The sequence below is a fragment of the Drosophila miranda genome, assembly GCF_003369915.1.
Source record: "Drosophila miranda strain MSH22 chromosome Y unlocalized genomic scaffold, D.miranda_PacBio2.1 Contig_Y2_pilon, whole genome shotgun sequence".
Taxonomy (NCBI): Eukaryota; Metazoa; Arthropoda; class Insecta; order Diptera; family Drosophilidae; genus Drosophila; species Drosophila miranda.
This window is the reverse complement of record NW_022881614.1, coordinates 35,307,199-35,376,342: the sequence shown is the minus strand read 5'-3', so window position 1 is coordinate 35,376,342 and position 69,144 is coordinate 35,307,199. Positions and strand designations below refer to the sequence as shown.

General features: G+C 44.0%; 3 protein-coding genes across 3 annotated transcripts; 1 reads left to right on the top strand and 2 right to left on the bottom strand.

Moving 5' to 3' along the window:
* The first annotated feature begins 9,369 nt into the window (after positions 1–9,369).
* LOC117193338 (SNF-related serine/threonine-protein kinase-like) lies at positions 9,370–39,730 on the top strand. The gene is made up of 9 exons (XM_033398065.1): positions 9,370–9,403; positions 32,259–32,349; positions 32,419–32,622; positions 34,397–34,634; positions 34,699–34,802; positions 36,393–36,545; positions 36,629–36,938; positions 37,001–37,178; positions 38,221–39,730. The coding sequence occupies exons 1-9, from the start codon at positions 9,370–9,372 to the stop codon at positions 39,507–39,509; spliced, it is 2,601 nt and encodes an 866-aa protein (XP_033253956.1). The 3' UTR covers positions 39,510–39,730.
* A 3,292-nt stretch (positions 39,731–43,022) lies between these two features.
* LOC117193315 (cyclin-dependent kinase inhibitor 1-like) lies at positions 43,023–47,775 on the bottom strand. The gene is made up of 4 exons (XM_033398048.1): positions 47,726–47,775; positions 46,743–47,580; positions 46,256–46,671; positions 43,023–44,036 (listed from the first exon to the last, which is right to left on the bottom strand). The coding sequence occupies exons 2-4, from the start codon at positions 46,904–46,906 to the stop codon at positions 43,882–43,884; spliced, it is 735 nt and encodes a 244-aa protein (XP_033253939.1). The 5' UTR covers positions 46,907–47,580; positions 47,726–47,775; the 3' UTR covers positions 43,023–43,881.
* Positions 47,776–51,413: 3,638 nt separating this feature from the next.
* LOC117193970 (dynein assembly factor with WDR repeat domains 1-like) lies at positions 51,414–52,322 on the bottom strand. Its single transcript, XM_033398619.1, has 3 exons — positions 52,218–52,322; positions 51,941–52,142; positions 51,414–51,880 (listed from the first exon to the last, which is right to left on the bottom strand). The coding sequence occupies exons 1-3, from the start codon at positions 52,320–52,322 to the stop codon at positions 51,414–51,416; spliced, it is 774 nt and encodes a 257-aa protein (XP_033254510.1).
* Positions 52,323–69,144: the final 16,822 nt, after the last annotated feature.

Sequence of the window (69,144 nt, the reverse complement as noted above, 5' to 3'; positions counted from 1 at the left end):
ATAATTTATACCGCCATTTGTCTACGCATTCTGCACATTTTCCATTAATGACCCAGAAAATAGAACTGCCTCAAGCTCAAGCAGCTGAAAAATGGAATGACTAAAAGCACAGAGATGAAAGGCAAGCTAATTGATTTGGAAGGATGGCTAAATGCTAGACTGCTCGATCGCAGCTAGCAATCCGCGATCGTTCTGTCTGTGTGTGGGTGGAATGTGCAGAGCAAGGTCGATGGCTACGAGAGAAAGCGGAATCCCAGTGGGAAATCGAATCATATAGACAATGTCTGCATATGTTTATTAAAGGATCGATGCGGTATCCTACTTTATCAGTTGTTACAAGATCAAGTACCTTGATCTACAAGATCCATCACCACTGTAAGGCCACCAACTACTGTGCCATTCCTCCTAATAGAAGCACGGCATTTGTTCAAACCTCTGTTTATAAATATTGACCAGCTTTCAGTGTTGAGCTCAACATTCTTCACGTAGTATTCACCCTTTCGGAACGGACACTTGTCGTCGCCTTTGGGCATGTTCGAGTCAAGCAGGGATGGCTCGAAATACGACGCAAAAGTGGTCTTCATAAAGTGGCAGGGCTTGTGGCGTAAACTGATATTATTTGGTGTTCAATTTCCGTTCTTAAATGTCCAGATATCTATCCATATTTCATAGTCCTCGTTGAGATCAACATGGTGGATTATCGTTCCATTTACCAACCGCTAGCGTCCCACCAGCTTTAGGTTATATTCAAATAATGTTTCTTCGACTCCATGAACGGTCTCCATCGATTCGAACCTCCCTTTGTAGGTGCTTTGTGCTGTAAAGTACTGGCAGGCAATAGGGCTTAGCTTCGTATTTATATGTTATAAATTATAAATATTGATCTACCAATGTGGGCAAAGAGCACAAGAGCCTTTAGCCAGAACAAGAACATCTCTTGATAGGTTTGAAAATAATGATCTACAACTTTCAATACTTCTTTCGGTGTCTCTTTTTATACAAATCTCCACGGGGAACTAAGGTAGCATGTTCTGCGCTCGTTAACATGGTTTTTGTGTATCACATCTGATAGATTCTAGATTAAAATTGATGGTATCGCAGTAATGGTGTGACTGTACGTACAACCTGACATTTGATTTAGAAAAAAGATTCGGATATAGTACTCCGAACCAAATTGTTGCGCATTATTTATTCCCTGTAGCTAAAGAGAACAGCAGGGGCAGGCAGATATTTTAAAAACGAATACTCTTGAGACTTAAGTCTTAGTTTGGATATATAAAAAGCACTGATGAACATTTACATGCTCTAGTAATTTTTTGTATCATTATTTATCATCATATTTAGATTACAATTTTAATTGCCATAAAAAGAGTAGTTTTTGATCATGCTATCAGATTTAGATTAAAATTATAATTGTGCTCTCCCTCTGGCCAGCAACAACCTGTGGCAATAACCCCGAGCTCTTTGCTCGCAGTGCCTGCCTGCCTGCCTCTCCTCACGTACGGCCAACGCCACTCCCATTAGCTCCCACATTCCCAGCAAATTGGGGCTAATGGACCAATGCTGTGTTGCAGTTGGAATGGAATGAGGCTGTATGCCGGTTCCTGGCTGCTAATGATGGCTTCTGGCCTCTGCCGGCCGGACAACATGGTTTATTATTAGCCCGCAAAGAAGTTTAGCGAGGTAAACACACAGACTTCATGTTGCGCCTGCAGCCGTGGAAAAACTCGGCGGAAAACGGGAAAAATTATTTCGAAAATTGTGCTCGGAGGCAACAAAACGTAACGAAAATAGCGCACAACGAGGCGTTGTCAGAGGCGGACAATGCCGACAGCCCAAAGTTTTCCCCGAAACTTGATTGAAACTGAAAAATATTTTTAAACGTGCCGAAACAGTTGCGCGTGCAGTGAGCGAGCGGAGAGACGGGTCGAGTCGGATCGGGCATCGTGCATCGTGCATCAGACATCGGAGTGCCACAATTTGTCAAAATATTCCCCGAAAAAACTGGGAATTCGCAGTGATGTGTAAACATTTATAAGGTGAAAAGCGTGCAAACAGAGCCAAAAATAAGAAAAAAGAATAGTTTCAAACAATACAAAATTCAGCAGCAGACGGGGAGGGCTAAACGATTCCGTGAACACTAAATAACAAACAGACTTTGCCTCCCACCAGAGACAGAGGATGATCTGGGGTACAGGCCATTCCTGAATGCAGCTGCCACTGGCGTGGCAAGGTGTGAAGGCGGAAGAGCAACAACAATAGCCCCAGCAACAGCAACATCCACAGCGACATCAATGACAACGACAACCAAAGCAACTGCAAATCAAACGAAACAAAGCAAAACATTTGTCTATAACAATTAACAGCTCTTTGGATGCTCTTTCCAAAACAGAGCATATAGGATTCTTTTGGGGACTCTGTAAACTAAAATAAGAATAATTCAGGATTAGTTCTTTGGGGTATTGCAACAATACTTACACTTGGTATTCCTTACAGAATACCATATGTGTATTTTCCTCAACTTCAGTCAACAGTTGATGCAGCACGAGTTAGGGTACAATCTAAAAACAAAACGTGCCTGCCGCCATTTTCCATTGGAGTGAATAACGCACGCGAAGAGACCGCCAGCAGCGTTAGGCGCATTTATAGGATTTGCATTATTCGAGGCAAAGCCGTGAGCGGAAGCGTTCAGCGGGCGCCGTGACATCAAAGCAGACAGCACTTGGGAGCCAGTCCAGTTCCAGGTGCAAGGAGAGGTCCAGCATAGCCATTCAGTCCCTGCCCAAAATCAAAACGCAGCTTAGTTCGGCAGCCAGTCTGCTTGCTTTGGACTCTGGCTGAAAACTTTAAAGCCAGCTTTGGTTCGGGAATGGACTTGCATGGGATGCGATGGTAAGGGAAGGTGGTTTACACCGAATCCGGCGCCAGACCACACCATTGTCGGGGCACGTGCGCATCAAGTGGCACCGCCCTGGGGGCCTGGCCTGGGAGGCGTTTTGTTTATTTGCTTTCGCTGCCTGCTGGCTTAACGTGCGGCAGCTGACCAGCGGAGGGGGAATTAAGTGGACCGAGGATAGTAGAATAGGTGGAGTGGCAAGTTGTATGGCAGCAGCTGCCAGCGGCGCGTATTAGTAATTTTATGGCCAAGGCTTCGGTTTGTACGTTTTCGGCATTTTTAAAGCCATTTAAGTTCTGCCCCCGCCACACTCCATCCACAGACCAATTAGACAGTCGGGCTGACTGCCCGACAGCCGAATCAGTGCACCCCTCTCCGAACCTTCTTCTTTTGCGGTTCTGCCCATGACGCATGGCCTTTTATAACGTCGTTGTCGTTGTCGTCGCGTCCGGCTGTTAGACTCTCTTCCGTTTGATAAGATACGGCTCAGCGAACACGGCCACGAGCGTGGAGCGGAGGAGGCGTGTCTGCTTATCGGACACGCTGTGCCGGTAACTCATATAAAAATAGAAGAGAGTAATTTAATAACCAGTGTTTGCCTAGCAAGTATTTATAGTTCACACATTCCCAGAATTTATACATTTTTTTCTGGAATGCTTTTGAGATTAGACAGAGATCAGGGAATATGAGAGCAAACAGATTTATTAGGTAAGATTTATAATGGTTCCGAGTATAATTATGAAGTTGAATGGAAGTGCTAGGATCTTGATGCTTTTCAATTGACTGAGAGAGAATCGAATGACTTCTTCTAAGAATTCAGTTGGAAATAAATTTAAACGGGAGCTTTCCCCTGTTTGGAACATATAATTCCAACTCGTTTGCCAGACTTGCACCCAGCGATAGGCTTTGTTTTTCTCTAATACGATTTACGAGTATTTCCCTTCATATCAGTCAGGTCCCAGTATCAGCGATGGTCGACTATGTGATTGTGTGATGCAACGAGCAGTTAATCGCCGCATGGCCCCGAGACTGGTCGAGAGAACAGACTGAGGTCCTAGCCAAAAACGTGACACAATCGGTGCGGCAACAAGTTGCGAAAAAGTGACAGACTGTGAATAGGAAGAGGCGACCATAATATGGCAGGGAATACGGCACCAATAGATCTGCATACATACGAGTACGTAGTGCATATATTGGTGCTGGCTGTTGCCAAAAGCGAGGCGGGATAGAAAACTACATTGAATGTTGTTAAAGTTATTTTATTTGTAAGACAGCAGAAGATTAGTATACAGAATTATATGTGCTTCCGAGTAACATACGCAAGAGACAGACGCCGAAAAAAGAATATCGATATGAGAACATCGATATGAGAACATCGATATGCAGCAGGGCACATGCGCAGTGTTGTTAGAGATCAATATCTAATTATCGTGGCGGTCACTTTGAACACTCATCCTCAACACAACGCATGTTTACAAACTTTAGATATACTTAACTAATATTCAATAACATGTCAAGCACTTATAAACGATCTTTTAAACCAAATGCGAATACAAATTTATGGTGCTTAACCTTGGCTAAGTTCTTTGTGAGGACATCTGCTATCATCTCATCGGTTGGCAGATACGCAATGTTGACTTCACCTCTCTTGAGAACCTCTCGAATATGATGTATCTTGACGTCGATGTGCTTTGTACGTGCATGAAACATGGGGTTTCTAGCAAGCTGCTGTGCTCCAATGTTGTCGCCGTACATCTGAATAGCTGACTCCTTGGACATCAGCTTCAAGTCAATCAGTAGGCTGCGAAGGTATATCGCCTCTTTTGCTGCAGATGATAAGGCTATGTACTCTGCCTCCGTGGAACTGAGGGCAACCGTCGATTGCTTTCTTGACTCCCAAGAAACCGCTCCTCCTGCCAACATGCATACATAGCCAGTGAATGACTTTCGGTTCGTCATATCACTTGCCCAATCTGCATCAACAAAACACTCAATTGCCTTTCCTTTCTTTGTGTAGCATATCTCCCAGTCGATAGTTTTTGCCAAATATCGAAGGATGTGCTTGGCTGCCGCTTCATGCTCGGAATGAGGATCCTTGTTACGTTGTGCTAATTTGTTCCCCGAATGCGCAATGTCCGGACGAGTCATAACAGCAAGATAAGATAACTCTCCAATTAGCTTTTGGAACGATGTGATGTCGACCCTGCGGCAGTCCTCTTTGTTGCATGCCACCTGGTAACCAGCTTCAAGAGGCGTGGACGTCTGTCGACAATCTTTCAAATTGTACTGTTCGAGCAACTCTCTAATATACTTCCGTTGGCTGATTGAAATCGCACCCGTACTGCCTTCACGTTTCACCTCAATACCTAAAAAGTATTGCATAGGCCCGATGTCAACCACATCAAATTCTGCTGCGATCTTTATCTTGATATCAGATATATCATCTAGGTCCTTACACGCCAAAATAATGTCATCTACGTAGACAGCTATTAGACACATATTTTTACCTGGCTTACAATACAGACAGGGTTCGTTGACAGTCGGTATAAAACCAATGCGTCTCAGCGTTGCATCCAACGTAGAGTTCCACACTCTTCCTGATTGTTTTAGGCCATATATACTTCGCTGATGAAGCCCTCAGGTTGTCTCATAAAAACCTCATCTTCCAATTCGCCGTTGAGATACGCCGTGACAACATCCATTTGATGTAGGTGGAGACCATGTTCGACTGCAAGTGCAATTATCAACCTGATAGTTGCGTGGCGTACAACTGGTGCAAATGTTTCCTTGTAGTCGATCCCGTAGCGTTGGCTACAACCTTTCGCCACCAGACGTGATTTGAGCCTGTTCACGCTTCCATCCGGATTGGACTTAACTGCATAAACCCATCTGCATAGACATAGGCAATTTAGTAAGCGACCACGTGCCGTTCTTCACGAGAGATTCGTACTCGTCCTTCATTGATGCTTTCCATATCTCGCCTTCAGTAGACCGTTCAGCTTGTGCGTAGTTTTGTGGAACTTGTACGTCTGCTGCCAGTATCGCATTGAGCATATGATACTGCTTCCTTGGTCGTCCTGGCTTGCCCGTCCGTACTATGGTTGGGCGTCCTGGTCCTCTTATTGGTTCTGGAATTACAAGAATGTCATTACTAGACCTAATCTCCTCCTGATTTTCTGGCTCATTTTCTGGATCTTTAAATTGCTCGCTATCCATTTCGGGTTCAGAATCCTGGTTTTGTTGAACCTCTATTGATGCCATGTCATTGGAACATGATGCATCTAGTTTGCCCCCTTCAGGTTCTACAAAAATGACATCCCTACTCTCTACGAGTTTCCTGGTTTCTTTACTGACCAAACGGTATGCTTTGGCCGTATCCGAGTAGCCCACCATTATATACTCTAAGCCTTTCTGTGCGAACTTTGATTTCTTTGTTTTATCTAGAGCTATCGCTACTGAGCCAAAAACTCTTAAATGCGATACCACTGGCTTTCTACCTGTCCATATTTCAAAAGGTGTCACCCCGCTCAAGCAGCTGCTTGGCACTCTATTTCGCAAATACGTGGCAGTTCGAATCGCTTCTGCCCAATAGCATTCACTTAACCCAGCATGCAGCATACTTCTTGCCATTTCTACCAATGTTCTGTTGGCCCTTTCTGCAACTCCGTTTTGTTGAGGTGTATATGGCACTGTTAAGTTTCGCTTTATTCCATTTTGGTTTAGGTAATTATCAAAAACGTTTGATATGTATTCTCGGCCATTGTCGCTTCGTAAAACCTTAACTTTTCTCCCAGTTTGGCACTCAACTTGACTTTTAAATTCTTTAAAAGCCTCGAAAACCTGATCTTTGGTTTTTAGGAAACTTACTGATACATATCTTGAACAATCATCAATAAATGTGGCGAAATATCGATTGCCTCCCATTGACTGCTTTTGCATTGGACCGCATACATCAGTATGTATTAAGTCTAGAACGCCCTTTGACCTGTTTGTGCTCGATTGAAATGGATGCACGCAAATTTTACTTTTTGCGCATGTTGCACACACTTGTTTTGGCTTGTATATGCCCTTGAGACCTATTACCATCTCCTTGTTAACCAATTTCTTTAATGCGTCAAAATGTACATGGCCGAACCTATTGTGCCGTTTGAATGCATATGCCTCAACATTTACAATGCTCATACACTTTTCCTGATTGTCCTGAACCATAAACAATCCATTTTCCAGATGTGCCTTTATAACTATTTTTCCGTTTTCAAAAATCATCGCTTGATTTTTCTCAAACACAACATCTGGTCCATGCATTTAACATCTGGTCATTTGGCTTAGCTAAACTTAGGATTGGTACATATTTTTCTGGTTCCACTTTGGCATATTCGGTTACGCAAAACATTGTACCCAATCTTTCCCCGCTTTTACTGTTTGCGCCCTTGTTGTTTGCTCCTTGCTTTTAGCACGGCATTCCGATTTAAAATGCCCTTCCTTTCCGCACTTAAAACACTTTTTGCCCTTCTTAAAGTTTTTCTTAAAACTGTTGTTGTCATAACTGACGTGTAGTTCCGCGCTACTTGTAATTTCCTTGCTAATGCTATCTTCCTGCCTATTCGCTTCTTCAGAAATTTTTATTTTTAGCATGCTCAAGCTCGGCAAATCATCTCGCGTCTCAATCGCAACAACAAAACTTTCATACGATTTAGGCAAACCATTTAGCAACACAACTGATAAGATCTTTTCATCAACCTTTATGTTGACCTCTGCTAAAGCCTCGTGTACCACCTGGAATTTCCAGTTTCTCAATATTGAAATTCATATTTCCACTCATTTTTTATACTTATTGTCCCACAGTGCAAAATTTGTAACTGTCGATCGTCTCATGCACAAAGCAACTACGACGACAATACTGTTGTCCGTGTCTTTCTTTTGTTTTTTCGTTTTCTTTTAAGTATCCCTTCGAGTTTCTATTTACACACACACACTCGCGATTTTCTATGCCTTGGTATACACACTTTTGGGTATACACACTCGCGGTTTTGTGCGGCTTGGCATACGCACTTTTTGGTATACACACTTGAGTCTCCGTTCGCTTTTGTGTTTCTTGATCCGCTGGGACTGCTTTATTTTGGACTTTAAACCACGGCAACGGTCCGATTCGCTGCAAAAATCTAATCAAAAGAACACAATGCGAATTTGTTCAACTTGTTCTTTTGCCTTTCTATGTACACACATACACTAATGAGTCTATGCCATTTTTTTAGCACTGCTTTTCACTAAGCACCAAACAATGTTTATTGTTTCTCACTGTTTCTGTTTTATACTGTTTCTGGGTGAATTGGTGTCTGGGCCCATAACCTGTTAAAGTTATTTTATTTGTAAGACAGCAGAAGATTAGTATACAGAATTATATGTGCTTCCGAGTAACATACGCAAGAGACAGACGCCGAAAAAAGAATATCGATATGAGAACATCGATATGCAGCAGGGCACATGCGCAGTGTTGTTAGAGATCAATATCTAATTATCGTGGCGGTCACTTTGAACAAATGTGCTAAAATGCGGCAGGGAAAATGATTTTCACTCGCTTGCAAACACATGCCGAAAGCTGAGCGGAAAACCAGAGAGAAAACGTATAGATGGGGGAGCAAACAAATTGCTTTGCCATTTATTTTTATACAAGCCAAAAGAGAACAGAAAAAACACAGATACTCGTGCAAGTGCATACAGCTTTTGGAAGCGGAATCGAGTGAAGTTTGGCTGTATCTGTGCGTTCTTATTTATAGATACATATTGAATGCTCGCGAGAGTCGATCGGCGACAAGTCGTGCCAACCTCAGCCCCGTGCCTCTGCCAGTTATCAGCCAAAAACCACATTTATAATGGAGCGCCAAGAGCGGCCACAAAGGAAACACACATATACGAGTATTGGCAAATGGCTGAAGAAGCAGCAGCCGCGGCGAAAATGGCTCAAATCAAATAATGTGCGGCCAGGCCAAAACAGTTTGAGGCAAGGCGCTCGCTCGCGATGACACAATAGCACGCTGAAGCGCAGGCGAACGAATTTAATATCAAGCATACGCAACGTGGTGCGCCACCGCTGCCGTCGGCTATAAATAAACAAAAGGCAAAAACCAAAAAGCAAAAGGCAAACAATTCTTTTGTGCCATTTTTTAAGTGCGCAGAAAATACAAGAATCAGCTAAAAGAAAGAAATATCCCAAATATATATTTTGATTTCCGTTCAAAAGTGAAGTGAAGTTGATTTGAAAAGCTGAAACGCAAAAAAGAAAAAGTTCTAAGTAAAATAAAATAATTACCATTAAATATTGTAGATAAAAGCAAACGCATAAACAAGCAAAACCCACAGACATTTACGCCCGGGGAATACTCACAAATATTTGTTCGTAGGCAACGGAAAAGTGCAACAGCTTCAGCACGGGTCAACGTCTGCGGGAAGCCAGCGCCAGGGGACGCAGAAGCATGATCTACATAGATGACTCAGAGCCGGAAGGCGGTAAGTCCCAATGACAGTCGACTAATTGGTGTGGTACGGCCACAAAAAGGCCACCTAACGGAGCACTCCGATATCAGGCCAACAAAAAACCAGTCGCTGTCAACGCTGCGTATACGTGTTGTGTATCACCGTTGATAAGGGTCGCCTCCTACGTCGCTCGATTGCCAGCTGCTATCTACATATATACTATATAAGAGTATATATTTCAGGGGCTTTATCTTAGTACACTCGTGTATATAGCCTCCGATAAATGCACCCAGAGATAGACTTTTGTAATTATTGTAAATTGTATTGTATTTTCAAGAGCTCAACTCTATGACTCTTTCATTCAGGCTTCGAACGGTTGTTCTTTTTCATTAGTTCCTTTTCTGCACTGCCTTGCCAAAAAGCAAACCAAAATACCTTTACAACCAAACTGCAAATAGACAAATCAAATCAATACAAGTCTATGGCTTAGCAGATGTCTCTGTTGTCTGTTCCCGCCCCAGCTATCAGTATCAGCGGATAACTACGCTTTAATAAAGGGCCAAAACAGTAAACATTTTCGGCCCATGATGCTGATACTGATGCAAGACATTAACTTTTATGCACAGATAAAAACCCAACCGAACCGTACTGAACCGAACGGATCTGTTAAAATCAAGCTGTGAATGGTGAAAACAAATGCTTAAACGATTTAGCACCGCATCCCAATGGGCAAGGAGGTTTTTAAAAATACATGAATTTCAATAAAATACGACAATGCCCGACACTGAATTCTGGGCCCCGAATTCTGGTTGGCGGTGGCATCCATCCGTTCCCCAAAAAGGGTGTCCAGATAAGGGGGGACTGTGATCAGGAAACATTTGCGCCGCCGCTTCCATTGTCAGAAAAAATAAATTTCACGCATAAAACAAAAGAGAGGCCAAATAATTTCTCTCTTATTTTTTCTTTTGCTTTCACTTTTTTCCATATTAAAGCTGAAATGAAAGCCAAGGGGATGTACGAAAAAAGAGGCGATGAAGGATAAATGTCACACCAGATGAATGTTAAGAGAGAGCCAGATCTCTGAGAGGGTGGCTTGTTAGTCAGTGGTAACAGTATCTGCCGTGGAGCCCAAGGACAAAAGCAAGCCCAAAATCCCAAACTCCTAAAAAACGGAAACGGAAGTGTCAAGTAGTTGGACGAAGCGGAAAATGGTTAAAAGGGAAACGGCCCAAAGAGTGGGGAAAAGCATGTAGCATGAAAAATGGCGAGCGGCGGGCAATTCCAGAAATGAAAGAACCCAAAAAAAAACGAGGGGGAACGTTGTGAGTTGCTGCGGAGACTGCAACTCTACAGTTATACCCGATACTTAGTCATATACCCGATACTTATGGCTCTCCTCCGGCAGACGCCGCGAATATTAAACGACACGACAAAGAGTGCGTGCGAGAGAGACAGAAAATCAGTCTGAGCGTGACGTCGGGCGCTGCGTAGCCAGTTAAACTTGATTTGTTCCTTTTGGCTATAAAAATGATCTGATCCAGATTCAGCAATCTGATACATATGGTCACTATCTATGATTCTGCGTTTTTAGTTTTCTCGAATCTGCAATATTGTGGATGCAACAGATTTTCGTCCTTTGTGGGGGCGGAAGGGGGTGGGCCGAAATTCTGAAATATACGTTTTATAGTGAGATCTAACAGAAGTGCGGATACCAAATTTGGTTACTCAAGCCTTAATAGTCTCTGAGATTTGTGGATGCCCCAGATTTTCGTCCTTTGCGGGGGCGGAAGGTGGTGTGGCGAAATTTGGACACGAAACGGTCAAGGTCCGATATCACAGGAGTGTGGATACCAAATTTGGTTGCTCTAGCTTTTATAGGTTCTGAGATCCTTGAACTCATATTTTGCAATTGGCAAAACCGACCATGAAACCTGTGTGTTAGAGAGAGACAGAGCGAGAAAGAATGAAATTGTTTTCTTGATTCTGGCTATAATAATTATACGATCTGGTTGAGATTTTACGATCTAGAACATATATTCATCCTCTACGATTCTGCGTTTTTGGTTTTCTCGTATCTTTAAAAATGTAGATGCCACAGATTTTCGTCCTTTGTGGGGGCGGAAGTGGGCGGGGCGAAGTTTTGAAATATTTTTGTAGCAGTGACATATCACAGAAGTCTGGATCCAAAACATCGTTGCTCTAGCTCTTTAGTCTTTGAGCACTAGGCGCTGAAGGGAATGGACGGACGGACGGACGGACGGACGGACAGACGGACAGACAGACAGGGCTTAATCGACTCCGGCTATTGATGCTGATCAAGAATATATATACTTTATGGGGTCGGAAACGATTCCTTCTGGACGTTACACACATCCACTTTTACCACAAATCTAATATACCCCAATACTCATTTTGAGTATCGGGTATAATTATCTGATCTGGTCCAGCTTCAGCAATCTGATAGATATGGTCGTTATCTATGATTCTGCGTTTTTAGTTTTCTCGAATGTGCAATATTGTGGATGCAACAGATTTTCATTCTTTGTGGGGGCGGAAGGGGGTGGGGCGAAATTCTGAGATATACGTTTTATAGTGAGATCTAACAGAAGTGCGGATACCAAATTTGGTTACTCTAGCCTTAATAGTCTCTGAGATTTGTGGATGCCCCAGATTTTCGTCCTTTGCGGGGGCGGAAGGGGGTGTGGCGAAATTTGGACACGAAACTGTCAAGGTCCGATATCACAGGAGTGTGGATACCAAATTTGGTTGCTCTAGCTTTTATAGGTTCTGAGATCCTTGAACTCATATTTTGCAATTGGCAAAACCGACCATGAAACCTGTGTGTTAGAGAGAGACAGAGCGAAAAAGAATGAAATTGTTTTCTTGATTCTGGCTATAATAATTATACGATCTGGTTGAGATCCTACATTCTAAAACATATAGTCGTCCTCTACGATTCTGCGTTTTTGGTTTTCTCGTATCTTTAAAAATGTGGATGCCACAGATTTTCGTCCTTTGTGGCGGCGGAAGTGGGCGGGGCAAAGTTTTGAAATATTTTTGTAGCAGTGACATATCACAGAAGTCTGGATACAAAACATCGTTGCTCTAGCTCTTATAGTCTTTGAGCACTAGGCGCTAAAGGGGACGGACAGACGGACAGACGGACGGACGGACAGACGGACAGACAGACATGGCTCAATCGACTCGGCTATTGATGCTGATCAAGAATATATATACTTTATGGGGTCGGAAACGATTCCTTCTGGACGTTACACACATCCACTTTTACCACAAATCTAATATACCCCAATACTCATTTTGAGTATCGGGTATAACGAGGTGGAACGTTGTGAGTTGCTGCGGACACCGCAACTCTACAGTTATACCCGATACTAAGTTAGTATGGCTCTCCTCCGGCAGACGCCACTAATCTTAAACGACACGACAAAGAGTGCGTGCGAGAGAGACAGAAAATCAGTCTGAGCGTGACGTCGGGCGCTGCGTAGCCACTGCAAATTGATTTCTTGCTTTTGGCTACAAAAATGATCCGATCTGATCCAGATTCAGCAATCTGATAGATATGGTCGTTATCTAAGATTCTGCGTTTTTAGTTTTCTCGAATCTGCAATATTGTGGTTGCAACAGATTTTCGTCCTTTGTGGGGGCGGAAGAGGGTGTGGCGAAATTCTGAGATATACGTTTTATAGTGAGATCTAACAGAAGTGCGGATACCAAATTAAGTTACTCTAGCCTTCATAGTCTCTGAGATTTGTGGATGCCCCAGATTTTCGTCCTTTGCGGGGGCGGAAGGGGGTGTGGCGAAATTTGGACACGAAACGGTCAAGGTCCGATATCACAGGAGTGTGGATACCAAATTTGGTTACTCTAGCTTTTATAGGTTCTGAGATCCTTGAACTCATATTTTGCAATTGGCAAAACCGACCATGAAACCTATGTGTTAGAGAGAGACAGAGCGAGAAAGAATGAAATTGTTTTCTTGATTCTGGCTATAATAATTATACGATCTGGTTGAGATTTTACACTCTAGAACATATAGTCATCCTCTACGATTCTGCTTTTTTGGTTTTATCGTATCTTTAAAAATGTGGATGCCACAGATGTTCGTTCTTTGTGGGGGCGGAAGTGGGCGGGGCAAAGTTTTGAAATATTTTTGTAGCAGTGACATATCACAGAATTCTGGATCCAAAACAACGTTGCTCTAGCTCTTATAGTCTTTGAGCACTAGGCGCTGATGGGGACGGACGGACGGACGGACGGACGGACGGACGGACAGACGGACGGACGGACAGACGGACAGACAGACAGGGCTCAATCGACTCGGCTATTGATGCTGATCCAGAATATATATACTTTATGGGGTCGGAAACGATTCCTTCTGGACGTTACACACATCCACTTTTACCACAAATCTAATATAGCCCAATACTCATTTTGAGTATCGGGTATAACGAGGTGGAACGTTGTGAGTTGCTGCGGACACCGCAACTCTACAGTTATACCCGATACTAAGTTAGTATGGCTGTCCTCCGGCAGACGCCACTAATCTTAAACGACACGACAAAGAGTGCGTGCGAGAGAGACAGAAAATCAGTCTGAGCGTGACGTCGGGCGCTGCGTAGCCACTGCAAATTGATTTCTTGCTTTTGGCTACAAAAATGATCCGATCTGATCCAGATTCAGCAATCTGATAGATATGGTCGTTATCTAAGATTCTGCGTTTTTAGTTTTCTCGAATCTGCAATATTGTGGATGCAACAGATTTTCGTCCTTTGTGGGGGCGGAAGAGGGTGGGCCGAAATTCTGAGATATACGTTTTATAGTGAGATCTAACAGAAGTGCGGATACCAAATTTGGTTACTCTAGCCTTAATAGTCTCTGAGATTTGGGGATGCTCCAGATTTTCGTCCTTTGCGGGGGCGGAAGGGGGTGTGGCGAAATTTGGACACAAAACGGTCAAGGTCCGATATCACAGGAGTGTGGATACCAAATTTGGTTGCTCTAGCCTTTATAGGTTCTGAGATCCTTGAACTCATATTTTGCAATTGGCAAAACCGACCATGAAACCTGTGTGTTAGAGAGAGACAGAGCGAGAAAGAATGAAATTGTTTTCTTGATTCTGGCTATAATAATTATACGATCTGGTTGAGATTTTACACTCTAGAACATATAGTCATCCTCTACGATTCTGCGTTTTTGGTTTTCTCGTATCTTTAAAAATGTAGATGCCACAGATTTTCGTCCTTTGTGGGGGCGGAAGTGGGCGGGGCGAAGTTTTGAAATAATTTTGTAGCAGTGACATATCACAGAATTCTGGATCCAAAACAACGTTGCTCTAGATCTTATAGTCTTTGAGCACTAGGCGCTGAAGGGGACGGACAGACGGACGGACGGACGGACGGACGGACGGACGGACAGACGGACAGACGGACAGACAGACAGGGCTCAATCGACTCGGCTATTGATGCTGATCCAGAATATATATACTTTATGGGGTCGGAAACGATTCCTTCTGGACGTTACACACATCCACTTTTACCACAAATCTAATATACCCCAATACTCATTTTGTATATCGGGTATAAAAAGCAAAGGGTTACGCGTCTCGTTTTCCCAGGCAGTTTTCCCCAAATTGGCAAATAACAAAAAACGGAAATACTTGTCTACCTGCGGCAAAGGTGGCAGCAGGTGCCAGAAGGCGGCGGCAGGTGGAAACCTGACCGATTGGCCAACCTTTTCTGGCAAATTATCACAGTTTCTTGTCACCCTTTGACATGCATACATACATACACATACTATAGTGAGTGTTTCTAGGGTTTTTCTCAGCTAAATTATGTGCTAATGACACATAAGCTTTCTCAATTTCCTTTCTCCAACCTATCTACGTAATTATGGGAAATCTTGTGTACTCGAATCTTCCCGGAGCTCCAGAAAAAAAGGAGCTTTAATCAGGCAGGAAATGAAAGCATTCGCGGCGGAAAATACCAAACCGCAGAGAAATTCAAATCGCTTGCACATATTTATAATGAAAATATATTGGATATTTTTCCTCATTCTGTTTTTACTCAGATACATCGCAAATCAAGCAAGAAAGACTTGAAACTATGCATTATTTTTCTTGTATACTATTTTAAAAAAATACATTCGATTATAATAACAAAATTTTCCATCGCCTGTTTGGGGGGAGGGCTAGGAATCGATACTGTATAAACATAACGAGGTGGAACGTTGTGAGTTGCTGCGGACACCGCAACTCTACAGTTATACCCGATACTAAGTTAGTATGGCTCTCCTCCGGCAGACGCCACTAATCTTAAACGACACGACAAAGAGTGCGTGCGAGAGAGACAGAAAATCAGTCTGAGCGTGACGTCGGGCGCTGCGTAGCCACTGCAAATTGATTTCTTGCTTTTGGCTACAAAAATGATCCGATCTGATCCAGATTCAGCAATCTGATAGATATGGTCGTTATCTAAGATTCTGCGTTTTTAGTTTTCTCGAATCTGCAATATTGTGGTTGCAACAGATTTTCGTCCTTTGTGGGGGCGGAAGAGGGTGTGGCGAAATTCTGAGATATACGTTTTATAGTGAGATCTAACAGGAGTGCGGATACTAAATTTGGTTACTTTAGCGTTAATAGTCTCTGAGATTTGTGGATGCCCCAGATTTTCGTCCTTTGCGGGGGCGGGAGGGGGTGTGGCGAAATTTGGACACGAAACGGTCAAGGTCCGATATCACAGGAGTGTGGATACCAAATTTGGTTGCTCTGGCTCTTATAGGTTCTGAGATCCTTGAACTCATATTTTGCAATTGGCAAAACCGACCATGAAACCTGTGTGTTAGAGAGAGACAGAGCGAGAAAGAATGAAATTGTTTTCTTGATTCTGGCTATAATAATTATACGATCTGCTTCAGATTTTGCACTCTAGAAGATATAGTCATCTTCTACGATTCTGAGTTTTAAGTTTTATACTATCTTTAAAAATGTAGATGCCACAGATTTTCGTCCTTTGTGGGGCGGAAGTGGGCGGGGCGAAGTTTTGAAATATTTTTGTAGCAGTGACATATCACAGAATTCTGGATCCAAAACATCGTTGCTCTAGCTCTTATAGTTTTAGAGCACTAGGCGCTGAAGGGGACGGACAGACGGACGGACGGACGGACGGACGGACGGACGGACGGACAGACAGACAGGGCTCAATCGACTCGGCTATTGATGCTGATCAAGAATATATATACTTTATGGGGTCGAAAACGATTCCTTTTGGACGTTACACACATCCACTTTTACCACAAATCTAATATACCCCAATACTCATTTTGAGTATCGGGTATAAAAACAAAATCTGCATAAAAATGCTGGCCAGCCACCGATGTTCTGGCGTCATTAAACGAACAGAATGTACATATTTCTACATAAAGAAACAGCAACAGGGTGCACCCGCTAACAGAGAAGAGTGGCACATGGGAATATAGTTAGAAATTCAGCGATCATTCACTGTTCGAATAGGGGAAACATTTCTCATTTCTTTTTTACGCCGCCACCGAAAACATTCAAAATTAAATTTATATTTTGCCTTTAATTTTTCGTACTGCGCTGCCAAGGTGAGTGTAAAACAAACAGTCGAAAACCGAAAGAATTTTCACATGCTGTCTTGAAGTTACTCACCCTCACGATGCACTCCGTGCTTGCGGGCAAAGGTATTTGGTTGGTGGTGACTGGAATGCCCGACACTGGCTGTGGGGAGACACTTACAATTCCCCTAGGGGGCGAGAGCTAGCGGAAGCCATCTCTGCTACTGGCGCTAAGATCCTTGCAACTGGATCACCAACAAGGTACCCATATGTACTCAATCACACGCCGTCCTGCATAGACTTCGCAGTACATCATGGTATTCCGGATTCTCGAGCAACAATAAGTCAGAGCTGGGATCTGGACTCCGACCATCTGGCCTTAGTCATCAGCATTAAAACAGATGGCATTATAGAAAATCCAAGCCCTCATCTAGTCACCAAGCACCCTGATCTGCTCGCATTTAGGAAACATTTGGAGAGGTCGATTCAACTGAACGTCACGCTAAACTCTGAGGAAGATATCGAGATGGCTGTAGATAACATCACAGAGAGTATCCACATGGCTGCTGCTGCCTCAACGCCCTCGCATCCTCCGACAAGCGCCGCCTATGGAATAGTTCTTACAAGAGAGGCCAGAGAGCTTTTGTCACAAAAAAGGAGACTTCGCAGACGCGCAATCCGATCTCAAGACCCATGGGACCGAATTCTATGGAACCGGGCTGCCAAGCAACTTCGAAACACCCTGAGAGAACTTCGAAGCAACTTCTTTGAACAAAAGCTTGCTTCCATGGATTACACCGTGGATGCTGGATATTCGCTTTGGAAGACCACTAAGTCTCTTAAGAGACAACCGTTCAGACAGATTCCCATCTGGTGTCCCAACGGTGAACTTGCTAGAAACGAAGAAGAGCAGGCCAATTCGTTTGCACATCATTTAGGGGACAGGTTCACCCATTACCAATTCGCCACGGAGGCGCAGTACAAAGAGACAAAAGATAGTCTGCAAACACCTCTACAAATGGCCTTACCCATTAAACCAGCCAGGGCTGAGGAGATTGTTGAAGTCATCAAGTCCCTACCGAGGAAGAAGGCTCCTGGCATTGACAGAGTGTGCAATTCCACACTGAAAGCATTGCCTACTCGGGCGATACTCTACATAGTGCTCATTTTTAACGCCATGTTAAGGATGCAGTTTTTCCCTAAGCAGTGGAAGATAGCAACAATCCTGATGATCCATAAGCCTGGAAAACCGGAGGACGACCCTGAGTCGTATCGGCCAATAAGTCTTTTGTCTTCCTTATCTAATGTATGGGAGAGGCTTCTTGCCAATCGTCTTGGTAGTATAATCAAGGAATGCCGTATCTTGCCGGATCACCAGTTTGGCTTTCGGGAGGGACACGGCACAGTGAAGCAAGTCCACAGATTGGCAGGACACATCCTACAGGCCTATGATGATCAAGAATACTGCAATGCAGTCTTCATTGATATGCAGCAAGCCTTCGATAGAGTTTGGCATATCGGCCTACTGAGCAAAATTAAAAAACTGTTCCCAGTACCATACTACGGTGTCCTACGATCATATTTGGAAGGACGTCAGTTTATGGTCAGGTTCAGGAACACACATTCAACACCTTGCCAAATGAGAGCTGGAGTTCCACAGGGCAGCGTCCTTGGCCCGCTGCTTTACTCTATCTATACTGCAGATCTACCCTCCCCAAGCGAGCAACATATGGAGGCCCCCCGTAAGGCTCTGCTTGCTACCTACGCGGACGATATAGCACTGCTCTACAGCTCCAAGTGCCGCCTTGAGGCAGCAGATGGTCTCCAAGAGTACCTCTACTCTTTGGCAGCTTGATGCAAAAGATGGAATTTAAAAGTCAACCCACTGAAGACCACCAATCCATGCTTCACCCTGAAATCGCTCATAGACCACACCCCACCCATAAAGTTTGAAGGCGTAACTTTGGACCAACCAGAGCAAGCAAAGTATCTCGGTATCACCCTTGATAAGCGTCTTACTTTTGGTCCACACTTGAAAGCTACGGCTCGTAAATGTGGGCAAAGAATGCAGCAATTGCGGTGGCTGATTAACAGAAGAAGCACCATGTCACTGAGAGCCAAAAGAGCAGTTTATGTACACTGTGTAGCCCCGATCTGGCTCTACGGTGTGCAGATTTGGGGTATAGCTGCCAAATCGAACTATAAACGGATACAGGTCTTGCAGAATCGCGCCATGAGGCAAATAACGAACTGCCCTTGGTACGTGCGCGGCTCCACCCTACATCGGGATTTGAATCTGCATACAGTAGAGGAGCAGATTGGAAGGCACACCAGCAGATACAGTGACAGGCTAATTAGACACCATAGTATGCTCGCCAGACGATTACTACCTGCCAGGCCTTTGAGGCGGTTGAAGAGATTGGGTTTTGCCAAAACTATTGGCCAACTCTAAGTTTCCCTCCCAATATTATAATATTATATTTTTTGTAAGTCCTCTCGCATTTAGCATTAGGTTTGGCTACCCCAATATTATTTACCAGTGATGTTAAGATACGTTATATGCAATGTACGGATTCAACGCTTAATAAAAAAAAAAAAAAAAAAAAAAACTCACCCTCACACCCCATGTCTCCCTCAGACCACAAACGCACATCGAGAGACTTTTATATATACCTATTTCGAGATACATATACATATATAATTGAGATACATTTATTTTACGTCGCATTTCATGTGGAAGGTCGTTCGTTGCTATTCACTTCAGTTGACGTTGCAATTTCCTCATCGTAGCCGGCGCGGCGGGGTCTCTGTACTCTACTTTGTACGTGCACATACTATATAGGGACTGAGTAACGGGATCTAGACCATCAGCAATAGCCCCGATTTGATAATTTATCTATTTGTCAAGTAATTATGTAAATATTCCGCGCTTCCTGCTTTTCTTCTTTACCATAATCCAAATAGTGTGATTTTTTTCTTCGAATTCCTGAGTTCCTCAGCAGCTATATCCCATAGATATATGTAGCTTTCTGTATATCGAGAGTGTCAGTGTGAGTCTAAGTGTGAGTGCAAGTATGCGTGTGTTGAGTACTGAATGAATGAGAATGAATGCGGTTATTTTTTTGTGATTTTGGCTTGTAACCAAAATTTCCGAATTTATGTTTGTCTCTCTCTCAGGCAGCGATAATTTATTGAATGTGCTGGGACTGGGACTGAGACTGGGACTGGGACCAGGCAAATTAAAAGACATTTTATATGCATATATCTGGGGATTATAACAATTTATAGAATTGAATACAATTCCAGCCGCAGGGCATGGCACAGCAATTCGCCATAAAAGGAGCTGGCCAGCCATTGAACATTTGTCGGTTTCTCTGGTTCTAACCATGTACCATACTACCAAGATCAGCTCGGAATCATTCCATTCTTTGTTCCCGGGACATGCCTGCAATTTCGTTTAAATTTTTAACGCAAAAGTATCTCTTGCTGTTGTTGCGGCCGCAGCTGCAGGTAGAACTGGGGCAGCATTACAAATGCACATACGAGCGTGAGAACGAGTACGAATGGGTATGATTATAACGCATACGCCATGTGGCGTAGGAATGCCAGACGCAGAGGCAGATGCAGATGGGGCGTGGACTGCCGTATGCTAAACAAATTAAAATTGCAATGTATTGGCAGGGCAGACAGGCAGATAGGAAGCCTTGTTAAGATTGCATTTGCCAAATGCAAAACCAAACGAGGGGGAACGTTGTGAGTTGCTGCGGACACCGCAACTCTACGGTTATACCCGATACTAAGTCAGTATGGCTCTCCTCCGGCAGACGCCGCTAATATTAAACGACACGACAAAGAGTGCGTGCGAGAGAGACAGAAAATCAGTCTGAGCGTGACGTCGGGCGCTGCGAAGCCACTGCAAATTGATTTGTTCCTATTGGCTATAAAAATGATCTGATCTGATCCAGATTCAGCAATCTGCTAGATATGGTCATTATCTATGATTCTGCGCTTTTAGTTTTCTCGAATGTGCAATATTGTGGATGCAACAGATTTTCGTCTTTTGTGTGGGCGGAAGGGGGTGGGGCGAAATTTTGAGATACACGTTTTATAGTAAGATCTAACAGGAGTGCGGATACCAAATTTGGTTACTCTAGCCTTAATAGTCTCTGAGATTTTTGAATATCCCCAGATTTTCGTCCTTTGCGGGGGCGGAAGGGGGTGTGGCGAAATTTTGAAACAAACTCGTCTCGGTCCGATATATTAGGAGTGCGGATACCAAATTTATTTACTCTAGCCTTAATAGTCTCTGAGATTTGTGGATGCCCCAGATTTTCGTCCTTTGCGGGGGAGGAAGGGGGTGTGGCGAAATTTTGAAACAAACTCGTCTCGGTCCGATATATTAGGAGTGTGGATACCAAATTTGGTTGCTCTAGCTTTTGTAGTCTCTGAGATCTAGGCGCTAATGTTTTACTCTAAGCAAAGCCGCCTTTGCTACGTGTGTGTTAGAGAGAGACAGGGCGAGAAAAAATGAAATTGTTTTCTTGATGCTGGCTATAATAATGATACGATCCAATTCAGATTCCGCAGTCTTAAAGATATGGTCATTCTCTACAATTCTGCGTTTTTGGTTTTCTCATATCTTTAAAATTGTGGATGCCACAGATTTTCGTCCTTTGTGGGGGCGGAAGTGGGCGGGGCGAAGTTTTGAAATATTTTTGTAGCAGTGACATATCACAGAATTCCGGATCCAAAACAACGTTGCTCTAGATCTTATAGTCTTTGAGCACTAGGCGCTGAAGGGGACGGACAGACGGACAGACGGACGGACGGACAGACAGACAGGGCTCAATCGACTCGGCTATTGGTGCTGATCAAGAATATATATACTTTATGGGGTCGGAAACGATTCCTTCTGGACGTTACACACATCCACTTTTACCACAAATCTAATATACCCCAATACTCATTTTGAGTATCGGGTATAACAAACACCCTTTCCACAGAGAGGCAGCTCAATTTGCATGTATGTATGTGTGTATTTATGTGTATATGTATGCATGTAGAGACTCTTACTTCGCGTCCGAAATGACAAACGGAAATTTCCATAATACAAAGCAGTTCCATCACTAACAGTTTCCTCCCAACCAAAATTCCACTGAAAATGTTGTGCATGCGGAGAGGACGCTGCTCTGCGAATATAGGAGTATCCCTCATCCACACAAAATATTCAAAATTATGTAAATGCTTTTGGTCGCATCGTATGCTTTTATTTACTAACAGCCTTACATTACGGCTCTGCACGCCGGGCAGGTCATTCCGCTTGCATTCCACGTCATCAGCCTCATCATCGGCTACTGTTATTCCCCATGGTGTTCTGTGTTCTGTAATTCCCATGTTGCCTGTTCGATGATTTATGGCCTCGCCGAAATGCCACAGTTGCATGGGGTTCGACCTTTTATTCTATCGATAGTCGGATTTTTGGGTCCAGTAACGCTAGATTATTGCGAGTTCTGTGCGATATTTAATTGAAGACCAGTAACTACATTTGAAATGCAATAACTTGCCGAGTGATAGCTCCCATTCCCCAATGGTATCTCTCCTGGTAATCGCCTTTACGCAACCAAACAGATCGTTATTCTCGAGCTTTGGCCCATTCCGGCTGAAATTAAATGAAACGCAATAAACTGTAACTGCGTTGGGGTCGGGCCAAGAGTAATGCGTCGGTTGGTGGCCAGCAAAGAGCTGCCCAATGCAGCGCAGAGGAGCATAGGAGTAGAGTGGAGCACTCGCAGAGAATTATGGCTTACCTCTGTGTGGGAATTTGAAATCATCTGATTAAGTTTCAATCAAAATGACCTACAGCACTTGCAATTATGTGTATGTTCCACTGCATCTGTTGAAATGTCTTTATCAAATGTTTTTGTATAAAAATATTTGCTGTAGATTGATTCATTACTAAAAATATTAATTTTCAAGTCAGTTGCAATGTTTCTGTTTTAAAATCACAGATTCTAATTTATTAATTCCTAAAAATATAAACTTTCAATCAAATACTGCAACCGCAAGTATTGTTATATGTTATATGTTATATGTTCACCACATGTATATATTTCAAAGGAGTGTTGGACTTATTCCTTAATTGAAGCTCTGAATGGCCCCTTCTCGTCCTTGCCCTGGGGGGTTGTGTAAGAACCTATGGCTGGACATGTCATTGGCTTCAATCCACTGAATATTTGAGCACCGGCAGCGTATTGTATAAATAACCTCAACACCATTAAATTGTCAAACGTGCTGAGCTCTCTCTGTGGGTGGGTGGCTGCCTATCTAGATGTCTCTTTCCCTACTTGGCTGGCTCGCGTTTCCCTCTCTTTTGATGTGTTTCCGTATGTGTGCGGGCGTCTCTCAGTATCTCTCTGCATGTGGCAGATCCGCCCACGTAGCTGGCAAGTGCAAACTTTATTTAGAGATGTCAAACTGTCGCTCAACATGGACACGATACATTGTGCAGGAGCAGGTCCGTTGTTGCCTTTGCAGTTTTACAATACGTGTCGAGGCCACTAGACTACTGCGGAGCGGGACCCACATGCCGACAGTCCAGCTCCAGGAGCAGGAAATAAATCGTTAAATTTTAACAAATTGTTGTCCGAAGCGCGTTCTAGCTCCCCCGAAAACAAATATGTGTTCTCACTGTCATGGCACTGAATATTCGCTGGTGCTTCTGCCGGCATTGTTGTAGCTGTTGTCTATTGTTGTTTAAAGCATCCACATACAACAATTCGCCGCACTCGTGGCTCTGTCCTCCGCCCACCAAAAATGAGTGTCTGGCCTCGCCTTTGATTCATGCGACCATTGGCCTACACACACACACTCTCTCGATAATACCTCGCAACAGAAGTGAGCACTATGAGAGCTATATAATTTTGTTATAGACAAAATAGAGCAATAAGGAAACAATCTGGGAAACACCTTTCGCATGAACACTGTTGTGATGCCTTTCCGATCGAGAACATTAAGATTCTTTCTTCTGATTAAAGGGTGTCGAATAGTCCGGAATACGCCTCAATAGTGCTCTTCTTTGTGTTCCCCTATGAAATTTGTTTTCACAGCTGTTTCGAATTCAACTGTTTGTGCTCTTCGCTTCAAAGTGCTTTCTGTTTTTGGGTCAACTTAAAGAAGTACTTAGCGTAGTGTCAGAAAATGTGTTTGACAGATTTTATAGGCACATTTTTAAGTAAAATTAGTTACAACTAAGTTAACCAAATAGACCTTCCAAAAGAGTCACAATTCAGGCTTAATTTGATGCATCCCTTATGCTATTGGGGCCAAAACCCATCGAAAAACCGCATCAAAATAGCCGCAACGATGCATGTGACAGCATGGCGTGGCCCTTGTGGCGTTTGAGCACAACACTGCGTACACGCTATAAATTAATAGACTTTGCAGGAGCTGCCAGCGCGAGCCAATAATTAACTAAGAGCCATCTCTAGCCCCATCACCATGGGACGCCTCGTTCATTCACAAAATGTTTGGGATTCTATGCTAACGAGTCGCTCTTAGATTACACGTATGAGTCATTAAGAGCAGGGAACTGGGAAATGGAACACATACATACATACCGGGGTATATACAGTATATCTAGCAGATGTATCTGGCAGGAGAGGGACAGGAAACAGGTTGGCGTTGCTCATTAAATTAATTAAATGCTGATAAAAATGCCCCGAGTGGTCCTGAGCCTGAGACATTCGCACAATTTTGAATTTTCATCGCTGGCTGCGGTAAATGGTTGCACTTTTAATATCATTTTGTTGCAGAGCCGGGTAGAAAGTTTTAATGAGTTCATTGCGGTGTGCATCGTTAGTCTGGCTTAAAATTGTTTTGCATTTTGTAGCGGCCTGTGCTATGGCTGTGGCTGCTATGAATGCTGTTGCTGCTGCTGCTACGTCACCTCTTCCTTTCATTCCCAGACAAAACAGAACAACTAGGAAAAAATCCTTGGAAGAAGCTGGGATTTTGCAGCAGAACGAGCTTTTCTTTGGCCCAACTCTGCCCTCTATTTATCTTGTCGTCTGTCTGCAGTCTACATCTGCATTGGTCTCAGCCTACCCAGGCATTGTCGTCTGGCCCATTGTTGAACTTTGGAATTGGCTTAAAATTTCTGTGCTCACATCGATCAATTAGCATAGTTTCTGCTGATGTCTGCCCCTGCATGCTGTGCTGCCTGTCATGCAGCTCGAAATACGTTTAAATTTAGCACTTAAAGCGTTGCTCCTGCTGTTTCCGTTTCGGTGATTAAAACTGAGAGCATGCTGTGCTGCCTGTCATGCAGCTCGAAATACGTTTAAATTTAGCACTTAAAGTGTTGCTCCTGCTGCTCAACTTTCGGTGATTAAAACTGAGAGCAGAACGGAAAAATTCCCACACACATCACGAATAGCGGCGAAAGGAGCTCACCCACACAGTGGGAGGAGGCGGAGATTATGTGTGTGCCCACAAAAGCCAGCGTAATGAATGTGTAAAGGGATAACCAGAGAACGAACGGCAAGCAAAGAGAGCGCATGAATGGGCGAGGACAACCACAAAGCGTTGGTAAGAAACAATTTAAGAAATGCGAGAGAGGCACACATTGTGCAAAAGCAGCGAAAATTAAATGAAATAAAATAAAATTGCCACTTCCAAGGAAAATGACATTCAAGCTATAAAAAAATTCTTCAAAATGAGAGAGGAAAAGAGGGTCGACATCAGTCTCTCGTATAAATTTTGAATGGCAATTGCCCAATTAAAGAGTGTGCCACAAAAGTGCGCTGCATAAACTGGAAATTGGCTGCGAGTAGGACTCTCACTGAGCTGCTAGTAGTGTCGTGGTGGCAGCACTTGTCACTGCATTAGAGGAGACCTTAACGTAAGAGGAGGGGGTGAGCCAACCACCCACCACCCAGCCTGCCACTGAGACAGTGCTTCCCCTCTCTCCCCGTGCTCCTCTTGATAGCTTGTACGGGTAGGTGGTGTTCTCAGAATTTCCTCCCTACTGATTATTACTTTTCAGTTTCCATAACGATTTTCCCTCCATCCGCGCCACGAGTTGTCGCAGCGGATTTACGCATGGAATGCGAACCACAGGCACGCAAAAAAAAATGTAAATGATGAAGATGAATTGCCTCGTTGTCGAAATGGAGCCCGAACAGGGGATACAGAAACGTATTAATACGAATACGAGTATATGTGACAGGACAGGGATATATTTTCGATATTGATTTGGGTCCCCCTTTCTGTTCGCTGTTGGTATTTTTTGTATTTAAATAAAAAATTCAGCATTTAATTTGGCAACTTTTTCTTGTAATTTATCATTTATTGGGTTTGTTTTATCTGCAAACATTTCACGCATCTAACGTATCCATTCGATTGTGAGAAATAAATTGTCTGTTGCCTTCGCTTTTCACTAATCGAAGGCGGTTCCAGAGGAGGAGAAGAGATAGCACAGATAGCAGCGTATCGTACTTCTATACTTATGTACATATATATTTACCTGTGTGACAAAATCACAGAACTATAATATGAATACGGCCACGCAGCGCCCGACGTCACGCTCAGACTGATTTTCTGTCTCTCTCGCACGCACTCTTTGTCGTGTGGTTCAATATTAGCGGCGTCTGCCGCAGGAGAGCCATACTGACTTAGTATCGGGTAAAACTGTAGAGTTGCGGTGTACGCAGCAACTCACAACGTTCCCCCTCGTTTGAATTGAATTTGCAACGAGTTGCACTTCCGAAAGCCACCCAAACATTGATGCATGTAGGGAAAAAAAAATACAGAGCGAGAGAAAAAGAGAGTGCCTTGTAGACAGAAACGCTTAACAGTAATAAGCTGGTTAAGAGTTAAGTGTTGTCTGCCACACAGTTCAAGCTTCAGATAAAAGCCAGTGCACAGCCAACATGTGCGAATTCCCATTGGGGAACTCCCCAGAAGTACACATGTATACGCACAAAATATAATACACTGAGATCTCTCTCTCTCTCTCTCTCTCTCTCTCTCTCTCTCTCTCTCTAATGGAGATAAGTATACCATAAGCCACCCATTTGAATAGTTCCGAAGTTCTCGATTTCATACCTTTTTTCCCAGTATATCGCTCAGATTCGTCCTGCTCGCGCAATATGATATGCAGATCGAGAACATTTCGCAGCTTAATGGATGGCTGTGGCGATGCTTTGGCAACTGAAATTGATTTATGAAAAAACACTTCAAACGGCTCGGCTCCAATTTCGATTGCATTCGGGCTTGAGCGCTGGCTAGACGGGCCACTGCACTGCCGCCCCGTTCGCCTCCTTGCCCTGCGTTTTTAGTTTTCTCGAATGTGCAATATTGTGGATGCAACAGATTTTCGTCCTTTGTGTGGGCGGAAGGGGGTGGGGCGAAATTTTGAGATACACGTTTTATAGTAAGATCTAACAGAAGTGCGGATACCAAATTTGGTTACTCTAGCCTTAATAGTCTCTGAGATTTGTGGATGCCCCAGATTTTTGTTCTTTGCGGGGGCGGAAGGGGGTGTGGCGAAATTTGGACAAGAAACGGTCAAGGTCAGATATCACAGGAGTGTGGATACCAAATTTGGTTGCTCTGGCTCTTATAGGTTCTGAGATCCTTGAACTCATATTTTGCAATTGGCAAAGCCGACCATGAAACCTGTGTGTTAGAGAGAGACAGAGCGAGAAAGAATGAAATTGTTTTCTTGATTCTGGCTATAATAATTATACGATCTGGTTGAGATTTTACACTCTAGAACATATAGTCATCCTCTACGATTCTGCATTTTTGGTTTTATCGTATCTTTAAAAATGTGGATGCCACAGATTTTCGTCCTTTGTGGGGGCGGAAGTGGGCGGGGCGAAGTTTTGAAATATTTTTGTAGCAGTGACATATCACAGATGTCTGGATCCAAAACATCGTTGCTCTAGCTCTTATAGTCTTTGAGCACTAGGCGCTGAAGGGGACGGACGGACGGACGGACGGACGGACGGACGGACGGACGGACGGACGGACAGACGGACAGACAGACAGGGCTCAATCGACTCGGCTATTGATGCTGATCAAGAATATATATACTTTATGGGGTCGGAAACGATTCCTTCTGGACGTTACACACATCCACTTTTACCACAAATCTAATAAATAAACCCAATACTCATTTTGAGTATCGGGTATAAAAAGGCTTATAGAGTCGTATATATTTAATTAATTTGCAGATGATTTTTCCACACTATTATTCAAAAGGATGCTACTTGCATTTCACATTCAATTACAAATAAAAAGTTTTTATTACGATATAAAAAACTTGCAATTCCGTGGAGAGTGCGATGAGAACTAATTTTAATTTAACTTTAACAAATTCGTGCCTGTAAAAAAAATCAAACAAAAGCTGCCCGAACAAAGCAGCCTTGCAGTACTTCAAAGACCTTTCCAGAGAGTGCAGCCTTTAGCTAAAAGCATCTCTCAAGTTGATTTTGCATATTTCTTATATTGGGAAACACTCGTAGGCAACACACCTCTGCGGGGCGATCTTTGGCCTCCATTTACGGGTACATGGTCATGGGTGCGGTGCGGTGATTCGCAAATGCCTGGCCATTAAATGCGTGGCATGCCTCAGCAGATTGCTTTGGGTCTGGTGGTCTTTCCGAATACGAATGAATTGCCAGACGAGCAGGACGCTTAAGTTGTTCGCATAAAAAGTTTTATTAAAAGCAAATGGAAACAATGAAGAAATGCCATCCTCAAACTTGGCTCGTTCTCGTGCGACGGCCGGCACTCATATTAAAATGCCAAGGCGTCTGGCTCGTGGTTTGGTGGCATGCGCGCACGCGGCGTATGCGTAGTGTGTGGCACATTGACATCAAACGTTTGAGGTGCAACAGTTTGTCATTGTTCGACATGTTTTTTCATTGCTATACTCAAGAATAGCGCCTTTAAAATGTGTTATTAAAAAATTTTCATTACGCGCATTACACAAAATAATGTCGGCAACAAATTGCAGCCACAAATCGATGACGCAGAAGGAGGAGCACCAAAGGGAAGACATTTTTTGTTTGGTTCCATTCTTTTTTCCATTTTAATCTCAAAGTCAAGGCAACAGTTGCCAAAGTGAGAAGAGCGAAAATAGATGGGGGATATCGTGGGTGGACTCGTGGGACATGACAACCGGAGCGAAGGCAAATCAAAGAAAAATTTGCTGATTTTCATATCAGAAAAAATTGCCATCGTTGGCACAAAAAATCGTTTGCCATTTGCATTCGCAGAAGCTGTGGCAGTGGCAGTGGCAGTAGTAGGAGCAGTGCCAGTGGAAGTGGTACTCTATTGAATGAGAAGTGCACATATACCATCTCATTCCCTCCCCTCTCCCTCTCTATCTGGCATTTTTATTGATATTATGCATAAATTAGATTTATAAAGTTTTTTGAATTGAAATTGCAACGAGTTGCACTTCCGAAAGCCACCCAAACATTGATGCATGTAGGGAAAAAAAAATACAGAGCGAGAGAAAAAGAGAGTGCCTTGTAGACAGAAACGCTTAACAGTAATAAGCTGGTTAAGAGTTAAGTGTTGTCTGCCACACAGTTCAAGCTTCAGATAAAAGCCAGTGCACAGCCAACATGTGCGAATTCCCATTGGGGAACTCCCCAGAAGTACACATGTATACGCACAAAATATAATACACTGAGATCTCTCTCTCTCTCTCTCTCTCTCTCTCTCTCTCTCTCTCTCTCTCTCTCTCTCTCTCTCTCTCTCTAATGGAGATAAGTATACCATAAGCCACCCATTTGAATAGTTCCGAAGTTCTCGATTTCATACCTTTTTTCCCAGTATATCGCTCAGATTCGTCCTGCTCGCGCAATATTATATGCAGATCGAGAACATTTCGCAGCTTAATGGATGGCTGTGGCGATGCTTTGGCAACTGAAATTGATTTACGAAAAAACACTTCAAACGGCTCGGCTCCAATTTCGATTGCATTCGGGCTTGAGCGCTGGCTAGACGGGCCACTGCACTGCCGCCACTCGGCCACTCGTTCGCCTCCTTGCCCATTTCGGCGTGTCGCATATGGGTTGCCCCATGTTCTGCCCCGCCTTGATGATAAGCGGTGGCAAGTACAGTGCAGTGCAGTGCCATTGCCAGACGGGAGTCGATATAAATTCATTTATTCATGAGCTCGAACCAGGAAATGAATGTGAGCCACCTGTCCCTGGTGCGCTACCGTATTTCCCCTCTCCACCGAATGTGAGTTTCTGAATGTGAACGTATGAGTCAGTGTTTGTGCATAATATATGAGTGCTTGTCTACGGCTACGGTAAAATTTTATGAGGGTCGCGGAGCGATTTATGAAATACGCATTTCGTATTTCATTATGAGTCCAAAGAGTTCTCAACTTTCCTCAAAACTTTCGTTCAATGGGAGCTGCTGATTGTGGGAGGGGGGGGGGGGGGGGGTGTGAGTGAGGAGTGAGTGAGTGTTGGAGACTGGGCTCTGAAGAACCTGTTTAATTTTCTTCTCTAATGCAAGTGTTTGGGCGTGTTTGCCGAAACTTAAATTGTGCGCATTATTGGCAGAGTGCACTCAAATGCACTCACATGCACATGCACACACTACCGCTCTTGGGCCGCAGCAGACATGCATAAATTTGTGCCCAAAACCGTTTAAACGAAATGCAGAAGGAGCGGCGAGTCGAGGTGAGGCGTGGCGTCAAGTCTCAGCAATCGCTGCATACACATCTGAGAGACTCAATGCTCTGCCTCATCCTCCATTTCTATTCACAGTAGACCCTCAACATTCACTTTGAATGTGCAAAGTTTCTTCTCGACAAAACGGCATTCACATCCCACAGCCAGCACCCCCAGCCATGCCATGTATTTGCTTCGATTTTGAAAAGTCTTTTGCCTTCGACTTTTCCCCAGCCTGCTCCAGCCTGGTCCTGCCATGCTGCTGCCTTTGATTTTAAGGATTTATCGTGTTTTCCAAAGCATACTTATGTGCGCCATTTACACATTAATGGGACAGGACAGACAGCCATCATAAGTGCAACGTGCATCGTGCATCGAGCAACAGCAAGTGCTTAACTGACTTTTCTTATTCTGCGTGCCGCCTACCGACTGCTGCCCCCGACTCCAACGGATTATCAATAATTCAAATTGCACATTTCTGAGCTCGACTGATTTCTGCTTTCCTTCTTGTGGACGCAGAGCTCCGGGAAATCCCCATGGATTACCAGTATTCTGGCCAAATGTCAAGAGGGAAAGTCTTGGGCTTGTGATGGCAAAATATGACAAAATTTATACTGTTTGCTGGCCACACTCACACCTCCACTCACATATTCGTCACTGTATTCCCAGTTATTCACACACACACACACACATCCAATGTGTGCTCGTCACTTTTGTTGTCCTCCTTTCGTAGGATACTCCTGGTCCTCCGCAAAACTCAATTAAATAAAGTCATTTTTATTTGTTTGGCAACTTGCAGACAAGCAGCAAAAACAACAATAAGTAACGCATTGAGTTTTGAAAAGGGTTTCCTCCAGAGCACAGTAAGCTCTCTGCAATATGTTCTGCGAAATATATGACAAGCACAATCTGTTGTTCAGTTTTTCAGTTGTCAGACAGGTCCACTGCCATTCCGCCGTAAAGGCCGATATGAAATGCATTCTGGAAAAGACGAACAATGAAAATGATTGAAAGGCTTGAAATACCGGGTAACTTGGGTAACCGTACCCCAAAGACCCACATGTCCTTGGCCACTCACAACACATTAGGTAGGGCATGAGTGAGGGAAACGCAAAAGCGAACAACAAATCTTATCTAAATCTGCAAATTAAGTGCAAGCAATCAAATCAGACAGTTGAAGTCCTTATCTAACCAAAACATTTCCGACCAGAGCCATAAGCCATCCGCGAATGCGGGTATAGCCTGTCAATCTATGGCATTCTGCTGATAAAGCACTGATAATGGGTATTGGAATGGTTTGTTGGTCTGATGAAATGTCCACTTTGCCAGATATAAATGGCTCAAGTGTCAAGGAAAACTAACCTAATTCCATGTCCGAGTCAGTCGTAATTGAAATCAAAAAGTTCACTCAATCATTGAACTTTTACTCACGGTTGCTGGATAGGGTAGACATCAAAGAGGTTATTCGGGCTAGTTTCTGTACAACTTGTCTTTAATATGTATTCCCATGATCCTGGCAAATATCTGATTAGCATATATTGATTGCTTGATTTGTATTAACATAACACTGAAACCCGTATTCTCTTTTGCAGTTCTGGAGCCGGTGTTTCCTATGCGCGATGTGACCATAAATCGCAATGTCGATGCCCATAAACTGCTCGATGTGCTGGGCGAAGTGGGACGGTGAGTACTTAGGTGCCAAGGATCGGGGCGCTGGTCGATAACTAATCCCTCTCCCCTCTCTGTGTGCAGGGGAAAGTTCGGTACGGTGTACAAGTGCAGGGACAAGACGAATGGCCTGCAATTGGCCGCCAAGTTTGTTCCCATCCCGAAGCGCGAGGACAAGCGGAATGTGGAGCGAGAAGTGGAGATTATGAATTCGTTGCAGCATCATCTCATTATAAAATTGTATGCGGCATACGAATATCAGAAAATGATGTGCGTCGTCCTGGAACTGTAAGGAAGCGCGCCGAAGGGTGACCAAGCCGTTGAAATATGGCTTTATGAATGTGTTGATTTTGCCTTGTTTGTCGCTCGTTTCGTGTGCGTGTGTGTGTGTGTATATATATATCTCTCTCCCCCTCTCTGCCCCTATGTTTCTGTCACTTTCTTTTTGTCATTCAGTGTTCCCCAAGTTTGTTGGTTTGTTGGTATCCCGAAGGGGACCTGCGGCTGTTGGCCACATTGTTGCCGGCACACAATATCTTGCAATCAGTGGGAATGTGCATAAAATGCGATTTACACGTACGCACATTATCGTAAACTAGTAAACATCTCTCGCATACAAACACACTTGCCAATACACTTTACGCACACACAAACGTGCCCAGAGAGCGAGAAAACCTTGAGCAACAGGTTGCCCCTTTCTAGCATTTATATGAATTTATAACAACTTTTATTGGGCCCGCGACTTTGATCCGGACAAAGTTTCTTTCTCTTTTCTTGGGTTGTTTCTTTGTCTGACACGGGTTGAGGGTCCGTTCTGGTCTCCAATGGCCCATAAAAACATTTGAGCCAGGTGGGTGTGAGTGTGGGTGTGAGTGTGGGTGTGAGTGTGGGGCACTGATTAGTCCACGGCCTTGACCCACATTCCCCCGCCCACAACATAAATTGGGAAGAACAATGGCCAAACGAAACAATTTCATTTTCATAGACATCTCACTAACACCAAAGACAATGCCCCGAAAATGTCTTTGTCAAGTTAAATTAATTTTGAGCAGCACTGCAACTGCTCAGGATTTTGTTGTCTCAGCTGCTGTTGTTCGCCCCGACGTCTTTTCTAAAAGCCAATTGTTGACCTGCACTGTTTGTCCTGGCATATTCATAGCATGGACTCGTACATAATGTACACATATGTGGGCAAGACAGGGCAAAACTTCTTCAAGCGTTGACTTGCAGCCAGTCCGAACATTGTTTATTCATCTGGGCCTTGATCAAATGCACAGTTTATGACAGAGTCCGGCTCGGTTTCCATTAGGCTAATGTCTGTCGAAAACTCTGCAGAAAAAAGGGACAGAAAGGGAAAACATAAACTGAAACAATCTCAATTTAACTAGATTCGAAAGTCAGTGCCATTGCTACTTTGTAAATATTTAAACATGTAGTCTGGCAAATATTCTGTATATTCATCCTGACAGCCATTCTGATCCGTCTGGCAAATTTCGACACAAAGCCAACCGAACATCATACGCAAAAGAGTCATTCAAATTTAATTTACTCGATTTCTGATTGAAGAGCATCAACTAACCACAAGAATACCCGACAAATATTGGGGGAAGTCGAATGCAATTTTGGCATTCCCCTGCCCGTTTGTACCAGTTTGAAGCTTCTGATGGGTGGGTTTTGTGTTACAGTAGAAAGAAAATGCAAATTTAAAATGGAATTTGGGGAGCGCACGAACACAATTCCCTCCGAATCAGATCCGTCCGCTGTTAGTTGATGCCCTTCACTCGTGTCCGTATGGGATGGATGTTCATGTATTATCTGATTTTCGTGTTCTGGCAGGGCAATCGATACTCTTGTAAATAACATATCTAGAGACTAGAGTGTGCCAGGTAAGGCGAATGATTATAACCGGACTATAGCCTAAACAGTTCCGATAAGGTGGGGACACTAAACAAAAGACCCTAATATCTGCATGAGTTAATCAGTAATCAATCCATGTATCTTGTTTTGTCATCTGCTAGTCCCTAAAGATGGCCTTTATCCTGAAATTTCTCTGTCTCTGCAGCATTGAAGGCGGCGAGCTCTTTGACCGCGTGGTGGACGATGAGTTCGTCCTCACTGAACGCGTCTGTCGCGTCTTCATCCGTCAGGTGTGCGAGGCCATGGCCTTTATTCACGGCAATGGCATTGTCCATCTGGACCTGAAGCCCGAGAACATCCTGGTGCTTACACAGAAGGGAAACCGCATCAAGATCATTGACTTTGGCCTGGCACGCAAATTCGATCCGGACAAGCGTCTCAGGGTGAGTCCTTATAGTCCTACACTATACCCCCCAACCACTCAACAGTAAACTTTTTCCCTCTTAGGTGCTCTTTGGCACACCCGAGTTTGTGGCTCCGGAAGTTGTTAACTTTGATTGCATCTCCTACGGAACGGACATGTGGAGCGTCGGGGTCATTTGCTATGTGCTGTAAGTTGAACGACGGGGAACGTTGTGAGTTGCTGCGTACACCGCAACTCTACAGTTATACCCGATACTAAGTCAGTATGGCTCTCCTGCGGCAGACGCCGCTAATATTGAACCACACGACAAAGAGTGCGTGCGAGAGAGACAGAAAATCAGTCTGAGCGTGACGTCGGGCGCTGCGTGGCCACTGCAAATTGATTTCTTGCTTTTGGCTACCAAAAAGTATTCCGATCTGATCCAGATTCAGCAATCTAATAGATATAGTCATTATCTATGATTCTGCGTTTTTAGTTTTCTCGAATGTGTAATATTGTGGATGCAACAGATTTTCGTTCTTTGTGGGGGCGGAAGGGGGTGGGGCGAAATTCTGAGATATACGTTTTATAGTGAGGTCTAACAGAAGTGCGGATACCAAATTTGGTTACTCTAGCCTTAATAGTCTCTGAGATTTGTGGATGCCCCAGATTTTCGTCCTTTGCGGGGGCGGAAGGGGGTGTGGCGAAATTTGGACAAAAAACGGTCAAGGTCAGATATCACAGGAGTGTGGATACCAAATTTGGTTGCTCTGGCTCTTATACGTTCTGAGATCCTTGAACTCATATTTTGCAATTGGCAAAGCCGACCATGAAACCTGTGTGTTAGAGAGAGACAGAGCGAGAAAGAATGAAATTGTTTTCTTGATTCTGGATATAATAATTATACGATCTGGTTGAGATTTTACACTCTAGAACATATAGTTATCCTCTACGATTCTGCATTTTTGGTTTTATCGTATCTTTAAAATTGTGGATGCCACAGATTTTCGTCCTTTGTGGGGGAGGAAGTGGGCGGGGCAAAGTTTTGAAATATTTTTGTAGCAGTGACATATCACAGATGTCTGGATCCAAAACATCGTTGCTCTAGCTCTTATAGTCTTTGAGCACTAGGTGCTGAAGGGGACGGACGGACGGACGGACGGACAGACGGACAGACAGACAGGGCTCAATCGACTCGGTTATTGATGCTGATCAAGAATATATATACTTTATGGGGTCGGAAACGATTCCTTCTGGACGTTACAAACATCCACTTTTACCACAAATCTAATATACCCCAATACTCATTTTGAGTATCGGGTATAAAAAGATATAGACACATGTTAAGGCAATGTTAGAAGTAGAAGGAATCGGATCTCTATTGCATGTAGATTGTAAAACTTAGTCATGTTCCTCTTAGTCAACATTTTCACGCACTATTATTTAAAAATGTAAATCTTACACTTCCTCCGATTCCATTAATATTCCTAAACTCTTGGCAAATATTTTTGAAACATTTATCGCCAGTGAAGCAATTACAAAATTTAATCAAAGACTTGTCCCTAATTACAAATTTGTACCAGCCAAAAGTGGAATAATCAAATGGGGGGAGTCCTAACCCAACACTCACTCACTTTGCCGACACCCCACCCCAGTGCAGTGGAATAAAATTTAATTTAGTTAATTAAGTGATGGGTCTTGTGTTTTTTATGCGTTTATTTATTTAACTTACCCTGCTTTTACATTTCATGTTTATTGACTTTGCCACACCCATCCCGCCACACACATGATGGTACAGCATCTCGGGTCTGTCGCCATTCATGGGCGAGAACGACATTGAAACAATGTCAAATGTAACCATCGCGAAATACGATTTCGAGGATGAATGCTTCAATGGAATATCCCCGGAGTGTCTGGATTTCATAGCCAAGCTGTTGGTAAAAGACTTGAGGTGGGTACACTTTTCCCTACTCCTAATTATAGTCTAGTCATAACCGGGAGATCCCCTACCTATCTCTGTCTCTCCATACGCAGTACCCGCATGACAGCCGCAGATTGCATGAAGCACAAATGGCTCCAGCAGCGGGCGACCGCGACAGCCACACCAATAGCGAAGGGAGCCTCATCGGCGTCGAAGACACCTCTGAAGTCGCTGTCACCGACACCAGCCGCCTCTGAGTCCTCCGAGGAGTCCACAGAGACCATCGAGGACGACGACGACGTAGTGGAAGAAGTGAAGGCAGCTGTGGAAACGGGGGAGGGCGTAGGGAAGCTGGAACAGGACCAGGACCAGGACGATGAGTGCGAAGAGCTTGCCAAGCTCTGCAGTGCGGTGGACCTGGAGGTAAGTAATGGCATAGCGCTAAACCATGTGTCATATTCCACATACTATTCCTTTTACCACAGAACAAAGAGCTGGATGCCACCAAGGATAACCTCAAGAATTTCATTGTGCGCTGCGAGACGCATCCCAACAGTCCGTACGTCTTCGATGTGGAGGGCAATGTGATTGCACCCCTGAACGAGACGAGCTATCCGCACCCGCGACGACCCCATGGCCAGGACAGCATCTCCTCGTCCCGAGGTGAGTACTGCTGTGGCAGCGGCTCTCAGCGGCAGCGCGACCGGCATGCCCTCATCCATGGCAAATGATGGCTGCATCCACAGCCGCAAATGCAACTGCACCTGCATCCTGCATCTGGATCTACTTTGTAAATTACATGATTAACTTGTCAAACACTAATTGTTGTTCTTAACGTGAATGTGAACCGAGTTGGCTCGCTGAGAAGCGCATACAGTGGCGCCCTGCCCTCTCTACTCTACTCTTCTCTTCTCTTCTCTTCTATCTCTCTTACTTTCTGTCACTCTACATCCTTCTCTGTGTTAACCCAACGTCTATTCTGTGTGCAAGAGAGGGAGGTCCAGCATGCCAGAACTGTTGTTAATATTTAAGTAACTGTAGAATTAAGCGAAGGTCTGGCATCCTTGTAGCGGATACCACCTGTATTAACCATTTTGACACTGTGATAATGACAGCCATTGACAAAACCAACAAAAATATGTCCAAAATATACTTCAATTTGAATACAGAAAACCAACATCAAGCACTACTATACTTCTCTATACTTTGTTCGAGCCTCGAAGCCATATGCCAATCTCCCAATTCCACTCCACCCCAATCCTCTCCAATCCCAACCAAATCCCCCAAAAACCCACCCCGATCCTAGGTCAGACATAGATCAACATACTCGTACATAGCCACAGTTTCTGGTCTGCCAAACAGGTAAGCCCAAAGATATAAGTCCATAGCCATCATCCACAGAGATCGCAGTTCAGTTTATTCCAAAGTCAGTCTCATGTTCATTCGTTTTCTTGTCCGTTAGGGAAAGGGTCTTTCTTTTTGAATACACAAACTAACCCCATTTGTTGTCTCAACGAGTTGTGTAAATCGGATATTAAACCCATTCCATTTGAACAGAATACCATAATGATCATTGGGATCACTTTACACAACTCTCTTAACCCAAAAGCATGAACTAATTCCGTTTCTAAGCACTTCATGTACCAATTAAACGTAATCAACGATCAACGAATCCAACGAATCTAAAACTCTAATCTATTTCCAGTGTGTTCGCCCTCGCCCTTCGAGTCGATAGCCACGATGACGGACGACGAGCAAGGCGAGGATGATGCCCAGCAGCCGAACGAGGAGGAGTCGCGTTGTGGCGACAACGAGAGCCCCAGCTCCGTATCGACACCCATCAATGAGTCGCGAGAGAAACTCTTCCCGGTCATGGGCTCCTCCAACCCCTCCACGCCCACGCCCCAGCACCTGTTCAACGAGAACTTCGACGAGTTCTCCGGCAGCGAGTCGACGGCCCAGCAGCAAAGGAGCATGAAGAGCTATCTGCACACATTCGATCGCCGAAACTCGGACACCACCTACCTGCTGCGGCGCCGCAGCTCCGGGGAGCGCGTCAATCTGGCTGACGAGATCCGCAAGCTCTCTGACCATCTGCTCATGCTAGCTGATATCAACACGAAGCTAGGGGACGCCAACCACAACAGTAGCAACAGCTGCACCAATGAAGCACCTACCCCAGTATCGCATCAGCCTACCCCAGCTGGTACTGAGAGCAGTACAAGCCGCACCTCCGAGACTAGCCAGGAGGGAAACAAGTGGACCAGTCGCGCGACCAGCAGTAGCAGCTGGAACCGGCCCACGCCCAGGGGCGGACTCCTCAGTGCCGCCAGCAGCAGCAGCCAGAGTCACACCAGCTCCGACGATGGACAGGGCCAGACCAAGGTCAGTTCGCTGTCCGTGCGCCTGCAGCAGTCAATCGAGGAGACTCCCAAGCTGAGCAACGGCAATGGTAGCGGGAGCACCTGGTCCAAGTCACAGGTGCACTCCGTACGCAACCAGTCCACGTTGAGCACGATGAGCAGCTCCAATACCCGGAGCAGCACCTCAAGCCAGCAAGTACAAAAGTCCTCAGTGGCCACCACATCGAAGGTAATCTCCAGCAGCAACGCCACCAGCAGCAGCAGCAATAGCCATCACATGGTCACTGCATCAGCCAGCAGTCGACGGGCCAAGCTCCGCATCAATCAGAAGAGCCGCGACGTGCCCGTTGGACTGCCCGACACGCACCAGACGGTGAATCTAGAGGAGGCGGCTAACACCACCAAGGACTGCCTGCTGCATCTCCTGGAGAAGTACAATGAGACAAAGATACGCAACCCCATGGGCCGGCATCAGAGCATCAGCGTGGACTGGCATATGAGCGACAATCTGGAGTACCGATCAATGAGCTCCATTAATGCCTTCTTCCAGCGGCACAACCAAACCAATGCCGGTGGCCATAATGTGAAGAACATACAGGCCCAGCTGGAGGAGAAGGCGGCGGGGAAGTAGACGCAGACACACTGCATACTGCAGACTCCACTGTGTTTATATCTGATGTATATGTACTATATCTATACAAATATCGGCTAAAGCGAGTGCTCATCTAGTTAAACGAATCTAGTTAAAATTACTACACTGCAAATTAAACAAAGATTAATATTTATGTATTTGTTGTAAGTAATCAAATCTAATGAAACTATTGAAATAAATGGAAAAGTAAATTATGAAAACGTTGTGTTCTTTAGCATAAACAAAGAAAACTTTTCTTAGAGAAGATACTTTCTTTAGGGATACCTTTCTGTCGAACTGATTCTAAGTGTGATAGTCACAAGATAAACGAGGGGGAACGTTGTGAGTTGCTGCGGACACCAAAACTTTACAGTTATACCCGATACTTAGTCAGTATGGCTCTCCTCCGGCAGACGCCGCTAATATTGAACGACACGACAAAGAGTGCGTGCGAGAGAGACAGAAAATCAGTCTGAGCGTGACGTCGGGCGCTGCGTAGCCACTGCAAATTGATTTGTTCCTATTGGCTATAAAAATGATCTTATCTGATCCAGATTCAGCAATCTGATAGATATGGTCATTATCTATGATTCTGCGTTTTTAGTTTTCTCGAATGTGCAATATTGTGGATGCAACAGATTTTCGTCCTTTGTGGGGGCGGAAGGGGGTGGGGCGAAATTTTGAGATACACGTTTTATAGTAATATCTAACAGAAGTGCGGATACCAAATTTGGTTACTCTAGCCTTAATAGTCTCTGAGATTTTTGAATATCCCCAGATTTTCGTCCTTTGCGGGGGCGGAAGGAGGTGTGGCGAAATTTTGAAACAAACTCGTCTCGGTCCGATATATTAGGAGTGTGGATACCAAATTTGGTTGCTCTAGCTTTTATAGTCTCTGAGATCTAGGCGCTAATGTTTTACTCTAAGCAAAGCCGCCTATGCTACGTGTGTGTTAGAGAGAGACAGGGCGAGAAAAAATGAAATTGTTTTCTTGATGCTGGCTATAATAATAATACGATCCAATTCAGCTTCCGCAGTCTTAAAGATATGGTCATTCTCTACAATTCTACGTTTTTGGTTTTCTCATATCTTTAAAATTGTGGATGCCACAGATTTTCGTCCTTTGTGGGGGCGGAAGTGGGCGGGGCGAAGTTTTGAAATATTTTTGTAGCAGTGACATATCACAGAAGTCTGGATCCAAAACATCGTTGGCTTATAGCTCTTATAGTCTTTGAGCACTAGGCGCTGAAGGGGACGGACAGACGGACGGACGGACAGACGGACAGACGGACGGACAGACAGACAGACAGGGCCCAATCGACTCGGCTATTGATGCTGATCAAGAATATATATACTTTATGGGGTCGGAAACGATTCCTTCTGGACGTTACACACATCCACTTTTACCACAAATCTAATATACCCCAATACTCATTTTGAGTATCGGGTATAACAAAGGAATACGAGATTTAATCTTATTAGTTAGTGAATTGAATGATATAGTGGCTATTCATACAAAAAGTCTGGAATATCTGTATCTGCTTTAAGAACACATAACACTTCGCGTATTAAAACAAAGTTGATTTATCCCCATCTATGTAGCAGGAGTAGGACACTATAATTCCATATTTCGTTAATGTGTTCTTTAAATATTAACAATTTAAGGCTTACAGCGAACAGTGAAAATGAATATTAAAAAAATAAAAAAAATTTTTTCTACCGCCAAAAAAATTAAAAAACAATTTATTGCGATCAAAAAAACAAATATCAACTTATAAATTGTACAATGGTCTATAAATATACTACACTACATAATACGGCTACCACTACAACCAAAACGATGAATTGGAATTATAATCAATAACAAGCAACAACATATACAGTCAGCACAACATTTATTCGGACACTCGTCTATATCAACTTTCTTTATAAATAACTTAAAAAGTATTTAAGTTTGAAAAAAAATTTTTATTTCATTATGAACATGGATATTACTACTACTAATTTCAAATCTAAAAACATAAAAAACCTTCTTTGGCATATAAAAAAAAATTAAAAGTATCAAAAAGGCCACTTTTTTACGCACAACAATTATTCGGACACTTTTTATTTTGTACGAAAAAAACTTATTGTCCCCAATTTTTTCTGATTTCAATATTTTGTGGGGCCGCCCTTAGCTTCAATAACAGCTTTTAGACGTCGGGGCATACTTTTTACCAAATGATTGGTTTCATTGGGATTAATTTTCTCCCATTCCGTCATCAGAGCCGTTTTAAGGATTTCCTTGGAGGAAATTTTATGTTTCCTAATTTTTTTTTCTACCAAATCCCAAACATGTTTTTTGGGGTTCAGATCTGGTGACTGCGGCGGCGTTTTTAACTGCTTGAACTGATACAGCAGCCATTCTTGAACCAAAAACGAGGTATTTTTGGGGTCATCGTCTTGTTGAAACAAGAAATTCATCGCTTCAAGACCCAATTTTTCGACACTCGCCATTGAATTGTCAGTCAAAATTTTCTTGTAGATGTGTTTGTCCATCTTGGTCTCAATAAACACCATTTGCCCAGGTCCAGCTGCTGCTTACACAAACACATCTACAAGAAAATTTTGACTGACAATTCAATGGCGAGTGTCGAAAAATTAGTTCTTGAAGCGATGAATTTCTTGTTTCAACAAGACGATGACCCCAAAAATACCTCGTTTTTGGTTCAAGAATGGCTGTTGTATCAGTGCAAGCAGTTAAAAACGCCGCCGCAGTCACCAGATCTGAAACCCTTAAAGCATGTTTGGGATTTGGTAGAAAAAAAAATTAGGAAACATAAAATTTCCTCCAAGGAAATCCTTAAAACGGCTCTGATGACGGAATGGGAGAAAATTAATCCCAATGAAACCAATCATTTGGTAAAAAGTATGCCCCGACGTCTAAAAGCTGTTATTGAAGCTAAGGGCGGCCCCACAAAATATTGAAATCAGAAAAAATTCGGGACAATAAGTTTTTTTCGTACAAAATAATGTCCGAATAATTGTTGTGCGTAAAAAAGTGGCCTTTTTGATACTTTTAATTTTTTTTTATATGCCAAAGAAGGTTTTTTATGTTTTTAGATTTGAAATTAGTAGTAGTAATATCCATGTTCATAATGAAATAAAAATTTTTTTTCAAACTTAAATACTTTTCAAGTTATTTATAAAGAAAGTTGATATAGACGAGTGTCCGAATAAATGTTGTGCTGACTGTAAATGATTTTGTGGATTCGCGGGCTGTCGGATTTGTCACTTTCTGCAAAAAGAACATTTTCTGTATTTTATTTTCTTGTTCCGTGATTGTTTTGTTTTGTTTTTTGATTTTGTTTTTTGCTATCTGTTTTTATTGAAGTATGAGTTGTGTATATGGTAATTATACAGCTATACATATAAATATTAGGAGAATACTTTGGATTTTGTTCTTAGTTAGGCCTTAGGAGTAGGCGGTTATGAATAAATGTTATGAAGAATAGGCTCTGCCTATGTGTATAATAGGTTCTATATAGTATCTAATTTTTGTACATAATAGTTGTAGGCAAAACTGTTTTCATAATTTGCCCCAGAGATCATGGCAACTCATAAAGACATTTTACCATTGGTTAAGAAATGACAGCTTTGAAAATTTGTGGGAATTCGGCCGCTTTCAATATGAAGGACGGCCAAAAGCCCAGAAATTTACGCACTTAATCATAGTTTGTTGGCTTTTCCACTGGTCGAATTAGAACAATGTTAGTCCCGTGGCCCCGTTTTAGTGGCTTTTAAAGTTAGTCAAAAGTAATTTTTGCTCTGGTCCGGGGTTTAGTTTCAATAAATTGCCGGATCCGAGCAAAAATGAGTTTTGTATCTAAAGGAAATTTCGAAAGCACATGTTGCTAACGAAATTTAAAAGAATTTCAGGATTTTCAGGTTTTAAAAGTTAGAATTTCATCGATAGAAAGGTTAAATTTCGGTTCTTTTCAATAAAGTTAAGGATAATTCCATATAGCTAGCGGTCTCTTGATCTTCCTCTTATCTTCTTGTTGGTTCAATAGTTTGTTTAGTTTTGTTGGTTGTTAAGAACTAATCACTTAGTTTATGGAATTTCCCACTAGGGAAATCTTCAAAGTTGCATTTAGCTCGATCTTATTGGCTTACAACCAGTTACTGGTTACGGGTTAGGAGTAGTTGAAGACTATCAATTAATATTCGCAACTGTCGCCCTTGCACTGCATAAAAGGTTTGTAAAAAATAAGAAGATTACTACAAATCGCAGTGGCTTATAAAAAATAAAATATAAAAAAAATTAAATAAAATTAAACAATTGCAGATTGCAAGTCTCGATTCGTTGGGGCAGTGGTGGGACCCGGGCGCCCTAATTTTGGCGCGGCCGCTTCAGCATTGCCCCAAAGTGCGCTCCCAGTCCGAATCCGCTGGAGGAAGAGGATGATGGTGAGGTGGTGCGCAGGCGTTTCGCGGGCGACAGTTTCTTGGGAGCCTGGGCCAGTCGCTTGCGCTCCTTCATGAACTCTGCAAATTGAATAAGATAAAACAGGGATATTAGTTGAATGAAATTTGTAAATTTCAAATCAGAGTCAGCTGCTGCACATCCTGTGGTGCTCTCCCTGTAATTGATACCGGCAGCAGGATGGAACAGCAAGCGCCGCCTGTTTTTGCACATTTTGATTTCGGATTGTGGCACGTGGCTGGCAACAGCCCCTACACACGAGGGTTGCAACACACCCTACCCCCTGTCCAAGGGTAGCAAATAATGCCAGACGGCAGCTAGACAGTTTGGCCAGCTCAGGTAGAGACGCAAGTGAAAGCAAGAGTAGAGGTTTCCTCAGTTGCACGAGATGCCTAAGCCGCATAAATTACACGCCCAGCTAGGTCGCCACCAAAACTACAGCAAGTCAAGGCTTGGCTTCTCTTCCCAACTGGCCAGAAACTCCATACTGCCCAAATGCGGGTGCGTATAGAATGCCTCGAACAGACACTTTTTATATCCGATAATCAAAATGAGTATTGGGGTATATTAGATTTGTGGTAAAAGTGGATGTGTGTAACGTCCAGAAGGAATCGTTTCCGACCCCATAAAGTATATATATTCTTGATCAGCATCAATAGCCGAGTCGATAGAGCCCTGTCTGTCTGTCCGTCCGTCCGTCCGTCCGTCCGTCCGTCCGTCTGTCCGTCCCCTTCAGCGCCTAGTGCTCAAAGACTATAAGAGCTAGAGCAACGATGTTTTGTATCCAGACTTCTGTGATATGTCACTGCTACAAAAATATTTCAAAACTTTGCCCCGCCCACTTCCGCCCCCACAAAGGGCGAAAATCTGTGGCATCCACAATTTTAAAGATACGAGAAAACCAAAAACGCAGAATCGTAGAGAATGACCATATCTTTTAGACTGCAGAATCTGAATTGGATCGTATTATTATTATAGCCAGCTTCAAGAAAACAATTTAATTTTTTGTCGCCCTGTCTCTCTCTAACACACAGGTAGCATAGGCGGCTTTGCTTAGAGTAAAACATTAGCGCCTAGATCTCAGAGACTATAAAAGCTAGAGCAACCAAATTTAGTATCCACACTCCTAATATATCGGACCGAGACGAGTTTGTTTCAAAATTTCGCCACACCCCCTTCCGACCCCGCAAAGGATTAAAATCTGGGGATATTCATAAATCTCAGAGACTATTAAGGCTAGAGTAACCAAATTTAGTATCCGCACTCCTGTTAGATCTCACTATAAAACGTATATCTCAGAATTTCGCCACACCCCCTTCCGCCCCCACAAAGGACGAAAACCTGTTGCATCCACAATATTGCAGATACGAGAAAACTAAAAACGCAGAATCATAGATAATAATCACCATATCTATCCGGTTGCTGAATTTGGATCAGATCGGATAATTTTTATAGCCAAAAGGGACAAATCAATTTTCAGTGGCTACGCAGCGCCCGACGTCACGCTCAGACTGATTTTCTGTCTCGCACGCACTCTTTGTCGTGTCGTTTAATATTAGCGGCGTCTGCCGGAGGAGAGCCATACTGACTAAGTATCGGGTATAACTGTAGAGTTGCGGTGTCCGCAGCAACTCACAACGTTCCCCCTCGTTATTATTATAGTCATTACACATTCATATGCGAGTGGCATATAAAAAACCAAACGAACGAACACAAAGCAATCAAAGGGAGGCTTGATAAGGCTACCAGCCATGGACTTGCCATGGTGGTGCATTGAAAGCTGATCCCCCTCGCGTTCTCTCGTAATGAGGTCAGGCAATAGACAAAGCAGAGTCTGAGCCGGAGCCACGCACAGCTGTTGGCATTTATAGACGAGATGCAGCGAGCAGAGCAGAGCCCGCATGCGATCGATCTGAAATCTACCCCCGCGTGGACGAGGATCAGATCAGTTCCATTCTGTTCCGTGGATAAAGAGATGAAAGGCTGAAAGATCTGAAACAGCTGCAGACAGCGCCAGAGTTCGTAACCCTTTCGAAAATCTCCCATAAAGCAAACTCTAATTGCATAGCAAGTCTATAATTTTGGTTTAAGTCGTTCCCCAGCAACGCCCACCACTAAAAGTCCTCCTCCACCCATGGGAACCGAAACTAAACAGAGGCGGGAACAATATGGGAAACCAATTTGTAACGTATATCGAAAGTACAATCAAGCCTGACTCTGGGAATGGTCAAGCTCTGCTGGGCATTGCCCACCCTCGTCCTGGTTCTTGTCCGGCACTCACCTGTGATTTTTGGCTGTCGCTTGCGCAGCGCCTGAGCGGATGTTGTGCTGCTCAGGCTTTGACTCAGGCTGGACGGCGTGAATCGCACGGTAAGCGACTCATCCTGGGAGTCGTAGCAAGAGTCGTTGTCTGTGTTGGACTCCAGCGACGGGTTCACCACATTCACTGTAAAGTTCTCGCGCTCAGCACGCTCATTGATCAGCGCATCCACCTCGCTGGCGCCGGACTCCTCGCTGGGTCGTACGTGGGCCGCACGAGTCAGGGTGTACATTTCGGGGGCAAAGCTGGACTCCTGAAAGCTGACAAGCTCCCAGATGAACGAGGAGCTATCCGCCAAAGGCTTGCCAGCGCGGAAGTTGAATCCCCACTTCTGTGTGGCCATTTCCTGGTGTCTCTCCAGCTCGGCATTGAAGGGCCTGGGCACAGAGGAAAAGAGGATTTGGTTAGTAAATCAATTGTGAGAGAGGAAAATCAGCAGCAGACTTACGCTTTGTTGGTGGTGGCCTCCGTGGTACTGGGACTGCCGAAGAGATTGCGCTTGATGCGATTCACCTGATAGCCGCAGGGCAAATTGCGACTGATCAACGGACTGGCACTTATCTTGCAGAACTCACTGAGCATGACGGGATTTAGCACACGTGCACTGACCATGTTTGCTGTTTGTGGGTATATCTGGTGTCTGGATGTGGCACTGGGGGCAGCCCTGTTTTGGCTCCTTTGGCTGTTTTGACTGTGCGACGCAGTTTTGTCGTTTCTGCTTTGGGTCACTTGTTTGCAAATTGCACGACAAAGCGAACTGTCAAAGTTTTGGCGCCAAAACTTTTGTTTTCGGAGGGGCAGTCTCCACGTTCACGCACACACGCAACACACACGTTAACTGGGGAGAGCACTGGTCTCCACAAGGTCTGTCGGAGCGAGAGCGAGTAAAACGTTTCTGTATGTGTAGCGCTATTGCAAGGTCTTTTTTGCGTTGTCTTTTACACTTTTTTTACTCCAAAAAATTGTTGCCTGGCAATTTGTTTATAAATTAATTATAAACAATATAATCACCTTCGCTTGCACTGAGACTAAATATTCCACTCAAAGCACGAACTTTTGTTGCCAGCGAGTTGCGTTGTTGTCTCCGAGAGTAAGAGAGCACGATGTGTACAGTTGCTTTCTGGTTCGATATGTTCGCAGCACAATTGTTGTTAAATATTTGTTTATACAACTATAAGATGTTGTAATACTACAGCTCCGTTGAAATTTTATTAAAGTTATGTGTAATTTCTAGCGCACTGCGCATGGGAATATGCGCCACCGACTTGCTTGCACTTCTTCTGTACCTCTCTCTTGTTAAATATTTCTTTATACAACTATAAGATGTTGTAATACTACAGCTCCGTTGAAATTTTATTAAAGTTATGTGTAATTTCTAGCGCACTGCGCATGGGAATATGCGCCACCGACTTGCTTGCACTTCTTCTGTACCTCTCTCGACGAACTCACTCAACAGAATAAAAACACAGATAAGCAGCCAGAGCAAAGCAAAACGTCAAACAACCACCAAAGAGCGAACCGAACGCGTTGGCAGCGCTGCGGCGCGCTCTCTGCGTAGCAACCCTCGTTTTCAAAAACACGATCCAAGAGGAAGCACCACGTTAGCGGTTGGGTTGCTCTCGCTTGCGCTTTTTCAGCGTTGAGCATAGCTCCAATGTGATGCGCTTTCCAAAGCAGCAAAACAGCAAATAAATATTCCAGTGGGATGCTCTTTCCCAAGTAAATCAGATAAATGATAAACATGAATGTGAATATATTTCATCGCATATTGTATCCGAGTTAATTGATTGTTAAAGTGCAGCAATAAGATGTTCCATGGGGCGATTTCTTTCGCAGAGTGCATCCAGTATTCGACTTGCCTACCGTTCCGCTTCTCGATTTCTGTCTGCATCTCTCTTTCGTGTACTCTGTTGTGTGTTGTTGCTGCGCCGCCGCCTCTGGTGGAGCTGTACTTTTGCCTGCATGCGATGATTAGATAAAAATGCTTGGTCTTGGTTTTGGTTTGGTTAGAAACAAACTGGATTTGGTGCAGTCGCAGAAGAGCGAAAGGCGAGCACTCGAATTGGACTCGGGGCACAGTTTCTTTTCACTTTCCTCGGGTCTCTGGGAGGGCAAACGAAGGGGACTATGTGGGGCAACAGTATTCGATTCGATAGCCCGTCAAAAATTGAGTTTCCATGGCAATGAGGGTGTTTGAATTTCCGTTACATCTTTTTTTCTCGGTTCCCAAAGTTTTCCCACTTCTCTATTTGAGTGCAAAATCGTAAAAAATTAAATTACTCTACCAAGGCAATAAAATGAGATTTATATTGTTTGCACAAATCCAATTACGGGACAAAAAACAAAGAACTAACCGATGCCGGGGAAGTCAGATTCGGAAACTAAAGACATAATTTGCTTTGTCCATTTGCACTCGACGAAATAATGGGAAAACCTCTTGGCTTTTCCACACAAAAACTGTGAAGAAAATGAGTAGAAAAAACAGAGTCCTGGCCCCTGGAGTGCAATCACCCCAAAAAAAAGGCAGAGATCGTTTGTCGATCGTTCGATTAGGCAGCATCGCCTGTCTGTCCTCCCTCCACTGGACTGTCGCTTGTGGTTCGGTTTTCTGTTTATGGGACACACCCTCCCCGACGAAGAAAAAAGACGGAAAATATAAAGAAACGTACATTTACACACTTCATAACAAATTTGAGAATTCTGGTGGCGTTCGGTTGCAGTCATGCCTGCAACATAAACAACTCAAGCCGCTGAAAAGAGGGAAAGAGTTCGTGATCCCTTTAAGTAATTTCCTCCTCGAGTGGACGAAATATCTACAGGATATCCTGGCGGCAACACATCTATATGAATTGTGTAAACACACGCGGAAAAAGGCGTAGAAAAGAGGTGGAAAAATACTTCATTGCCATATAGTCGATGTGGGGTGAGGAGTCGAGCCCATTATAAGGGCAGATCTTAAAGGATTGCTTAAATGAAGAACGTGCGGGTACTCGATACAAGGTTCCATCGATTAGAGAACTTAATGCTGGTTGGAGAACACACAGAAATAGGATCTAACCACTCTCAAACCTTCCGTAGCCTATCTAATATTCATACGAGACACACGAGAGTCCCTGACCTTATAAGGCCTTGGAAAAACATCATCAGCAGATACCAGACGAAGGTCGCGGTCTGTAAAACATTATCTCGTCTCATGTCTATAAAAACCTCAACGCAGCGCAGTCCAGTCCTGTATAAAATATACGTTACACTCATTTCAAATGCAACGCGTCTTATCGCCTCAACGCATAGCCACACAATCAACACTCCAGCAGAGCCTCGAGCAGCCCAGAGCCAACCCCCGAACTAGAAGGTGGCCCAAGATAGTCATACTAAAAACCTCCTCGACTCGACCCTGCGCTAAGCCCAACTCTACGTGCCACGTGTTCTGCAGCGTTCAGTTCTTGCAGCGGGTGTTCAAATGCCCATCGAGCATGACCAGGAGGCGAAGTAACGTACCAAATTGCCGTAAGATACATTTCATATAGACAAAGACTGCATATTGTATTCTCGGTTCCGTAAGGAAATGACCATAAAAACTGTTTAGCTCACGGAACTGTGACCGCAACTCCAAACATTTTTCTAAGAGATGATTTCTTGAGTAAAAATCCAGACCACTCATTATATTTAGATCTCTATGACCAAGACCAAACCCCTTTGCTGTCCAGTAACAAACCCATTGCCTAAGAAGGAAAACCATTTATATTTCCCAACCGAAAAGCGATCCCTATCAAAACAGAAACAGAGAAAGACAGTGTTACCTAGCATTTCTGAGCGTGATCCTTGGCAAATGACCGATCATTAATATAACAAAATCTCAGTGCAGGACATTTACAAATGACTCAGACTTATCTTCCATCTTTTGATGGGACAAATTTCTGCGGTCAGATCGAGAAGTAATTGATGAATTGCCTTGGAGTGGAATGCAAATAGCTGGGCAAGTATGCAAATGTTTGGACTGGCTACTGGGGACTGGCTAATCCTTTGCTGATCCTGCGGCTACTTACCTACTGCTACTGCTACTTACCATCCAATCATTCCATCAATCAGCCAGACACTTGTGCTCACCACATAGATGGAGAGGGAGAGCGAGGGCAAAAGCAGGAGATACTGTCATGACGACTCATTTTATTGGAACAGTCACTGGATAAACACACACACAGACAAACAGAGCCCAATGCCCTGGAGGTTGTGTGAAAAGGTTCCTCTTCCTGGTAAACGCGTGGAAAACGTGTTTTCGAATTTCGTTGGGCGCAGCACGATGCCAGGGGAACTCGTTTTATCAGCCAAGAAATTATTAATATTTATGGAAAACCATTTGAAGAGCAACGCAGACGAAAGAAAAACAAACAAACGAATAAAGTCAAGAAGTTGTCAAATCCTATGGGATACCGTAGATCAGGAGAAAAGCAATTCACTTTCTATGTGTGTGAACAGTGCACCCATGGCGAGGCTGCAAGTGAATCTTTCTATCTGTTTTGGTTTCTGTATCTTTGCTTAGCGCTGTTTGCCCCGACTATCTGTGGCTCAACTACCACAAAAAAGTGGATGCGCACTTTTGGATCCAGGCCCAATAAAACCATCGCCGGGCCGAAGGGACTCAAAGGTAACGCAAACGCTCCCCGGCCGTCCGAATAATAATAAAACGCATTTATGACTATGATTAGTGAGAAAAGCCATAAAGCAGCGATACAATCAGCGATCGCTTGGATATCTCCACGGAATAAAAGTAACAGAAATAAGAGAAATCCTTTCGAAAACAGGTTGAGAGAGCGGCGGGGCAGAGCGACAATCAAGTGATGTTTGGTCCCATAGTTAGCTGGCAGGTAGATGAGGATTGTGTTTCGGATTGGGGATGGGGATGGGGTTTCCAATCACAACGACGCAGTGCAGGCGACGCAGACGAATTTATTATAGAGAAGATCACAGCATTGCATTGCAGGGCATGAGCCTTTAAGAGTATTTTGTGATGATTGAGTGTAGAATAACATTAAAGAAAACCAAAACGAACAGCATCAACAACAGCAGGGTATGGTTGGTGTACAGTTGTGTAGTGGATTGAATTATTGGCTATTGAGCTCTAATCGTAGTCTTCTTCTTCACTGTATCCATCTCCCTCGTCCAGTAAGTCGTCTCTACTGTCAGAACTGTACGAAGCAATGGAGTCCTCATCACTATTCCGGTTCCCAGATGACTGCGACCAGAGTGTGATCTGGCCATCGGTCGACGAGCTGACATACATCTCGCCGTCGGGACTGTACTTGATGCCGCTAATGTTGTGCCCCATTTGCAAGTGGGCCCTAAATCGATCTTCTTGCTCGCCTGTGTCGTAATTAAACTTTAGAATCTTTCCTTCCAAGCTGGCACACACAAAGCTATTCTTCTGTGGATGCAGCGATGCGCCTATCACCTTGAACGGCATCTTATGATGCCCGTGTATGTTGTGGCTTCTCTGGCCACTCAAAATGTCCCACAGCTCGATGTGGCGGTCGTAGGACGAGGCGAGAAACGAGCGATCGTCACGGCAGAAGATCACGTTGCGCACACCTTTTAATTTCTTTTGGTAAACGCAAAGGACCTCCCTGCTTTAATTCACGTCATACAAACAGATCTTGCTTTCGCGCTCCTGGCTGCTGGTAAGCATGCGCTCCGACCCAGTGTCCAGCGCCAAACTTGACACTTTCTGGGTATGCCGGAACTTCGTCAGTTCATGGCCACTGGAGACACTCCAAATGCGGGCGCTGCAATCATCACTGCCAGTCGCCACAATCGTGGCATTCTCACTCACGGACACTCCACGCACTGCCCTCTGGTGGCCCAAGAGGCTTCTGAATATTTCTCAGGTGTCACCTCGACGTTCGACCCCCCGGCCATCCCGTCCGACGGAGGCCAAGTAGAAGCCGCTATCGCAAACCTTGCTGAAGCTCAGATCCAGCACAGAGTCCAAGTGGCCCACGAGTGGGGTTCCAAACGGAAAATTCAAGTCCATTTTGTTTGACTTTGTTTGGATTTCGTTTCGATTTAAAGAAAAAATTTAAAAATATAACAAAAACGAGGGGGAACGTTGTGAGTTGCTGCGGACACCGCAACTCTACAGTTATACCCGATACTAAGTCAGTATAGCTCTCCACCGGCAGACGCTGCTAATATTAAACGACACGACAAAGAGTGCGTGCGAGAGAGACAGAAAATCAGTCTGAGCGTGACGTCGGGCGCTGCGTAGCCAGTGCAAATTGATTTGTCCCTTTTGGCTATAAAAATTATCTGATCTGATCCAGATTCAGCAATCTGATAGATATGGTCGTTATCTATGATTCTGCGTTTTTAGTTTTCTCGAATGTGCAATATTGTGGATGCAACAGATTTTCGTCTTTTGTGGGGGCGGAAGGGGGTGGGGCGAAATTCTGAGATATACGTTTTATAGTGAGATCTAACAGAAGTGCGGATACCAAATTTAGTTACTCTAGCCTTAATAGTCTCTGAGATTTGTGGATGCCCCAGATTTTCGTCCTTTGCGGCGGCGGAAGGGGGAAGGGGGACACGAAACGGTCAAGGTCCGATATCACAGGAGTGTGGATACCAAATTTGGTTGCTCTGGCTCTTATAGGTTCTGAGATCCTTGAACTCATATTTTGCAATTGGCAAAACCGACCATAAACCCTGTGTGTTAGAGAGAGACAGAGCGAGAAAGAATGAAATTGTTTTCTTGATTCTGGCTATAATAATTATACGATCTGGTTGAGATCTTCCATTCTAAAACATAAAGTCATCCTCTACGATTTTGGGTTTTTGGTTTTATCGTATCTTTAAAAATGTGGATGCCACAGATTTTCGTCCTTTGTGGGGGCGAAAGTGGGCGGGGCGAAGTTTTGAAATATTTTTGTAGCAGTGACATATCACAGAAGTCTGGATCCAAAACATCGTTGCTCTAGCTCTTATAGTCTTTGAGCACTAGGTGCTGAAGGGGACGGACAGACGGACAGACGGACAGACGGACGGACGGACAGACGGACAGACGGACAGACAGACATGGCTCAATCGACTCGGCTATTGATACTGATCAAGAATATATTTACTTTATGGGGTCGGAAACGATTCCTTCTGGACGTTACACACATCCACTTTTACCACAAATCTAATATACCCCAATACTCATTTTGAGTATCGGGTATAATTACTGAATATTATTGTAGACCTTCTTGACAGAGGGATAAAAGGGTAATGCCAATTTGAGGGTAATGCCAATACAAAAGAAAAACTACAGGCTACTATGTTTCGATGTACGAGCGGAAAAAATAGATCGCATACAACCTCAAAGAATCCTATACATATGCCTATTAGGCATCCTCCAAAAAAAAAGGGACTGGACTCGACTCACTTAAAGCCGCGCATCTAGATTCATCTCCCAATAAAGCAGCAGAGTGCCCTTCCTTCCATTTGATTTTCCCACTTTTAATTTAATAGAAAGCACACAAGTCCGGGGATAAGGCAGAGCCCTCGGCATCTCCGTGTGCCAGAGTCTGGGTATCAGTCATCACTTGTTAATCTCTCTTAAACGTTTCAGCGGATATTATATGGCTCACGCCCTCACAGACTCATTTTTTTGGCAAACAGCGGAAGCGGAAGATGAAACAGGATGGCGGAATGAAGGCAAACTACTGGCAACTTTGTCGGCAAGGAGCGTAAGGATATTGGCAAGGTGGAGGGAAGAGTGTGCCGCACAAAGGCCTCGACAGCGGCTGAGAAAGGGGGGAGGGGGCGTAATGTATATTAAATGCACTCGAGAAGATTTAATTCATATTTCAGAACGTTTTGCTTTCATCATGCGCGTGCTCTGCTCTCGAGTGCCGGCACCGGTGAGGCTCGGGATAAATTTATACTCTCAGTGTGGGTTCCTCGGTGCGGATGACACCTGTGCATACAAAAACAGGCACAAGGACAGGCAGACAATGCTTCAGATATGCTCTGCCCCGCCCCTGCCACAGCTCAGCTCAGCTCTCAACACCTTTTGGCAATCTTTGACTTCTTACCTGAACCAATTGTGATGCAGGCGGCACAGGACAAGGAGCTGTGGCAGTGGCAGTGGTAGTGGCAGGAGTAACCGCAAGACTAACAAAAACACGCCCGCAATTGACTCGATTTCACTTTCACGCGCACACAAAGTCCTCAGAGCCTTTCCGAATCATCTGAAGGAGCTGCTGGATGGGGGCGCAACGAAAACTGCCACTGGAGCTGGGGAAATTAAACGGATTTCCTCGAGAGCTTGACTTGACAATGTGCAAATATGCTGATGTACTCGAAGCTGGTTCAGGGCATTGTCAGGGCAAGAGCTAATTAGATTGCTTCGGCGCAGGATCCACAGAAGGAGTGCGCGAACGCTACAAAAAGGTTAACGAATTATGAAAATCAAAAAGGAACTGTGCCCCATATCCAGCGGGGGATTATTTCTACATTTTAAGATACGATATCAAATATTTTTCAACGATTGTTTATTTCTACGTTGTGCATCATTCGATTTCATTCTCAATACTTGGACTGTTTGTTCCCATAACCTACTGTCCCGCATTGGAGGCTGGCCCACAAACAGACAATTCATTGAGCGTTTTCCGCTTTCCATTTCCCTTTTCGAATTTCAATTTTCATTTTTCTTTTGGTTTTGAAAATGCATTAATAATAATTAATACAAACATGGAAGAGCTTCAAAGGCAGCGGAGCTAGCGAGGAAATGCAACTCATCTCAGTAATGATGACTTTGAGATGGAAAGCGACAGCATTAGGGCGTGGTCAAAGAGGGTCTTGGACCAACAGAAAGTCTCGATTCATTTGTCAGCAGAAGCAGAAACGGAAGCGAGGCATCATCAAAAATGTTCCCAATGTCAGCGAAAATTTGGAAATGAATTTCGTTTTAGCGATATTTGGCCATCAAAATATTTACTGGGCTCATAAAATAGTACACTTTATGGACAAGAACGAGGGGAATTCTTTGTATGTAATTGCATATAATTTTAATAGAACATCAGGAGTAGCAAAGGTAGGGAGTGGGAACAGCAAGGGGTAAGGATATGGGATAGGAAAGGAAAGGAGCAGCTACGGCCACTCCCATTGATAATGCGAAAGCATCAGACATCAATCTGTCCCAGAGTGCCGGAGTATCCCGTCCCAGAGATTTTCATTTTCGTATTTCGTTCCTCCGCCAAGACAGAAGTGTCAAGACAAATCAATAAACTTCTAATTTTATTACGGTGCCGTCTTTACAGAACGTTACAGATACAGATACATATACAGATACCGATCTGTCAATTTCCATTGTCGATTTGACAATTGATATCTCACACATCATTTGGTTCGAGTGCGTACAATGAGATTGTTTATGCCATTTTTGGGTAAGCGACTGGCGAATTCTTTCCCTCGTAGGTAGTCCCTGCACTGCAGAGCCCAAGGATCCTCGCAGGGGCTTGGGTTCTGGGCCAGGCATCGGCTTTCTTTCTTTCATACCTTTCGCTACTGCCCTGCCGAGCCGCCTTTCCCCGATCTCTAGGGGTTGTCTCAACTTGCGGTTTTCCTTGAGAAATTGCCATGATTTTTCCGCATTTTCTGCTGGCATTTTGTAAACTTAACGCTGCTCGCTCTCTCTCTGGTCAGAGTTCAAATATGGGTCCATTGACTAATGACATTTGTCCGCAAATGTTTGCATAATCCTCTTAGATCTGATCTGTTGTTGTGGGTCAATGTGCTGGTCGATTGTGCGGTCGAGCCAGGAGAAAGCAGGCGGAGGAGAAGGTGAAAAGGTCCTTCGTTAATTGTGAGACTTATAGCCCTATTTGCCTATGAAATCTGGCAATGGATCTTTCGATTCAATAGATTTCTATCCGAATACTTACTAATATTTTTATTTTATTGCAACTGCATATACTCATCATCTGTTACTATTTATCTGTAATATTTTTCTTATAAAGGTGCCTTCTACCTCCTAAAACTCTTTTGCAGGAAAAAACGATGCGATGCCTCTCATGAACCCAACTCTCCCATAACTTTGCCACTTTCCCATAAATCCCCTTGTAAGACTCTTGTAAACCCAAACGAAATTATGCAAAAAGCAACGCTCTACATCATGTTAAGGACTCGAGTGATCAATCCCAAATAATTCGGACACTTCTGCAGGGCACTGCAGATACTTTACAAAGAGAAAGCGAGAGTTTGTACCAGTTTTGGCATTCGCCATTGCTGTCGCATCTGATGCTACTTTCGCCGATCGCCGGAAGAGGCGCAGATCAATCAAATTTGGTCACGCTGTCGGGAATTATGTCACTCGGTTACTCAAATTGCAAAAGGCTGAACATCAGGATGATGAACTGACTCTGGCAGCTTGACGCTTACTCTGATTTGCATATGAGGAGCCGAGGCAGTCGCAGCAGCAGCAAAGAGTTTTCCTCGGCAGCTGCGGCCGAGTTTTCCCATAAACCCCCAAAGTGGTTGCCTCAAAAAACTTTCATTGACAAAGGTCCAAAGTTTTTCTGGGTATTTTTTCTAGAGTTTTTCATCTTTTTATACCCGATACTCAAAATGAGTATTGGGGTATATTAGATTTGTGGTAAAAGTGGATGTGTGTAACGTCCAGAAGGAATCGTTTCCGACCAGCATCAATAGCCGAGTCGATTGAGCCCTGTCGGTCTGTCCGTCTGTCCGTCCGTCCGTCTGTCCGTCCCCTTCAGCGCCTAGAGCTCAAAGACTATAAGAGCTAGAGCAACGATGTTTTGGATCCAGACTTCTGTGATATGTCACTGCTACAAAAATATTTCAAAACTTCGCCCCGCCCACTTCCGCCCCCACAAAGGACGAAAATCTGTGGCATCCACAATTTTAAAGATATGAGAAAACCAAAAACGTAGAATTGTAGAGAATGACCATATCTTTAAGACTGCGGAATTTGAATTGGATCGTATTATTATTAGAGCCAGCCTCAAGAAAACAATTTCATTTTGTCTCGGCAAAGACAAAAGTCAATTTGTTATGGGAAGCGCTGCTTGTAAGGCGATTCATTAGAGTGCACAATACGAATATATAAACGAGGGGGAACGTTGTGAGTTGCTGCGGAGACCGCAACTCTAAATTTATACCCGATACTAAGTCAGTACGGCTCTCCTCCGGCAGACGCCGCTAATATTAAACGACACGACAAAGAGTGCGTGCGAGAGAGACAGAAAATCAGTCTGAGCGTGACGTCGGGGGCTGCGTAGCCAGTGCAAATTGATTTGTTCCTTTTGGCTATAAAAATTATCTGATCTGATCCAGATTCAGCAATCTGATAGATATGGTCATTATCTATGATTCTGCGTTTTTAGTTTTCTCGAATGTGCAATATTGTGGATGCAACAGATTTTCGTCCTTTGTGGGGCGGAAAAGGGTGGGGCGAAATTCTGAGATATACGTTTTATAGTGAGATCTAACAGAAGTGCGGATACCAAATTTGGTTACTCTAGCCTTAATAGTCTCTGAGATTTGTGGATGCCCCAGATTTTCGTCCTTTGCGGGGGCGGAAGGGGGTGTGGCGAAATTTGGACACGAAACGGTCAAGGTCCGATATCACAGGAGTGTGGATACCAAATTTGGTTGCTCTGGCTCTTATAGGTTCTGAGATCCTTGAACTCATATTTTGCAATTGACAAAACCGACCATGAAACCTGTGTGTTAGAGAGAGACAGAGCGAGAAAGAATGAAATTGTTTTCTTGATTCTGGCTATAATCATTATTCGATCAGGAAAAGATTTTGCACTGTAGAAGATATGGTCATCCTCACCGATTCTGCGTTTTTGGTTTTATCGTATCTTTAAAAATGTGGATGCCACAGATTTTCGTCTTTTGTGGGGCAGAAGTGGGCGGGGCGAAGTTTTGAAATATTTTTGTAGCAGTGACATATCACAGAAGTCTGGATCCAAAACATCGTTGCTCTAGCTCTTATAGTCTTTGAGCACTAGGCGCTGAAGGGGACGGACGGACGGACGGACGGACGGACGGACGGACGGACGGACAGACGGACAGACAGACAGGGCTCAATCGACTCGGCTATTGATGCTGATCAAGAATATATATACTTTATGGGGTCGGAAACGATTCCTTCTGGACGTTACACACATCCACTTTTACCACAAATCTAATATACCCCAATACTCATTTTGAGTATCGGGTATAATAAAATATTGAATGTAAATTCAACGAGGGGGAACGTTGTGAGTTGCTGCGGACACCGCCACTCTACGGTTATACCCGATACTAAGTCAGTATGGCTCTCCTCCGGCAGACGCCGCTAATATTAAACGACACGACAAAGAGTGCGTGCGAGAGAGACAGAAAATCAGTCTGAGCGTGACGTCGGGCGCTGCGTAGCCACTGCAAATTGATTTGTTCCTATTGGCTATAAAAATGATCTGATCTGTTCCAGATTCCGCAATCTGATAGATACGGTCATTATCTATGATTCTGCGTTTTTAGTTTTCTCAAATGTGCAATATTGTGGATTCAACAGATTTTCGTCCTTTGTGTAGGCGGAAGGGGGTGGGGCGAAATTTTGAGATACACGTTTTATAGTAAGATCTAACAGGAGTACGGATACTAAATTTGGTTACTCTAGCCTTAATAGTCTCTGAGATTTTTGAATATCCCCAGATTTTCGTCCTTTTCGGGGTCGGAAGGGGGTGTGGCGAAAGTTTGAAACAAACTCGTCTCGGTCCGATATATTAGGAGTGTGGATACCAAATTTGGTTGCTCTAGCTTTTATAGTCTCTGAGATCTAGGCGCTAATGTTTTACTCTAAGCAAAGCCGCCTATGCTACGTGTGTGTTAGAGAGAGACAGGGCGAGAAAAAATGAAATTGTTTTCTTGATGCTGGCTATATTAATAATACGATCCAATTCAGATTACGCAGTCTTAAAGATATGGTCATTCTCTACAATTCTACATTTTTGGTTTTTTCATATCTTTAAAATTGTGGATGCCACAGATTTTCGTCTTTTGTGGGGGCGGAAGTGGGCGGGGCGAAGTTTTGAAATATTTTTGTAACAGTGACATATCACAGAAGTCTGGATACAAAACATCGTTGCTCTAGCTCTTATAGTCTTTGAGCACTAGGCGCTGAAGGGGACGGACAGACGGACAGACAGACATGGCTCAATCGACTCGGCTATTGATGCTGATCAAGAATATATATACTTTATGGGGTCGGAAACGATTCCTTTTGGACGTTACACACATCCACTTTTACCACAAATCTAATATACCCCAATACTCATTTTGAGTATCGGGTATTAAAAGGTATCAATGCTGCAAACAATACCATACAAAGCCCAGGACAACAAGCTTCGTTTAAGCATATCCTAAAATTTTCTTTGATATTCATTTGATTTTGTCTATTGAACCACTTCGAATTTCATTAAATTGTTGCTGCATTAAATTAAACTTTCAATTTGCTTCAGTATTTAAGTGACAAGACAAATCCTGGCAGCACATTTTAGTTTAGAAAAAGAATATCTCGATATTTCTCTGCTGACAGCAGAATCAGAATCAGGTTTCAATTTGCTTTGGTCGAGAACATTTCCTTAAAATTGTGTCATCAAATAAATTTGAATTTCATTTATTTTTAGATCAAGAAAATCACAGGGAAGCCACAAAATTAATTTTCATTTTAGGTAAAGAAAATCTCCGAGTTTCCTGCTCGACAAACAGCATCTAAGCGGATAAGGGAACAGATTTGTAATAAAGTTTTTCCTGGTCAAAGCCTCGATACAAGTTCCAAGCTGATTTCTACCTGATGCTGGGCAGATTTTTCCCTCCTGCAAGGACAACCCCTTCAGGCTGACCATCGAACGTGGAGTTTTCTCTCTGGTTTCCCATAAATATCCACAGCGAAAGTTATGAAAACAAAAGGGCCTGCAATCGGGAAAAGTTCTCAATGCCAGATCGCGCAAGGGAGATCTTTTTTCCCCGATTTTCTGACGTGAGGTGCCCGAACCCTTTTGTTTTTCCTACATGACACATTGTAGCGCTTGTAGCAGGAAATGCTGAGTTTTTTTGTGGCGCCATCTAGTGCTCAGAGTGGCAGGCGAACGACAGGTCAAGGGAAAACCAAAAAGACGGTAACAGGTCAAAACGTCAGGCTATCTCTGTTGAAAATGCATCCAGGGACCTGTTAGAGGATTTGCCGCCAGAACGTTTGGCGTCCCTATCGGCTATTCCCTCGTGAAAGTCAATTGAGTCGGTTGCGTATCGGTCCGACGAAAAGGAAAAACCATTTAGTGAAGAGAAAAACTCTAGGGAATCTAAATATCTAAGTCCAAGATTCGACTGCGAGATTCTTGGTTGAAGGCGAGTGGGCTATTCAGTCGTCAGAAGCCGTATAGCGCTGAGTCCGATTGGGGTAAGTGCTGCGGGAAGAGAAGAGAAGGGCTAAAGGAGAATAAAGAGTTGTCCTATTTGTAGTCTTGGCGCTTAGTAAATCGAGTTAATCAGTGCGGATTCGATCGTCCAAGGAAGCCAGCCAGCAAACAACAGCAGCCGCAAGCCTAACAAACCTAAACCTTTGGGATTGTCTGGAAAGCGCTCAGCCATCGGAGAAGCGAGCGTGGAAGCAGAGGGAGAAGACATTTGGGAAGCGCTCGGTCCCCCCAAGCGGCTAGCTTCCCGAGGCGTTGGCGTCGGCACTTTAGTAGTCGAGCGCGACGCGGCAGATAAGGAGGGCCCGTCCCTTGGTCGCGAGCAGATCGGCGGAGAGAAAGTGTCGATCTAGCACCGTCGGAGATTGGCCGTTTGGCCTTTTCTTTGCTTTCGCGTACCTTTCACCTGCAGAAGCAGGGGAAAGAATTTGTGCTGTTCCCTTTCGCCCAGGAGGTGGAAAGGAAACATAGATAACAGTCGGGAGAAAGAGAATAGAAAAAACTCGGGGGAAACTTGGTGAGTTGCTGCGGACACCGCAACTCTACAGTTATACCCGATACTAAGTCAGTATGGCTCTCCTCCGGCAGACGCAGCTAATGTTAAACGACACGACAAAGAGTGCGTGCGAGAGAGACAGAAAATCAGTCTGAGCGTGACGTCGGGCGCTGCGAAGCCAGTGCAAATTGATTTGTTCCTTTTGGCTATAAAAATTATCTGATCTGGTCCAGATTCAGCAATCTGATAGATATGGTCATTATCTATGATTCTGCGTTTTTAGTTTTCTCAAATGTGCAATATTGTGGATGCAACAGATTTTCCCCATGTAGGACGCCCCGGACAAAGGGGCCATTCCGTCATTAAATCGAACGGTTTGGAATGGCCATGGTAGGGTGGGCGACACGACCTCGACAACACCAGAGGCGGAGTTGAGATACCTTTCCAGCACACATCCACAATTCTATTCAGGGATAAACAGTGTCTCCCGGTTAAGCATTTTCGTCGTGACACGTTACTTCATTCGCGGTATAATGCGTATAGGCCACCAGCAGGAGGGGGGCAAGAACAACACTCCACTAGCCGACGAGCAGAGGCCGGAAACCCAAAGCGTGTGCTTCCCTTCGCTGAATAACAGCTAGCCTGGCAGGATTTATATACACAGACGTGCGTAGGTGACACGTTACAACATAAATAACAGCCACTGGTCAGCCAGCTTCTGTTGCAGCCTCGGCTTCCACCTCTGAGCTTCAACTTCAGCTTCAGCTGTTCTGTTAATTGAATCATTTGGGATGAGCAGAACGGACTGGAGGTTGAGACAATGGCACCATAATCATTATGAGTGATTGCAGAGGCACACAAAGACAAAAGGGGCCAAGGAAGCCTTTTAAATCAATTTGAATAAGTCACACAACACAGCTGGCCAGCAGACACAGCTCATGTAACTCCATAGTTGATGGACTCAATCTCTCTCTCTCCGACGACGGCGACTCATCCTCATCACCTTGTAATCCCCGACAGTTGGATGTGCAGCCGTGGCAAGGGTTTGTCTAAAACGGGAACCACTTGAGAAGCGGGTTCCTTACGAGAAAAGTTGACTCGAGGATTTTCCAAACCGATACACACTCGAGTGCCCCCCGCCCTAGCACGGGTCAATAACTTTCCTCATCCTAGTGTCATTTCAATGATATTATTTCTGCGAGTGCATAAGGTCGTTGAAGAAATAACGTTTTTGCTGGAAATTAGGTTATTTTGTTGTTGCAGCAGCAATCCCACCTGGAAGCTAGATGTATCCTCCTAGTTTTGTGTTTTTAATGACTACCAATGAGGCTGCTCATCTCTTAGCGCATGATTCCCACTCCACACAACTTTCCTCACCTTCAGAACGATGATGAGCCTCAGCAGAAACTTACTTAATATTGTATCCCAAGAGACGGAACAGCTGCTGTTGAAGCTCGGTTCGTTCCTGCTTGACTTAGTTTCAGTTACAGTTTCAGCTGAGAGTCGTCTCACAGTATTGCAGTCCCAGGACGGTAGTCGTGTCGGCTTACTCGGCTGCGGGGGGTATCATGTCAACGCTTTGACTGGCAGTTAACTTGCCCTTGTCGCCTTGTTTTATCCCGTCTGCAACATTTAAAAGGCTTAAAACTTTAATTAAAAGGAGTGAGAGACCTCGGGACTGCGACTGAGACTTGGCACAGCGGTGCCTGCTCCTGCTGTTATGCATTTGATCTATGCGCTGACAGGACGGGAAACGGGACGAGGTTCCCACTGTTTCAGCGGAGTGCATTCCGTAATCGGATACTTTTATTGCTGAAAGGATAAACCACAAAATGCTTTGTATGCCCATCACATAATACATTCTACAAAAGAGTTTTTTCCTGCGCTCTCTCTCTCTCTCTCTTTCTGGGCACATTGCATAAGCAGCTTAAAGTCGCTCTGCCAGCAGCGGAAACTTTACGACAGTTGTAACGATTCCTTCTTGATTTTTTCGTATTTTCCGGGAATCTCTCCTTTTGTTTCAGGAAGTGTCGTCAATGCCTGGCGCTGATCTTAAATAAAAACGAGGGGGAACGTTGTTAGTTGCTGCGGACACCGCAACTCTACAGTTATACCCGATACTAAGTCAGTATGGCTCCCCTCCGGCAGACGCCGCTAATATTAAACGACACGACAAAGAGTGCGTGCGAGAGAGACAGAAAATCAGTCTGAGCGTGACGTCGGGCGCTGCGTAGCCAGTGCAAATTGATTTGTTCCTTTTGGGTATAAAAATGATCCGATCTGATCCAGATTCAGCAGTCTGATAGATATGGTGATTATCTATGATTCTGCGTTTTTAGTTTTCTCGAATCTGCAATATTGTGGATGCAACAGATTTTCGTTCTTTGTGGGGGCGGAAGGGGGTGGGGCGAAATTCTGAGACATACGTTTTATAGTGAGATCTAACAGAAGTGCGGATACCAAATTAAGTTACTCTAGCCTTAATAGTCTCTGAGATTTGTGGATGCCCCAGATTTTCGTCCTTTGCGGGGGCGGAAGGGGGTGTGGCGAAATTGGGACACGAAACGGTCAAGGTCCGATATCACAGGAGTGTGGATACCAAATTTGGTTGCTCTGGCTCTTTTAGGTTCTGAGATCCTTGAACTCATATTTTGCAATTGGCAAAGCCGACCATGAAACCTGTGTGTTAGAGAGAGACAGAGCGAGAAAGAATGAAATTGTTTTCTTGATTCTGGCTATAATAATTATACGATCTGGTTGAGATTTTACACTCTAGAACATATAGTCATCCTCTACGATTCTGGGTTTTTGGTTTTATCGTATCTTTAAAAATGTGGATGCCACAGATTTTCGTCTTTTGTGGGGGCGGAAGTGGGCGGGGCGAAGTTTTGAAATCTTTTTGTAGCAGTGACATATCACAGAAGTCTGGATCCAAAACATCGTTGCTCTAGCTCTTATAGTCTTTGAGCACTAGGCACTGAAGGGGACGGACAGACGGACAGACGGACGGACGGACAGACGGACAGACAGACATGGCTCAATCGACTCGGCTATTGATGCTGATCAAGAATATATATACTTTATGGGGTCGGAAACGATTCCTTCTGGACGTTACACACATCCACTTTTACCACAAATCTAATATACCCCAATACTCATTTTGAGTATCGGGTATAACGAGGGGGAACGTTGTGAGTTGCTGCGGACACCGCAACTCTACAGTTATACCCGATACTTAGTCAGTATGCTCTCCTCCGGCAGACGCCGCTAATATTAAACGACACGACAAAGAGTGCGTGCGAGAGAGACAGAAAATCAGTCTGAGCGTGACGTCGGGCGCTGCGTAGCCAGTGCAAATTGATTTGTTCCGTTTGGCTATAAAAATTATCTGATCTGGTCCAGATTCAGCAATCTGATAGATATGGTCGTTTTCTATGATTCTGCGTTTTTAGTTTTCTCGAATGTGCAATATTGTGGATGCAACAGATTTTCGTCCTTTGTGGGGGCGGAAGGGGGTGGGGCGAAATTCTGAGATATACGTTTTATAGTGAGATCTAACAGAAGTGCGGATACCAAATTTGGTTACTCTAGCCTTAATAGTCTCTGAGATTTGTGGATGCCCCATATTTTCGTCCTTTGCGGGGGCGGAAGGGGGTGTGGCGAACTTTGGACACGAAACGGTCAAGGTCCGATATCACAGCAGTGTGGATACCAAATTTGGTTGCTCTGGCTCTTATAGGTTCTGAGATCCTTGAACTCATATTTTGCAATTGGCAAAACCGACCATGAAACCTGTGTGTTAGAGAGAGACAGAGCGAGAAAGAATGAAATTGTTTTCTTGATTCTGGCTATAATAATTATACGATCTGGTTGAGATCTTCCATTTTAAAACATATAGTCATCCTCAACGATTCTGCGTTTTTGGTTTTATCGTATATTTAAAAATGTGGATGCCACAGATTTTCGTCCTTTGTGGGGGCGGAAGTGGGCGGGGCAAAGTTTTGAAATATTTTTGTAGTAGTGACATATCACAGAAGTCTGGATCCAAAACATCGTTGCTCTAGCTCTTATAGTCTTTGAGCACTAGGCGCTGAAGGGGACGGACAGACGGACGGACGGACAGACGGACAGACAGACATGGCTCAATCGACTCGGCTATTGATGCTGATCAAGAATATATATACTTTATGGGGTCGGAAACGATTCCTTCTGGACGTTACACACATCCACTTTTACCACAAATCTAATATACCCCAATACTCATTTTGAGTATCCGGTATAAAAAATATTCCGCGTTGGCAATAAAATTGATGGATTCGATGCGCGCAGCGGTCAATAAAAATGTTGCCAAAAAGATGGAACCCAAAATGAAGGGAAATCGGAATTGCATCGAGAACAGAGGATGGGGCAGCGGCACACAAATTGAGCATCGGAGTCAGAGGTTCATCCCAGACAGGAAGTGTTTAACACACGTTTAGTTGCTCCTTTTGGGACCGGACCCGGACCCGCCGGGAGCTAAGCACATTAAAGCGTTAACTGAGCATTATTCAAATCCCGGACACAGCAAGCCCATTAGCCGGGATTAGCCATGGGCAATAACACGCAATGGAACTCTGGAGACAGAGCCATTACATATGCAAAGCACGGAGCCAGGGATCTCCATCTCATGCGATCCTTGTGTCGGGGTTGGTGATGCCACAGAAGGGTTAACATCTACACTCCTGAGTCCTGGGTCCTGCATTTTGCGAATTCCCATTGTCTTCTGCCTGCTGCAGTTCAGCGCATCTTAAGTAGGGTTCGATGAGGCCCTGTCCTGTGCTGAAGGGTGGGCCTTGGAGTTGTAATAAAATGTTTACAAATTTCTGCAAAATGATTTTGCATGTGCCAAATGCAGTGCTGAAAAGTTTTCAGTTGATTTATTGCTCAATGGGAACTGGCGAAAATCCGTTTATTACTTGATGGCTTGATCAAATGATCGAAGGTCTTAGGGAATCTGTGGAGAGAGTGAGAGACTTTTCTTTGCATAAAAAACGAGGGGGAACGTTGTGAGTTGCTGCGGAGACCGCAACTCTACAGTTATACCCGATACTAAGTCAGTATGGCTCTCCTCCGGCAGACGCCGCTAATATTAAACGACACGAAAAGGAGTGCGTGCGAGAGAGACAGAAAATCAGTCTGAGCGTGACGTCGGGCGCTGCGTAGCCAGTGCAAATTGATTTGTTCCTTTTGGCTATAAAAATTATCTGATCTGATCCAGATTCAGCAATCTGATATATATGATCATTATCTATGATTCTGCGTTTTTCGTTTTCTCGTATCCTCAATATTGTAGATGCAACAGATTTTCGTCCTTTGTGGGGGCGGAAGGGGGTGGGGCGAAGTTTTGAGATATACGTTTTATAGTGAGATCTAACAGGAGTGCGGATACCAAATTTGGTTACTTTACCCTTAATAGTCTCTGAGATTTGTGAATATCCCCAGATTTGTTGGGTTGGGTTGTGGCGAAATTTTGAAACAAACTCGTCTCGGTCCGATATATTAGGAGTGTGGATACCAAATTTGGTTGCTCTAGCTTTTATAGTCTCTGAGATCTAGGCGCTAATGTTTTACTCTAAGCAAAGCCGCCTATGCTACGTGTGTGTTAGAGAGATATAATAATTATACGATCTGGTTCAGATTTTGCACTCTAGAAGATATAGTCATCTTCTACGATTCTGCGTTTTTAGTATTCTCGTTTCGTCGAAATTGTGGATGTCACAGATTTTCGTCCTTTGTGGGGGCGGAAGTGGGCGGGGCAAAGTTTTGAAATATTTTTGTAGCAGTGACATATCACAGAAGTCTGGATCCAAAACATCGTTGCTCTCGCTCTTATAGTCTTTGAGCACTAGGCGCTGAAGGGGACGGACAGACGGACAGACGGACGGACGGACAGACGGACAGACAGACATGGCTCAATCGACTCGGCTATTGATGCTGATCAAGAATATATATACTTTATGGGGTCGGAAACGATTCCTTTTGGACGTTACACACATCCACTTTTACCACAAATCTAATATACCCCAATACTCATTTTGAGTATCGGGTATAACTAGATGCATAAATCATGGAATGGAATCTGTTCTCTCGATATTCGCGCATTAATTACAAACGCAATATTTACAAAACAATTGTGTCGCTTTATGCGGAAAGTACAGGGAGGACGGAGGACCTACACATACGATAGGAGTATGAGTATGAGGAGGATAGGATGGTCTGGGGAGTGAGCAGCTGCCCCTTGTCAACCCCTTTCGCAGGGCCCGAGGGGAAGTGAGTGACAAAATTACAAAGATTACAACTTAATTTCGACTTTCAGCCCTCGTCTAAGTGGTGGACTCGCATTTACATACATAAATCTAAGATCTTGGCTGCCTGGGTCGGGGTCCTGCAAAAGACACTCGAAATTGTTGAAAATATTTTGTCGTGCCCTGCATTGGCCCCGCCAGTGTCAAGGAACAGGCCCAGACCCAGGTACATGCTTCAGCATTTGCATTTCTTTGACAGCTCTCTAGGAGCGTCGCATTGTCCTTTCACACCTCGAGAGGACTTTCCATTTGGAAATGGAAGATATAATGCTTACTGTGCATATCTCTCTCCGTCTCTCCTCTGTCCATCGCTCACACTCGAGTGCATCCGTAAATATTTTGATTGCATTCGGTGGGATTTTTGTCATCGTAAAGAAAGTTGGTCTACCTTTTTGAGAGATATGACACTAAATTTTAGATGCAAAGGAAGGCGCCTTCCAAGCTGGAGACCCCCTTCAACTGCATTTAGAAACTTTAGGCAAAATTAAGACTAGACTTACTTCCTTTCTCGAGCAAAGTGGCCTAAGAGTTCCTTTTAAATGTAAGGGAAAACTCCTTTCCAAGTGGACCTCAATTTAATCTGCAGTTCCCCCATGGACTCTGCTACCAATTAGCAGTTACCTGGCCCTCATCCAGGCATCAGAACGCACTCACCTGTGGCCGGCTCGTAACAATGCCAGCGCTGCGAGGCCAAAATCAAAATTGCACCCAGGCCGGAGACGGCGGACACTTCCTCTTCTGGAGGTGCGCACACCACGTTACTCAGTGAGCATAAAGCGGCGCAAATTTAGGCCAGCAACAGGGGAAAGACGGTAGCAACAAAAACAAACACTTGACCAGGCCAAGTCGTCCAAGCGTTGGATTTGTAACGTATTTCTCCGCTTAGAGGGTGAGAGGGTGACAGGAACTACCGCCAGCAGCTCTCCCTGTGATGGAGATGGAGACGGAGATGGAGGAGACACTTCTGTAATTGTTTCGACTGTTAAAATTTACGCTGTGTCCTCTCCTTGTCCCTCTTCGTTGCTTACAGATTGTCGAGTGACGATAAAATTTATTTTCCCAGAAAATTAAAAGAAAGAAAAAAAGAAGAATGCAAACGCTGCTAAAGTCATTTGAGAGGCAATACAATGATGTTGCTGATAGCATCAAAAGATATATTTTCTTTTTGATAAACGCAATATGAGACAGTGGGTTAGGAGAGCTCTTTAGATATGTACTATGGGTGGACAGGCAGCAGTGAATGCGGTTACTTTGGGATTGTTTTAAGAATTATGGGACTAATAGGTGGTAAAGAACGTCCATTAATTTCGTTAGTAAAGATATAGAAGATCAAAGATGTTGGATTCTGAAGTTATTTTGAGGCAAAATACAATAACAAATGATAGTAGGAACCGCCGAGATGAATGGATAAAGAATCTTAATTCTATAATGCCTTCTTAAACACATAAGATCTTCCAATCCAATTCGAATGGCCCCCTCTTATGTGAGGAATAATACTATCCATATACCATACCATACACTAAATATGTACCATTATTAATCGGT

Coding starts and splice junctions, on each gene's coding strand:
- LOC117193338 (XM_033398065.1), top strand. CDS start 9,370: ATGATCTACATAGATGACTCAGAGCCGGAAGGCG. Junction 34,635..34,698: donor ATCCGGACAAGCGTCTCAGG/GTGAGTCCTTAT, acceptor TTTCCCTCTTAG/GTGCTCTTTGGCACACCCGA. Junction 37,179..38,220: donor CAGCATCTCCTCGTCCCGAG/GTGAGTACTGCT, acceptor ATCTATTTCCAG/TGTGTTCGCCCTCGCCCTTC.
- LOC117193315 (XM_033398048.1), bottom strand. CDS start 46,906: ATGGTCAGTGCACGTGTGCTAAATCCCGTCATGCTCAGTGAGTTCTGC. Junction 46,672..46,742: donor GAGGCCACCACCAACAAAGC/GTAAGTCTGCTG, acceptor CTCTGTGCCCAG/GCCCTTCAATGCCGAGCTGG. Junction 44,037..46,255: donor GCGACAGCCAAAAATCACAG/GTGAGTGCCGGA, acceptor TTCAATTTGCAG/AGTTCATGAAGGAGCGCAAG.
- LOC117193970 (XM_033398619.1), bottom strand. CDS start 52,322: ATGGACTTGAATTTTCCGTTTGGAACCCCACTCGTGGGCCACTTGGAC. Junction 52,143..52,217: donor GCGGCTTCTACTTGGCCTCC/GTCGGACGGGAT, acceptor TTGGGCCACCAG/AGGGCAGTGCGTGGAGTGTC. Junction 51,881..51,940: donor GGAGCGCGAAAGCAAGATCT/GTTTGTATGACG, acceptor AGAAATTAAAAG/GTGTGCGCAACGTGATCTTC.